The sequence below is a fragment of the Strix aluco genome, chromosome 11 (genome assembly GCF_031877795.1).
Source record: "Strix aluco isolate bStrAlu1 chromosome 11, bStrAlu1.hap1, whole genome shotgun sequence".
Lineage (NCBI taxonomy): Eukaryota > Metazoa > Chordata > Aves > Strigiformes > Strigidae > Strix > Strix aluco.
In genome coordinates, this window is record NC_133941.1 from 13,402,178 (window position 1) to 13,456,944 (window position 54,767).

General features: G+C 49.0%; 1 protein-coding gene across 5 annotated transcripts; it reads right to left on the minus strand.

Annotated features, from left to right (window-relative positions):
• Positions 1 to 2,004: 2,004 nt before the first annotated feature.
• Positions 2,005 to 37,196, minus strand: SSUH2 (ssu-2 homolog). 5 transcript variants are annotated; one of them, XR_012624709.1, is made up of 15 exons: positions 37,026 to 37,196; positions 36,778 to 36,836; positions 35,313 to 35,411; positions 35,049 to 35,109; positions 34,409 to 34,538; positions 33,807 to 33,867; positions 33,193 to 33,317; positions 32,310 to 32,372; positions 30,177 to 30,271; positions 29,475 to 29,567; positions 28,559 to 28,664; positions 27,728 to 27,829; positions 27,112 to 27,285; positions 25,986 to 26,028; positions 18,024 to 18,099 (listed from the first exon to the last, which is right to left on the minus strand). XR_012624709.1 is itself a non-coding variant. In XM_074836204.1 (14 exons), the coding sequence occupies exons 1-14, from the start codon at positions 27,186 to 27,188 to the stop codon at positions 2,322 to 2,324; spliced, it is 1,314 nt and encodes a 437-aa protein (XP_074692305.1). In that variant the 5' UTR covers positions 27,189 to 27,202; the 3' UTR covers positions 2,005 to 2,321. The 5 variants fall into 5 exon arrangements, 4 of the variants coding, with proteins under 4 accessions (XP_074692305.1, XP_074692303.1, XP_074692302.1 ...); XM_074836204.1 differs by lacking the exons at positions 27,728 to 27,829; positions 28,559 to 28,664; positions 29,475 to 29,567; ... (7 more) ...; positions 36,778 to 36,836; positions 37,026 to 37,196 and adding exons at positions 2,005 to 2,468; positions 4,458 to 4,565; positions 6,458 to 6,563; ... (6 more) ...; positions 17,330 to 17,411; positions 22,957 to 23,053 and having other exon boundaries at positions 18,004 to 18,099; positions 27,112 to 27,202; XM_074836202.1 differs by lacking the exons at positions 27,112 to 27,285; positions 27,728 to 27,829; positions 28,559 to 28,664; ... (8 more) ...; positions 36,778 to 36,836; positions 37,026 to 37,196 and adding exons at positions 2,005 to 2,468; positions 4,458 to 4,565; positions 6,458 to 6,563; ... (7 more) ...; positions 21,986 to 22,055; positions 22,957 to 23,053 and having other exon boundaries at positions 18,004 to 18,099; positions 25,986 to 26,000.
• Positions 37,197 to 54,767: the final 17,571 nt, after the last annotated feature.

The following is a 54,767-nucleotide window of genomic DNA, read 5'->3' on the forward strand; positions in this document are numbered from 1 at the left end:
CGGTACGATGAGCCACAGGATCAGCTCCTCAGGTTATTTTTCAGCCTTACGCAGGTCAGGGACTTGTTTAACCCAAGTAAGGCCAGACTAAAACTGCATTAGATGCAACTGCCTAAACCAATCTGTCACTGCCAGGCAGGCAGCCTGCTTGATTTATGTGCCACGCTGGCCTGCTCCACTATGCCTGGCTATAGAAAATGTGCATGTATCTATATGTGAGTACACACACACTTATATGATATGTGTGTATATATATATATATGGGAAGGAACATCTTTGCATGTGCGTCCTGCAGTGCTCTGTAGGGAAACCTGCTCTTACCTCCTTTTGCTCTGGAGTCTCGAAGCTCTGAAGTGAAGGGGTTTTTGCCAAAAAAAAGAAGTGACATCCTTGTGGCTTTTTAAAGTTTGAACTTTTGTCAGGAATAGTTTGGGTGGTGTTCTGGGGCACACTTACATGGGCATGCATAGGGTAAAGAGCCAGTCCAGAATTAGCCATCAAATTAGCCTTTAAATCTGTGTTTTAATAAGGCAGCTGTCAGTGCCTATGTGCCCTTTGGCTGCAGAGCACTCGATGGCAGCAGCAGGGGCCCCCCTGAGCCACCCCAACCCTGGAGCAGACTGCAGAGGTGGTACAACAGCCGCGTGTGTCTCCTGTCCAGCGAGCACAAAGGCCCCTTTGCCCGTGGTTCTCAGTACCCTGCCCCCTGTGCCTGCCTGCAAAATCCCCCAGGAACACTGGGTCGGTGACAGGATGAAACCAGCTCTGACCTGACACCCCCAACACACCCGCCCTCAGGCCCGGGGACAATGCAGAAGAGCATCACTCGGGGCTAGGACTGATGCAGAAGAGCATTGCTCAGTGCCAGAGCTGACACGGGGGAGCATCACTCAGGGCCAGGACAGCAGCTTCTGCCTGTGTCTCTCCCCTCAACCCCAGCAAAATCAGGAAAGCTTCTCACTCCCTCTCATCCTCTCTGCTTTACACATGAGCAGAAACCACATGTTTTTGTTTCATTTTAGAAACACTTCCTTTATAAAGTAATTTTCAACTCACTTGTTTAAAATTTGTCAGTTGCTAAGTGTCTTTCCCCAGTCGATTTTTCCTCACTCTCACCCCTCACAATCCCCGTTCAAGCCAACATATGGGTCTTTATCTTTTAAAACTTTCCCAGCCCCTCGAGCTGTGTTTCTCCCATGCGGACTTTGCTGTGATAACCTACTGACTCAGCTGCCACTTCAGTGCAACGAGAGTGCCAGGCTGCAGGGGAGCACATCCCATGGGATGAAGCAGTCTGCTGGGGGCTGCCAGCATCACCCATGCGAAACCCCTCCATTAGGCCCCAAACAGTGCAGGAACTATGTAAGAAATCGTGGGGGAGGAGAGGAGGATTGTTTGGTTTGTTTTTAAATAGGAGTGTTGGTGTCTTTCTGTTTGCTTGCACATTTCTGAACTTTTTAGGGTCTGTTTGCTTTATCTCCTCAAGCTCTGCGCTGCAAACACAAGTGTTTGCACTTAAATTAAATTAGCCTTAAACCCAAAGCGAGCTGAGGTTCCCCTGCAAGCTTTTCTGAGATAAATGTTGCAAGACTGCTAATAAAAAAAAGAGGAGGACGTGGCAGAACTGCCTCCTGCGGGCACTTGAGCCAATGCCCCTTGTCTGGATGAGGCCCCGGGCGCGGGTGCTGTGCCCAGGGGCAGAGCTCGTCTTCCCCAGCCCACAGGCACAGGGGTGACCCCATGTCCTGCCCCCTGCACTGTCCTGCTCTCCCCATCCCTGCAGCCACCCAGGGCAGCGCATGCAAGAGCCTTTTATTCTTTTTTTCTTAGACAACAATTTTCGTAATGGTACAACCACCCCTCAGATGGTGTTACTGGGTATTTTAAAATGAAATCCTCTGAAGTTAGATTTGCTAATTGGATAGATTTTGAAATATATCATTATAGATTATGTAGTAACTCAGGAAAACTGACAAATAAAATGGGGAAAGGCAGGCACCGGTCATAAACTGCATAGTTGTACTGAAAATGTCTCTGTCAATATGCATCACTTTAATGATACAGCACTGCAACAAGGAAGGAAAACATCCACGGCAGGAATCTTTACCCAAAGGCCAGGTCCTGTGTCCAGCAGCAGCCTGGAGCTGGGCCTGGCTCTGAGATACAAGCAGTTTGGAGGGAGGGGAGTCATGGTTTTTTTCCCCTTCTCCATTTTGTTTGCAGTCCTCTGCAAGCACAGCTGGTGTGATGGGTAAGGTCCCGGAGCATCCCCAAGTCCCCACAATTGCTGCCGCAGTTGTGCCTTTCTCCCATGCCAGCTCTCAGAGGATGGTGCAGCTGCAGCAGCACCTCTCGGGGTAGTCCAGCGCATATACCTTGTTTTCGAGCCCGTAGATGTAGTAGAGGTAAGGCTTCCCTGAATACTGGTAGTGAACTTCTGTGATGGGGATTAGCTCAATCGTTTGACGCTGGGAAATGAAAGGAAAAGCTCAAATTAAATAAGCAGTTTGGAGCAGACGCTGTATCTCGCTTTAGACCAAGAGATGTAAAGAGGAAAAGAGCCTCAACTTTTAGCCACAAACTTTGCAGGTCCAAGATTGCTGTTGCTTTATGAAGGGGAAAGGAAAACCCAATGGACACCCATTGCTACAGCCATCAGAAATTCCCCTAGTGCTGCTAGCATGGAGCTAACATGTTTTGGCCTTTGTATACTAGACCACTTTTGCTGCATTTATGGCTATTTAAGCTAGTTCCTTAAATCCTTAAAGCCTTGTTTCCAGTCCTCGGTGCGTTAGCATATGCCCCTGTCTCGTGCATGGTTGAGGTCTGTGTGTGACCGTGGTTCCCCATCCGTGCCCTGGGAACACGGGGAGCTGTGGAAGTCTGGGGGTGCACCAGGAACCACCAGTGCTGCTGGTAGATCACCACCTTTGTGGACATGTGTCACCCTTGTCCCTTGGAAGCAGGAAGAGACGCCAGTGTTGGGCCACACTGTGCTGTGTTACTGCAGCAGAAATTGCTGCAGATTTAACCCCTGCTGCGCTGCTCCCTTCCCAGTCTGAGGGGTAAGGAAGCTGCTTACATCTCTTCTTATCTGGTAATTATTATTCATGGCTGAATTACAGGAGACAGTCTGGTGTCAGTGCTGCAGTGGTACCTTATCTCCTCCTGGAGGGACCCACTTTGCTCCTTTCTTTTCTTTGCAGAAAGAGTTTAGCAATCTCCACCTTTCCCTAACACCAACCAAACCCAAGTTTTGGAGAATTTTAAGTTTATGATCAGCCAGGACCCCGGCCAGCTCGAGCCCAGCGACATGCCCAGCCCCTTAGGGCTGCTCAGTGGGGTGGGAGAGGGAGGAGAGCCGCGCGGTGCCCCGCAGATGGTCAGGTCTCCTGAGCAGCCAGTGCAGCCCCAGCGTCCACCCCGGCTCTCACATCTTGTTCTAGTCACACACAAAGTCTCTGTTTTAAATAAAGCTCTATGAGCTCAGCAAAGTCTTCCGGGCTCCAGCCCCTCTAACCCCAGTGGGTATTGACCTCCAACACACGGCCAACGTCATAAGAAACCACAATAGCGTCAGGCAAGCAAAGAAGAGACTCCCCCCACCACCACCACCAGCTTTTTCCAAAAGATGCTGAATATTAAGTGGAGGAACCTCAGCCAACAACGAGCAGAGGGGATGAAAAATTCAATGGTGGGGAAAGCACCGGCAGAAGGCAGTCCGGACTAGCATAAATACCGCGTGGTGCCGGGGATTTGGCAGGGTGGGAGGTTTTCAGCACCTGCGTTGCCATACAGCTAGCACAGCCTTTGGCTGGAGTGCAGCAATCTAGTGAACAAACTGCCTTTGATGCTGAGAAGTGGAAATTATAGGCTGGAATTAAGTTGGAAGACAAAAATTTGCCAGAGAGCTGGTTTTGACAGACCACATGGAAAATCAAACCATCTCCCTTTAAGTTTATTTTGGTCTTTCAGTTTACTTGCATTTTTAATGTGAAACCTTCTCTTTCCTGTGGGTGAAAAGACAGTATGTTCTAGCTAAACTTTTGCATTTGCAATCACATTTATAATAGCAACGACAGAGATTACAACACTCTAGCGAGAATCAGATGGAGTGGAATCCTAATGTTTATTCAAAATTAGCTTCCAAGATAAAAATAGTGGTAATAAATAATGTTTGCCAGGGCTTTGAAAAGGTAAAAGGAACAATAATAACCACAGTCTCCTCCATCTTTCAATACATGTCTGAAAAATTATTTCCCTGGTATTTCACTCGATAATTAAGATTTCTTTGATAATTAGAATTTCTTTTTCATTTGCTAAAGATCACCTCTAAATAAAAAATGAAATCGGTTACTATTCTCAACATCTTATAGTGTCTGACCAAGCTCACTAATCGGGCCTCATTAGCTGCCCACTGGGTGCAGGGGTGGCTCTGCTCTGGGCTCCCCCCTTACCTGTCGGAGGATGCGGGAGGACGTGGCCAGTGCTGCACTGTGCTCTGCGATGGCTCGCTGTGAGGCCAGGGAGATCTCAGGATCAGGAAAGTTGATGATGGGGTATACCTGCAAGAAATAAACCCAGCTGTGCAAAAGAGAGACCCTATTTGTCTGGCACAAGCATATTCATTTCACCTGTTACCAGCAAATGCAAGGAAAGACCTGGGCATAGAATGGAAACACATAAACCAAACGGTAAGCTGTCTCAAAGGCATGTCCATCCCACCCCAGCAAAATGTAGAAGTGTCCGAAGTAGGGACTGTGCCTCTCTAGGCAGAGCTTAGTGGAGCAGGACAGCATGGGGAGAGGCTGCTACTCCCAGCCTGGTTTGGTTAAAAAGTGGCACTGGGTGACTCTGACTCTGTGCCCCAACAGGATTCACTGTCACCTTCTCCAGCAGTGCAGCACTGTTAAATTTGAAAGGCTTTTTTAAGCCTTTCTGTTTTCCCCCAGCATATGGACAATTTGCAGAAGAAATACTGGGCTTGGGGGCAAAGCAGAATCAGTCAGCTGCTTCTTGCATAGCCAGGAGTGATACCTATTTATGTAAGAGGCCCACTGATTGTAATGCTCATAGGACTTCAGAGATAAAGCATTTGTTGGAGAGTGACTCAGATGCTAAAACATCATTCAAATCCCAAAGGGGTTCTGCAACACCAGATGCAAAGTCTTCGCTACAGATGCATGACACTGAATAATAGCTCTCTGGAGGAAAGCTGGTCCGTGCTTGGATGGTGCCTATCTCCCCGTCTTGGTACATGACCAAAGTTTGTACAGTTACTGAAAAACAACTAATAAATAATAAAAAGGCACAGTTAAATCCTCACTCATTTGCATTCGCATTAAAAAAAAAAAAAATCAAGCTGAGAACGGAGCAGTACAGCAATGGCATTGGCTGTAGGAGGGCACTGTGCTTCAGCCGTTTTCGGGTTGGTTTACTCCAGACTTTTGCAGGTACACGGAGGCAGATTCCCTCTGGGACCCCTGTACCACAGGAGCTGGAGGAGAAGAGATCTCCAGCACTGATGACCATCTTGTTGAAGGGCCCTGCAGCCACAGGTCTCCACGGCAGCCCAGCCAGCAGCCCCAGCCAGCAGCAGCACCTCTGTGCTGGGTCCTGGCTCCGAAGCTCCAGGATCAGTTCCTGCCTGCAGGATGAGCTCGCGGTGGCTCTGCAGGCAGGTGGGTTTGCTGGCAAATGGCAATGCCCTGCAGGCGTTCCAGCAAGGGGCAAGAGCCACCGTCCCATGGCCTCTCCCTGCCGAGCCTGCAGCCGGTGGCACTGATGCTGTGCAGGCAGCGGAAAATGTGCAAGGGACAATATAAAAAGCCCCAGAGATGGATGTGCTGCTGGATGTCTCCTGTTATTGCTGGAGAGCTGTGGAGAACAACTCTAGGGTGGATTTCTGCTAGTCTGGCAATGGCCACGGAAAGTAACCTGGGGTGGTTGAGGGCTGACTGCCGCTGCACAGGTTGGTCGCGTTTTGTCAGGCAGAAAACCCAACAACTCTTGGTTCCTCAGAGGAAGTTCAGGCTGCTCTGCACCAGGGACAATGGCCCGAAGCCCCATTGCATTGGCACTGGTGCCACTCTGTCAGACTGCACAGGTCACCTGTGGGTCCCCCAAAGCATCTCTGTCCCAGCCAAGAGCAACCTGGCCCGGTGGGGAGGGGCAAAGTCATGGCTTCCCAGGGGTTGCTGATGGAAAAAGACCCAGTTTTGATGGATTTCATAATCCCGTTACTCCCTAAATTTCTCCTGACTGTAGAAATGGGAAAAGCTGTGTCCCACAAATGGGGGACCACAGGTCTGCTGCAGGAGAGGGCACTGGTTATCACCGTGTCCAGAGCAGCCCCGGGCACTGCAGTAGAGGCGCGCAGCTGGAAGGCATTTCACATCCCCCCTCCTTTACAGTCGCTCAGGGAGGAATCCCCTCCGGCCCCCAAAGTCACACTCACCACCACATTTTCATCTTTAAATACATTCGCTCCGCTGACTTTGCTGAGCAGCTCTCCTGGGAAGTTCAGATGATGCTCAGAAACAAATTCAAATACATTGTTCTTCCTGCAAGAGAGAGGGAAAACTGAACGACCCGAGCTGAGCTAGTTCCAGGCTCTGTCTAAATGCCCGAGTAATGTTTGGGTGCTCCCTGATTTCTGAGGACAATAGTCATGCCTGCCTAACCTTTGTGCACTCCCGCATTAGTTTCTTAATAACCTTGTGTGTGCAACAACCATGGATGGCTCTTGTGTAAATAATCCTGAAACCAGACCTTCATGATGATCCCCTTGCATTACAGCTTTCAGGGCCTCGTACACCGATTAACTCCCTGCTGCAGGAGAGGACTTCTATTCCCTTTCCAAAGCCACAGTTCCTCTTACAGTGAACCATTTTTCTCTATTACCTGTAGGACAGGGGCATGGTTAGTGCCAAAGGAACTGAAGGTCTCATGTGACAGAGCTGTGCTTGTCTGGCGTAGCACAGCCCTGGGGCCCCTGCACCCCCCAGAGTCCCACCAGCATGATGGGCACGGCTGGGGCAATTTCCAGTCTCTCAGGATGGATGGAGATGGTGTTTCAAAAAATGCTGGTCTTCACACAGGGTAATTGAAGGCATTTTGTACAAAAATGGGAAAGCGCTCAGGAAGCACCCAGCAGGGCAGGTAATGGCTTTTAGCTAAACCTCACAAGCTAAGATCTTTTCCAGCCCCATCTGTTATCTCTGGTGTTACAGCTCCCAAATGGGACGTGCCAGAGCAACACCAGAGCCAGCAGCTCTGGGCCATCACTAAAGCCCCAGGAAAAGGAGCTGGGCCACTGCCCTGGGGGCTGCCAGGGGCTTTAGGTCTGGGCTGTGCCAGCTCCCTCTCTGCTCAGCTGCTTCAGCTCCATCTCTGACTTCTTGTGTGACCTTGGGCCATCCTTTAACTCTGAGAACCCACTGCAGCTCCCACCATGCCCCATGGACAAGACTGCCATCATTAAGGACTAAAGCTGCTCCTGTAAGCCCCTGTTTCTGCCTGACCAAAGGCAAGAAATACTCTCCCAGCCTCCCCTTAGTGAGACCAGCTGAGCTCCCAAGTCTTGCAGTAAAACAAGGAATAAAAGGAACAGCTCTGAACTTCTACCCGTACTACTTACCAGGTTATCACCAGCTGCTTGAAATGTTGGAGCTTTTTCTCTCCCTGACAGGTCACACAGGTCTTGCTGCCCCGGCCAGAACAGGTATTGCACCTTTGGATGCAACAAAAAGGAATTTAAACAGGATTTTTTAAACACTGCCAGCTTTCAGAGGCCTTCAGACCTGGGGGTGATTTATTTCAGACTGTCTGTGTAGCTCAGCTGGGTCAGCAGCTACAGGAGTCAACGACAGCAGATGCACCGCACATACATCTTCCCCCAGTCTGTGACTCAAGGGATATAACATATTTGCTGGGAAAAACAAATGACTAATGCCAGCCTCAAATCTATTTGTAAATGTGGAATTAGTCAAAGAATGTATTTGTACATCTAATTAAGGATAATCACAATTTCCCCACACAACGGTAGGAAGGCGAGTGTCACTTTGAAGACGCTGCTGCCTGTGCTTCTAACAGATGCAGGAGGCATATGCTTATGCATGGAGCATTTTGATTGCATCAATGCAACACAGATTAGCAGCAGTTAACAACTGATTCATTAAGGCTCTTCAAGCCATCATTAGCCCCAGTGGATTCATGCTTTAAAATGACTGCCATGATTATGCACGATACCATCTCTGTTATTTTAAACTTAATGGAGCCACATAAACAAAACAGTTTTAGAATAGTGCTTTCTTTTTTTTGTCACTTAAAGATCATTTTTAAGCCTGTTAAGTATCATGTTTGGAAAAAACAGAGTGTGGTAATAATTGTCCAGGCTGCACTCGCCGTGAAACCTGCCAAAGCCCAACCAGGCGCTGCAGGAACTGGACCAAAGAGCCACTCAGAAGTTTGTTGCTGCCATCCTGAGCAGGCTCCTTGCAGCCCATCCCACCACCCCTCCCCGGCTGAGCCACGCAGAGCCTGCCAAGACGGAGGATGGGAGCTTGAGCATCGACCTGGAGACACTTGAAGCCTCTTTCCTGCTGCAGCTCCTGAAGGTCTGAGAAACTCTGCTTTCATTGGAAAACCCAAAGCTCTCTCCAGTTTCCCAGAGAAGCTGGGAAAGGCGACTGTCTTGTAACAGAAAGGTAAAAAAGATGGAAGAAAGGCGAGCCAAAAAGATACTATTTTCCAAATGCTTAAGAACTTCTCTCATGAGTCTGGGATACCAGCCTGGTTTCTGAATGCTGAGAGTAGGCCACACAGAATGAATAACAGATGTTAAAATGAAATTTCTTTTAAAAATCAGAGGGGAAAAAGGCTATTTCTAACCATTATTCCTGGAGAATAAAGCTACTGCTGTACTGCTTTATCTGTTAGGTGTCTTTATGGTAGGAAATAACAAAAGTGCACAAGCATGTAGAGCTCTGCACTGTAACTGCTGCCAGAGGCACGCAAGTGGAGTCATTTTGGCTCAATCATACTGGACTAACGGCTTTTTTCCCCTACCAACTTCCCAGTCTTTTCCTCCTACTAATAGACCCTCAGCTGATAACCTCCACCAAGCCAGCGGGACCGGGGTGACTGGTTTCTGCTAACCATACCATTGCGTGAGCGAACACAGACTAAGGGAAGCAATTCGGCCCAAGCAGAGCCACACCAAGTGACGCGCAGAGGAGCCCATCGTACCTTTTGCGACCTGTACCTGAGCAAAGCTGGCATCTCTTCTGCTGCTTTAGCCTCCGGCGGGACCCCTTGCATGTTACACACCTCATCTGCAAATATACCGAAGAATTAAAACAGGTGGTGGCTGCTAGAATAAAAACATGTCAGGTTTATAAATCAAAAGCTTTTATGCACATTATCAAAATAATTGCTAACTCAGGCTTGCAGAGAAAGACATATGCCAGGTATGTACATTGTAAATGAAGAGTGTACAAAATAGCCCATAAATTGTGACCCTGGATTAATTAGGTGTTCCAGTCAAACTCATCAGTGATGCAAACTAGACACATGATCTAGCTTGAAATGACTTTTTTCTTACACGTGTGTTTTCCCACTGTTATTTATTCTTGTCATTAGTAGTATACTTTAAGTATTCCTATTCAATCAGATTGACTTTAATTAAGCAGCAAATTTGTGCAATGACAATACTCCTTTTGTCTGTCTGGGAATATCTATGCAGAAGAACAAATAAAGACAGGAGGGCAGATTTGTTGCTGCACTCCATCCCTGGGTTAAGCCTCCTCTCCCATTCAGAAACCCTAAATGCAGAACTGAGCATTTCTGAAAGGCAGCAAACACTTTGCTGCATTTCACACCTGAGATCTGACCTCTTCTCAACAGTGCAGAAGCAAATTCTCCTTTCCCTCTCCCCATCATAACACACAGGCTATTGACTGAGGATGCGGTAAGACATCTTTTCTACCTGGGCAGGATTTTGACAACCCCTTCCAGCATCTTTACAGGACCCAGGAAATTGGACTGAACACAAATGGGTTTGGGGGGAATAAACTAGAACTTGCCCTCAGATTTCCAACCCTCATAATAAGCACAGCAATAAGACAGCACATGTTGTAAATTTGCAAATGACCCCCAAACTCAGAGGACTAGGGAAGGCAGGCTGTCTGGTGGAAGGTTTCCCAGCTCCTTACCCGACCTGCCCCATGGCATACCCCGCACTTGGACCGGCCATGACCACGGCATCTGTGACAGTCCTGAAATCAGAAGATTATTCATGCACAGAGCTGCCCAGGGATTTCAGATATCTCATATTATGCACATCCACTCTTCCTGCATCTAAATTCAGTGATAAAATTCTGGTCCTAACGGGACAGAATCCAACACCATAAAATTGTGCTGTACAACCATTAAAGGAGTTATAAATAATAATTATTTAACAAAGGCCAATGTCTATGTAGTGCTGGCAAAAGAAAGTAATTTTTTTTCTTTATTCATCATTTCACTTAAAAAGTAAAATAAATTGACCAGCTATAGAGCTTGTCAAAAGCTAAATGGGAACTGTCATGCAAACAAATGTTCTGCTAACATTGAAAAAAAAAAAATTAACAAAAGAGGAAGGATTATCTGGTGCTGTTTCTTGAAAAGGCTGCAGCAAGATTTGTCCTCAAACATCTAGAGGGAGACAACACTGGGAAGAAGGGATCTCTGACTATTTTCCCTGGTGTTCAATGATGAAAAACCCAAGAAAATGAGAACCATAGTGAGGTACCCATCACTATCCCGGGGAGCTGGTCCTGGGGAAGGGACCCTGGAGGCTGTTCCCCCAGCCCCAAGGAGCCCATTGGCTTGGGGAAGGGACACTGGGGGCTGCTCCCAGAGCCCTGAGGAGCCCATCGGCAGGGGAAGGGGCTACCATGAGCAGCCAACAGCGAGCGGGGACTCACCCTGACCAACGCCGAGCGGGGCACCCGGCAGCGCCGCGTCTGGCCCTGGAAGAGTGGGGGGGTCCCAACCTCCACGTCCCAGGGGCCCAGGGGGGTGTCACCAGAAGGTCCAGCTGCTCTGGGCGCTGCAGGAGGGGAATGGCATCTTATTCACTTTGCTGGAGATGGTGATTGGATGATGGCTTCACACCCCATCCCCATGCAGGCATCGCACCAGGGACCAACCCTACACGGTCTGTACCATCCCGAGGTGCTGAGCATCCTCCTGCCACCACAGCACAGCCCCTGTCTCCCCCCCAGTCCTCCCAGCAGACCCGCCCAAACCAGTGAAGCCCCCTGGGATCAGCCATCACCCAAAAAACAGGGGCAGGGGTCCTGTGCACTCCTCAGCAGGTCAGTAAAAAGTGGACTCGCAGGTGCTCATCGTAAATCTTGACAAGCTTTGAATATACATCGCACTTGGTAGGAGGCAGGGAGCTAACGGCCTCTGCTCCCAGGGCATGCAACAAAACCTCCCATAACATGAGGAAAGCAAACTAAGCATGTAAAAGAAAGCATTTTGCCCCAGCTTCAAGGTCCTGCAGAGTGCAAAAGGCCACGAGGGATGAGGTAAACTTCATGCACGTTAAACCAGGTTCAAGCCATCTCCAGGAGCCCCATGAGCCCTGGACGGTGAGCACTGCCATAGACCCCAGCTTCAACGTGCGGGGCAGGTCCCACGAGAGCTATTCCATTGGGATTCAGGGCAGTCACTTACTGGTGAAGGGCTCAAACACCCACTCGCTTAACCTCGACTCACTGAACGTCTCCAGTCGATACTAGAAGAGAAAAATCACACACTCACCACAAAGACAACTTGCACAAAGCAGGTATTTAAATTTGAACTGTGACTTGCTAATAATGGGTCTTGAGGGCATTCCCAGACTCTTCTGTCTCTGAGTACAACTTGCATATGAAAAACTGGTTAGTATTTTAACAGCAATAGTGCATTTTACCATTATTTGGAGAAAGTTGAGGCTTATTTTCTAGGGAAGGCCCAGATAATGTTTGTGAGTAATCTGAATAATCTCAGAAGTGGAACAAACATTAGCAGAAAGGACTATCTGCCCCACAGTGCCTACCAAAGGGCGCTCCCAGCACCCTGCTTCTCAATGCTCCTGCATCATCCCCTCCAAGAAGCCCCAGAAAAGGAAGCAGGGGTGGGCACTGCAGCACTCCCCTGGACAGCTGCCCAGGCCAGGCCCGCACCAAAGCCTGGCCCTGAACTCACCAGTTTGGTGTGTTGGGTACTCCCCCACAGGCGATTCCCCAACCCAGGACTGACTTGAGAGCCAGCTGCTCATGGCAGCAAGCACCAAATCTGCAATAGTGATTTTCAGTTGCTGAGGAGAGGGGCTCCGAAGAGGAGGATAGCAGTGGGAGACCCTTCTGAAAGCATCAAAAAACCCACAGCAAAACTGCAAGCCGAGAAGGCAGAAGCCCAGGGAAGAGGGAGATCCTCAAGCCACCTCCCCCCTGAGCGGGAAGAGTGAGCTGGGAGCAAGGGCAGGGGGGACTCAGAGTGGGCAGAGCCTGGAGTGACGACACCCAACAGCCCTCATGTACAAGAGCAGCCCCCAGGGAGTGTGAGCGACCAGGAGTGCGACAACAGGGCGGGCAAACAGGGTGTGGTGGGTCAGAAGGACGTGGGACGGCATTTTGCGCAGCAGTTCGCGCAGGCAGGCGAGCGGCACAGTCCCTCTCCTGGGTCTAGAGCTCATCTGAACTAGTTGTCATCATCCTCCCCGAGTAGACTGAACCATGGTCTCCACTCGGGTCAAAACCACCACCAGAAAGAATGTGGCGACCCAGATGGAGCTGCCGCACAAACACGCAGCGGTCCAGGTCCCAGGCTGCAGGGAGTGCCTGAGCCTGTCAGTCCTGTCGGAGGGCAGCAGTGACAGCACCTGTGTGCGCTGCGATCAGCTGGGTGACCTGCTCAGCCTGGTGGTGAAGCTCAAAGAAGAGGTTGAAAGATTAAGAAGTATTAGGGAGTGCGAAAGGGAAATTGATTGGTGGAGTAGCGCCTTGGCACCCCTGAAGCAACAGGAGCAAAGGGAGGCTCCAAAAGAGGCAGGTGATCCCTCACCCTCTTGCGACCAGGCAGAAGGAGGGGACCTAAGGGATGGGGGAGGCTGGAAACAGGTCCCTGCTCAGGGAGGCAGGAAAATCCCCTCCCGACCTCCCTCACCTTCCGTGATGTCCCTTCACAACAGATACGGGGCCCTGGAACTTTTGAATGAAGTAGAGAAGGATGAAGAGAATGAGTCAAACAAGGAGAAAGATCAAGGTCCACCCAGGCCGGGTCGCTCTAGACCAGGTATTAAAACCAATGCTAAAAAGAACCCCAGAAGGGTCATTGTAGTGGGTGACTCCATTCTGAGGGGTGTCGAAGGCCCAATATGCAGACTGGACCCACTTCATAGGGAAGTCTGCTGCCTCCCTGGGGCCTAGGTGAAGGACCTCACCGGCTAAACTCCCTGCTCTAGTGAGACCCAAGGACTACTACCCTCTCTTGGTTTTTCAGGCAGGTAGTGATGATACTACCAGGAAAAGTCCTAAATCAATGAAGAGAGATTTGGGGGGCCCCCCCAATGAAGTGGGCCTTGGGGAAACCAGTTAAGGGGTCGGGGCCACAAATTGTGTTCTCCTCCATCCCTTCAGTTGCGGGGATGGATGAAGAAGATTACAGGAGAACCCAACAGATGAACTTGTGGCTCTGAGACTGGTGTTACCAGCACGGCTTTGGATTTTTCAATCATGGTTAGCATACAGGACAACAGAGCTTTTGGCATCAGATGGGATGTACCTGTCCCAGAGGGGGGAAAGGATCTTGGGGCAGGAGTTAGCTGGGCTCATTGAGAGAGCTTTAAACTAGATTTGAAGGGGGAAGGGCACAAAACTGGAACTCACCAGGCATAAACCCCAGGGTAGATTACCAGAGTTTGTGGGCTGTTGTGCCAGCGATGACCCTCACCCTGCTATCCCAGTGGAGGCAAGGGATGGAGACAGGCAGCACAACAAAGATGCAAGGGATATGGATGGATCAGTAACTGTGGTAGCACCTGTGAAAGGTCAGGCCAGACTTAGGACCTCTAAATGTGAAAAGGTGCTGGGGACATCAGCCCATCTGAAGTGCATGTATACCAATGCACACAGCATGGGTAACAAACAGGAGGAGCTTGAAGCCACAATGAAACAGGAAAATTATGATGTAGTGGCTATTACAGAAACATGACTGGACTGTGCCAGTTGATGGCTACAAGCTCTTTAGAAGGGTCAGACAAGGAAGGAGACGCGAGGGGGTGGAGCTGTATGTTAGGGACTGTTATGATTGCTTTGAGCACGAGTATAGTGAAGACAGGGTGGAGTATCTTTGTGTTAGAATCAGGAGGAAGGCCAATAGGGCAGATGTTGTAGTAGGAGTCTACTATAGGCCACCCAACCAGGACAGAGAGGTGGATGAAATATTTCGTAGGCACTTAGGAGAAATCTCACGATTGCTTGCCCTTGTTCTTGTGGGAGACTTTAACTTCCCAGACATAGCGCTGAGGGATATGGTATAGTTGGGAACTGTCAGTGTTAGGTTAATGATTGGATCAGATGATCTTCAAGGTCTTTCCCGACCTTGATGATTCTGTGTGATTCTGTGTGACGCTAGGGAATCAAAGCCCAGATGTTTTCTGTGAAATTAAACATTACCAGAATAGATTCACGGCTGGGGGGATGTGTGGCATTACAGGTCACTCTGTGCTTGCCTGAGCCCAAAATACCAAGCTGCAGGGCAGGTTCCTGTGGTTTAGGTAAGGAAAGGGCTCTTTTGCCAAAGCTAGGCAGTCAGAGAAGGCTTCCAGGGGCTTTGCCAAGGTGGTGCTTTACTGTAGAGGAGGATGGACCCTTCAGCTATAAAACCTGCAGTCAACTCTTAGGTAGACTCTTCCTGGAAAGCACTTGGCGCTTGAAGTAGGATGAAGGCTATTTAATTTAATGAATGGATGGCTCTTTGTGACCTGATGTCACTATGTAATTGGAAATTATCCCAGGTGCTCAGAAGAGGTGCCCAAGACACCCGATCTGGAGGTACTCACTCGGTACATGCCCAGCGGGCGCAGACACTGGATGGCCAGCTGGCCCGCGGCTCTGCTCCCGTAGCAGCATCGCGAGGCCACGAAGCGCAGGAGGGCTTGCCTGGCCGCCGCCTCTGTCATCGGAGGCACACTGGGAGGCAACGGAAACAAAACAGATTTATACTCTTAATTTGTCCTAAAGAATTAGCTAGAAACATTCAGTGTATTTAACCTAATGCAAAAAAGTGAAGTAGAGCCCATTTGGGTGCGCCCACCTTTTTACACAATCACAGCTGGCATCTTTCTTATTACAAAAGAAAAAGAGATTTTCATTCTAAAAAATATCTTCATGTAATATCAGCAAGGTCAGTATTAAAGAGTGGTCGGAAATAAATACATGTGTGTGTAAACCCTCGCCTTCAGCGAGCTGGGTAAAGTTGAGCCGGTTCAAAACATTGCTGTGTCTTTGCAAGCTGCTAATCAACAGCTTCCCTGTCAGCTTATGGGATTAGAAATGACATTCTTTATTTTTCCAGACCCAAGGAGCCCTGTTACTATGAGCTGTTTTCTATTTTCTGTTAATAGAAACAGCAGCAGAAAGACTAACTTGTGCATGAAGCACATCCCGTGCCTCCCTTGGCACCCTGCAGCAGCTCTGCCCAAGTGCAGCCAGGGCAGCAGGTCCCTGGAGTTGTCATGGGCAGTGTGGGGCACTCCTACCTCCCCTGCCAATGGGGATAGAGTAACATTATAGAAAAGAAAAAAAAAAAAAAAAAAGCCTAAAAGCTGTTTTTCAGAGGTGGTTCCTCAAAAATCCTCATCAGTTGTCTTTGTAAGAGAGAAAAACCTACAGCAGCTGCCCAAAACTGAGACAGGTCCCTCTGTCCCACTGTGACACCTGACTGTCCATTACGTGTTTTTTCATCTCTCTGATTTAACACCTGTGGAAAGCATGTTAAAACACCATGAAGTAAGCGGTAACAGAGGAGATAATGTCAGCGTTTGCTCTGGGTTAATATTCAACCATGAATCCTTTCCTCAGAACTCATCACATCTCCAGCCTCAGTGGCCAACCACACTGTTTTGTTACAACCCCAGACCATATTCATAAGAACCCTCCCTGTCAGTGGGGTGACAGCTGAGATGAAGAAACCCCCTTCAATAAGAGCAATCACCGATCTCACAGCTCCCACAGCTATTTCGGCTGGCAGGGATGGCAGCGCGGGGAGGAAGACTTTTTGGCCAGGCCCCCCCAGCACTCCCCCAGCTTCACCACCCACCCACAGCATCCCCGGCACCGGCACGGCCGGCTGGGGACTCAGCTCTTGTCCCCAAGCCCGCTGCCCTCCAAAGGAAATTTAGCACTAGTATTCTTGAACCTTCACATTCCCTTTTTCTCTTTTTTGACCCGATGTTTGCTTCTCTAACAAGTGTTCACCAGGCATTGATCAAATTCATGTTTATTTAGTTTAATTAGTCACTTTCCTGTCCTTGCAGGACTGTGTTCATGAGATGCTTAGGCAGATCACTGTCTTGCAGTCATCTTTTCCCTTCTCATTAAGGCTGAGAATCATAATGCCACAAGCTATCCAGTCTGAACCCGTGTGTAAATGAAGAAAACAAACAGGAGCAGACTCCTGCCATCCCATACTACTTTGGATCAAATGTTGCTTCTTGAGCTGTGCTTCTTTTTTCTTTTTCTCCATGTGCAAAGGAAAAAGGTGTTTGTTTTGGTTTGGGTTTCGGTTTTCTTTTTAAATTCAAGATGAAAACCAGGAGAGAAACAAAGACAATAAGCAATATATAAAAGACAGAACAACCCGATCTCTGAGAGAAGGACTAGTACAAAACCCATGTGATACTTATATTCCAAAGAAAGCCTCAGGAGTTTGGGCCCTGCCACCAAGGATCTGCTCTGGTCATGGCCAGACAGAGGATCTTTTATCTGCCCTGCGGCTGGGGATGCTGGGCTGGGGGGAAGGCAGCTCTGCTCCTGTAAATTCAGTTTTTACCCCTGTCTAAGGCTCTCCCACACGCAAGTCAGCGCTGGTGCTTCTCTGCACCGCTGGATCTGTAAAACACCTTCACCCCACCACCGATGCCTGCAGTGGAATCAGCCCTTTGGCTGCCTCTGGGGCCCTGGGACCCCAGCCAGCATGGGGGCGGCTGCTGGAGGGCTCCCCCACCCCGGGGCAGCGCTGAGCTGCTTTTCCAGGGAAAAGTGCATAAACCACTTTGCTCCCCAAAGCTGCTTACCTGTGCCACACGAAGGGGGACCTGCTCCTCTGCTCCACGGGCTCACCTGCCGGGGCCAGAGGTGGTGACAGGAGCTTTGGTCCTACGGGAAAGGGCAGCTGAGGAATTCACGCCCAATTTAAACCCAAGACAGATTTTGCTCACAACTGCAGGAAGATTCAGCTGTAGCAGCTAAAGCCACTCCTGAGTGAGCAGTTTGCTTCACACCAAACACCTCACACACCCCAAAGAGAAGTTGCTGCCAGTCCAGCTCATCCCAGTGGCATTCCAGCAAAGCACTGGGAGGGCTCCCAGGTGAGTTGGGCAGCTGTGCCCATGCCTGTGCCCCCAGGGCTGACCCCACTGCTATGCTCAGGGCAGGGCTGTGGTCCCAACTCCCCACTCAGCAGAGGTCTTGATGACTTTCTAAGTAGAGAGAAGCACAGCCAGATGTCAAAGCCAATTGCTTTCCAAAACATATCTGTCTGCAAGAGGAGCAGGCCAGGAGCAGCAGCTCAGGAGGTAAAAAGCAGCCTGCAAGCTGGCCAGGCACATGCCCATTGCAGTAGCCATAGCATACAAGGCTCACGGGACTGTCCACCTTGGCAGCTGCTGTTGTTTCCTTACGGCCAGAAGATTAAAGTTACAGGAGAGCAAACTGTCCGAAAAACAAGAGGTCGGTGCCATGCACATACCTCTGCCCTGGATGATCCACTTGTAGTCATCCAGCCGTCCCAGGGGAGCAGAAGGCATCAGGGGATGTCCCAGATTCGGGTCCAGGTCCAGGTCACCTATAGTGCATGGACATGTCAGTGAGTGAGGAAGCCTCAAGGTCGGACAGTGCATGTAGAGACCAAACAGATGTCACAGGCCAACACACTGTCCAAGTATTTGCTGTCCTTTCCCACTGTCTTGCTTTCCCGAGCTCATTCCCGTGCTGAGGTGGAACAACACTGACACCCTGTGTAGATGACAAAGCCTTGCAGATACTCAGCTCCCTCCGTGGCCCGGGAGAGTGGGGACCTGGGCATTACAAACCCTGGAGGTCAGGAGCCCAGCTAGTGGGGAAACTGGCCCATCACCCTGTGGCATCAGCACCCCTTGGCCAGGAGCCCCGGGGAGCGTGGCTGCTGGCCAGAACGGACACCCAGGCCAGGCTGGGTAAAGCACACAGACAGGAGAAAGGCCCCAGGGGCTTTCCAAAGACCCAGAAACCTTGTCTGAAGAGCTCACAACTGCACACACATTTACATCTCTGATGGGACACGAACAAAGATGTGAAGGTCAGCACCTCTCACTGCCTTTGAAACGTCAGTCCTCAGTTTGACCAGCAATGACTCTGCTCTTTAGGCAACTGCCTTTTTCTAAAAGTTTCAGATTTATTTTAATTCACCTTGTGGGACATTGGCTGGTTTTTTCCTTAGGCACCACTCTAAAAATAACCACTAGTAGCAACTGGTCCTCCCGGTGCCTAACACAGAAACAATGCTTTTTATTAAGCCTTTTATCCAGTGACCTTTCATATCGCAACAACTGATTCCGAAAATTCAGTCTGTGCAAGAAAAGAGCGTGCGGAGGAGCCAGGAAATGCCAGCTTGGCAACAACACACAGTCTGACCGGCACAGAGGGAAGCTGAGGGTGGTCATCCATCAACTTGATTTACTAGCCTTTTCTTCTGAGAGCATGCTCCTTTCTTCCAGGAAGCTAAATTAAACTCTCTGTTATTTCTTCCTATGAAAATAAGAAACTACACGCTCCGTTTGAAATGTCACATCCCTCGTGCAGGAGAAGACAAGGCTGCCCTTGAGCTGAAGGAGCACAGGTTTCCAAGTAATGGTTAGTGCTACGGAGAACTTCCTTGTGAAAAATAAATCAGTAAGACGCCTTCAATGTGATTATCTCGGTCATGTCTAGACCAAACAGAAACATCTTCCTCAAGTGGTGGGTAAAGTATCTCAAACAATTTTGGATTCACTGGCCAATTAGTTGGCAGACCATGTGAGTCTACTGGGGCTTCAGTCATGATAAAGCTCCAGCTCCCTCTTCCATGTCCCAGGGTAGGAAACCGCACCCGAGAGGTGCCTTTCCTTCCCTCTGTGTTGGTGTGGCACTGCTGTTTGGTGGGTTTGATATGTCTGTCTGCAGTTGTGTACTCATAAGGAAAAGGACACACACCTATGACTGAAAATGTTGTGAATTTCCTCATTCAGAAAATGCAGCATTTACAAACTGTTAAGGACTGCAAGGATTTTGCACACCTTCAACAAGGGCTCCCTGTCCGCAGTTCACCAAGGCCTGTGCAGCCCCAGGCGAGTGCTGTGCTCGGCACGCATCGGGGAAGAAGGGCAGAGGGAGGACGAGTGCCTTCCCTTAGTGTGCTCCAGAGAAATATTCCAGGAGCACAAACTCCTCATGTTAACTATTATACCACAAGAAATCCTTGATTTTCATTCCAAAATATAATGGATTTCTGTACACGTTACCGAGAGAACCTAACTGCCTATTCTTAATGTGTAAATGTTAAACAAAAACCCATTTAAAACAAAAGATGGAGATAAGAGTATAAGTACCAAATTCCAGTCCAGTGGAAATGGTTTAAATGACCAGGTTAAAAATATCGTGAATTGGGAGTAAATAAATCAACTGCACAGTTGTTGCTACGGTGATGTTGTTGGAAATCACAATAGTCTATAAACATGAACACATAGGCCCATTTTAAAACAACAATAAGTCTGAGATAGACTTTGACAAAGCCAGGAAATTCAGAGCTTAGGCTGTTACTCATCCCATATTTCAGGTTTTGTTCTGTATCATCGGAATCCAGCTCTAGACACACCAAAATAGCCAGCAAAACTCCGAGGCAGAGAAGCGAGCTTCAGCCTTGGGCTCGAAGCTCCGTTTGTCAGACCTGTGTGCAATCCACATCACCGCATCCCCCAAAGCCCAGTGTGCTGCAAGGTCCTGGGCACCGAGCACACCACCTGCGTGGCTCCAACTGGCATCGAAACGTGATTCCACCTTTGGCTGAAAATCAGGTTATCAGAGGTTTGGCCTTTCTGTAAGCAAATAGGGCCATGCTGGATGGTTGTTAAAATATGGCCAAACCTTTCTGGGCAATTCTGTGCACTGCCGTGTCCTGCCCTTCCTGCACAAGGACACCAACGGCTTCAAGTATCTTCCACAGAAGGACTCCCTGTCCTCTAATGACCCCAGGACATTGTCACCTCTCCCTGCTGCTCTGAGAGATCAACCACAATGAGGGTGAGAGGCCACAAGCCAAGTAAAGACCTACTTGGGTGGAAACCTCTGTTCGCTCTCCTGAGGTGCCCAAGATCCACAGGGTACATCTGCACTTAACAATTATGTTCCTCAGGTGTCTAAAGTCAGGCTTTTATGAACAGTCAGACATGACAGTCGTATGCACTCAGACCCTACATCTCAACTGGAAGAGCCCTTGTGTCTCACCCAAGGGTGCTGTCCGCTAAGCACTCACTTGCGACGTCAAGGCTCAGCATGTGGCTCATGACAGAGGGCAGCCAAAGGAGGGGATATTGGCATGAATGCACCTCTGTAAGGGAACCGGGGTGGGGTTCCTCCTGCCAGAGCAGTAACTGTATTTTATCATTTGGGGAAATCCCTCTTCAGAGAAGGACAAGTCCTGGGCAGGTGTAAACCAAGGCCAATCGCTGCTTTCCCCGCACACCCCTCCAGGCAGCCGTTGGGGACAGCAAATACTGCAGCTGGGAAGCAGCACCTGAGCACGAGCCCATGGATGTCATCAGGAAGACCCCCATTTGCACTGCATTTAGGATTGGAACCCATAGCCAAAAGTTTGGTTGAGTCTCAATCTCTGGCAAGCTCTGGCAGTTAACCTGCAGTTCTTGTCCCCATCAGTCACTTCCCTGACTGCTTCACACTCAGGCTGGTCAGGCTGGGTGTCAGCCCTCCACGCAGCACCTCCAGCACCATAAACTTCTTTTTTTTTCCCATCTGATTAAACAGAAACTTCCTGTAACATCATTATTTCTTCCTAAGCTAATCAAAGCTTTTCTCAACCATAAATTAAAGAACCTCAGAACTCAATTACTTTTCAGTAACATCAGTGACAGCAATATTTCACTGGGGGCTACATAATTAGAGTTTCTTCAGGCATCATATTAACATCTAATGAAAAAGATATAGTCAAGGGCATAAGATCAAAGCTCCATCATGACAGATATTTTGATTAAGTAGCATTTTGTTAAAAGATAACAAACCCCAGTTTAATCTCTAACCCATGTCAGGCAGTTTATAGTGTATTCCAAGAATCCCACCTTAAAGACAAAGGTAGGAAGTGTCCCAGAAGCAGAGATTCAGAGGCTAAATTCATACCTCTAAGGATTAAGTCCCTGTCCCACGGGAATCAGTGGGCGTTGCATTATGCCTAAAGGTGTAACAACTCCTTTAGGTCACAGACATGGCACAGCCAATGTGCCGACCCTTTCCTCTCCTTCCAAAACACCGACTGGACAAGTGCACATGTTTGGTGGAAGAGTTCAGTTCTGGACACAGTTATTTTTGACATATTACTTGCAAAAACAGTTTATGATTATCTAAATCAAGAAGTACAACTGCATAAAAATAGTAGAGAAACCTGTCAACATGGCATGCAATGTATTTTTTTCAGTTTTACTTACTGTCTACTTTCATTTCTTGTTCCATTTTCAAAGGCTTGGAGCAGAGATGATCCTGTCCCAGCAATCTCCTCTAGAATACATTGTTTTCTGCAAATTCTGTGCTCACAGCAATGAAACCCAGCCCCCACGAGCCACTCCCCTCTGCCAAACAATGCAGATGTTGGGAATTAATGAATTGATGTCAAAGCTGGACAAAGCAGAAGTTTGCCAGGAAGGAAAGTGCCACACAGCCCATGCACACGATGCTGGCTTCCCAAAGGGAAGCCCCACGGGAGAGGAAGATGTTCAGAAATCACAGAGACTGCACATGGGACCAAATTACAGCCAGAGAGGCATAAAGAGACTAGAAGATCTTTCAGACCCCTTCATGGTACGGTTGAAACCCAGTTGTATGAGGCACAAGATGTATTCACCAGGGGCTCAGCTCGAGGCACCCTTCCCTCTGCAGAGAGGGAGCTGCCTGGGTGCCTGCATGCAGGCAGGTGCCTCTGGGGCATCACAGGAATATTCCATGTCTTCCAAGTTTTTGGTGTTAGCTTTTTTCTAGAATCTAGTATAATTATTAAATACCTGCTAACTTCGGTGTAGATGCTAGAGAAGACATCACCAGTGCTTCATTCAGTGCCTTTTTCTTGCCAAACTGTGTGCAAGCCCTGTACGTTACCGAAGTCGAGTCCCCATGGAACACGATAGCTATGCAATGAGCTAATGACTGCACAGTCACTGAGTTATCCTCAGCTTTCCTACCTTCCTCTCGGGTATCTCATGGCTGTGTTTTCTCCACTTGCTCTCCCCAAGCCTATCATCAGCCCTTGAGAATAGGGAGGGAGCAGCATGATGCTGTTAAGCTTATAAGCCGGTGACTATGGCCTCCGAAACCAGCTAACAAGAGGCTTTGGCCAGTTAGTTAACGATCATAAATTATGAAAAGAGCCTGGTTTTAAGAGATGTCCCTACTCAACAGACCTTACCTCTCATAGTCATTCTTGTAGTTGAAAGGCTGCTATCCACTTGAATAATCAGAAGAGAAGGTTTGCACACCAATACACTGGGCTGCCACGCAAGTATCTGTGAGAACGTAGGTGATTTCCTCAGAGTTTGCTGCATTTTTTGTCAAAAGGACCAACTTCTGACCCAACATCATGGTCTGCAAAAGCCTGAGCTTTCACTCTGAGGTATTTCCGTGCATGGGCTCTAACAGCGGGAGAAGGGTTTGCTTCTCTGCAGTGATTTGTCCACCCAGATTGTTGCGTGAATAACTCAGTTAATGCTGCAGGGGAGTGACTGTGCTGGTAGCGGCACACTGGGGTCCTGTCAGCTGGAGAGGGGTGTCCTTTTAGTCCAGTATTTAGCTCCAAATGTAGATGCAGCTGTTGATCCATCACAGCAGCAGCTGGAGGAGCTGTCATCCCTTTGGGTCCTTTCAAGTTAAATTGTGCAACTATTGATAATAACATTTCTTTTTTTAATTTTCTTTAAAGCTTAAATCAATAGCTTAAGCATCCTAAATACATTCAGGGCTCCAACTACACCATGCTACTTGCAAGGTTTGAGCCTTCTTGTATCTACTGGGGCTTCAGAGCTTGCCAGGGGAGCCCACAGAGGCCATCAGCAAAGTCTTACAGTGTGCCAGCTCCAGCCCTGACAGCCCCTGAGCTGGCAGGGGCAGCAGAAGGGGCAGGGCCTGACTGTGGTTATTAACGCCAGATTATCCTTTTCCCATCCAAGTCCAAACCTGTCTCAGTAACTGCCTAATTGGATTTCATGTTAATAAAGCCCATTAGCCACATGTGTCCAGAGGGGCTCTGCTCTTTGTCACCGTGTCTGTGCGGTATGGCAGGCAGCGTTAATCACGTTAGCAGGGTGCTGCTGCAGCCCAGAGCTGGAGCCAGTTTCTTAAAAATACAAAGAAAAGTGATAAGGGGCAGGCAGGGAAGACCTGCCCTCCAGAGTAGATCTGGAGAGCCGCACAAATCCTCCTCCTCCACAGCACCAGGGCTACCAGGGGAGCTAACCACTGCAGTCTTCCGAAGGGCAGCTGGGCTGTGACATGAACCTCAAGCCCTGAGTGTTGAAGCCTTTTGTAATGACAGGCAGGTGAGATTTGCTTTTCTATTCACAGTGGCATGCTGCAAATTTGGACAGAGGAGACTGGCAGCTTCGTTTGGAGATATAATTAATGTAGCTAGGACTGTCAACACCACAAATGCAAGCTGGTTTTAATTATGTTCAGACAGTTTATGCAAGGACAGCCTCCGACACAGTTATGTTCAGCAGTGCAAATGATGCCAGAGAACAGAAATTTATCACTCAGCTTAAGAGGGCTGCGGGTAGGTGAGTCAGGATGCCAGTGTGCCAGTTCCCCAGGTCAGCACCCACCCCATTGTCCCCCAGCAGAACTTCTCCGCACAGCTCTCACAGGGGGCACAAGATGAACACCGGAACAGAAAGGAAAATTAATTCCCTTTAGCAAGGCAGCGTGCAGAGCTTCTCTGGTACAGACATTGCTGTCATCTTCCCTGAGCCATCCAGCACCACTGAGCTCCACTGTCTGCCGAGAGCTTGACATCCCAGCATGAACTTACAGCCACACAGCCCCAGCGTACACCATTGCATAGTCTGCCTGACAGCTACAGCCATATGTGATGCCAAGCTGATGTTGTCAAACACCAGGACATTTGACAAGCATCTTTACAATTCCACGCTGACTGTCTAGCTATAAAGCATTATTTAGGCCTGTGCTAGGTGCTTATTGCTGGCGTTCATGCTTTGTTGGAGAGACACTTTTGGGAAGCACTCTTCTATTTTTGATTATTGTCTCAGAGACTCTGAAATCTGTCAACAGTAGAATTATTCTGTGTAGTTTTTAAAAGAGCTCAAAACCATAACTGTTTAGGAGTGTTCACACCCTTAAATGTATGTGAATAGCATGATACAAAGGAAAACAAAGCTGTACCAAAGGGCCTGTTGGATCATGATAACATTGTTACGGAATTGTCCCTTTTCACTGGAAAAAAACCAAGCTACAAAAAAAAAAAAAAACAACCCACAAACCAGAGCAAAGGAAAATCTTGATTCTGTGGAATAGGATAATGGGTTATGCTTAACAGCATTAAACAAGGGGATGTGGGGATTATAATATGTAATTAGAAATGTGACATGGCTGTAGTTATCTATGAGCAAGCTGTCATCTTGCCCAGCACTCACAACCGAGGATCAGAGCAGAGGGTATGTGCCAGTGCCATTTCTGAAAAGTAGGCAAGCATCGCTTACAGAAGGTCACAGTAAATTTTAGATGAGTTGTTAAAGCTTGGAGAGAGTCAGTGGCCTAGGAAGCAAGCGGCAGCTCTGGACTAAGGCTACGAGCAAACCAACAGACACATGTGTTAGCACTGCTGCCAGCACGCAGGACTTTGATCAAGAAAATTCAGCAGCAGAAATAGCATCCTGCGTGGTCTTTCAGAAATCTACCCCTAACTACTAACGAAATCTCAAACCTTCCCTGAAAAAAGAGTGGAGTTGTGCTTTTGCCTAATGGAAAGCGTGAGCGACATGGGAAGAAAAGGGATGGCACCAGAGCTGGGCCAGGGATGCTGGCAATATCTTCTCCACTTGAGAAGGGGGATGCGGAGCTGTGAGCGCTGCTGTTCTGTGCTTGGGAGACCAAACGTACAGACCCTCAGTGGGGACAAGCATACAGAGCCTCCTCAGCCCCCGCGTGCCAGAAATCCTGTTTATTCAGTTTCCAAAAGGGCTGCCTTTGACCTGAGCAGCCCAGGGCTGGGCTGGGTGGACTATGGCCACCCATCACCCCTCAACACTGCAGCATGGCTTGGGTTTGTGTCTCAGAGGACAGCAGCAGAACTGATGCTTCCTGAGCCACAAACTGAATTAAGCCTATTTTAAGCAGAAAGACCAACAAAAAGCTCATGGGTGGGTAGGAAGGTGCATTCAGCCCCAAGGGAAGCCCAGAGAGGGTCTTCTCAAGCAGTTTCAGCACCTGGCAACAGCAGTAGGTCTGTCTGGCAGTTTGCACCCAGGTCCTACAAAGAGAAAAAACACACAACACTATAGTTTCAGAAATCCTTCTTTTTCATCTCAAAGCAGGAGCAGATTTGGGCATTTTACTGCATCAGCCCCAAAGGGATGAAGACCCTGCTCTTGTTGTGCAAGATGCACATCTTCTTGTGCTGTCCTCAGGATGTCCAGCTCCCCCAACCCTGCTTCATCCCCCACTTGCTTTTGGGGTGGTTTCTCACAAGATGAAGCTGGCAGGTCCCCGTAAACATCTGCAAGTGAATGCGCTTGGAAATTATAGGGCACAATCATCTGCTTCCTCATATCCCACAAAAATATAGGATGAATCCAACAGTCCCATCAGTTCAGCATATGCCCCTCTCATGGGATTTTCAGAAATACTTAGTGAACTAAATAGGATATTTCAATGCAAAACCGTAAGGGAGAAATAGAAGGTTTTACACTTTTATCCATCCTCTAGTGTCAACTCCAAGCAGCTTTTCACTAAGCCATTGCTTCCTTCTCCACAGAATTAACACAAGTAGAGAAGAAAGACCTAAAGAAATACTCCACAATTTACTGTTGCACTGATAAAAACAGAGCCTTTATGCTGTACTGGTAGGTGACAGTTACTGTATGTGCTACAAGAAAATTGGGAAAAGAATATCTGGTTAATCTAAAGGGAATGAATAATTATTGATCTGCTACACTGCTCAACAATAAAGTTGAAGGTCTGCACAGAAATTAGTTTCCTGTAATTCCTTCACTTCTATTAAATAACTAAGATAAAAAAATCAGTTTAAGTTTCTCCAGAAGCAAATTTTTCCAACCAAAAACTTGCTCATAGTCACACCCCCTCCCAATTTTGCTCAAGCTCAAGGCAAACACTGCATTTTCTAAAGAGTTTTATCCCTTCATAAAGCATTCCCCGTTCTGTTTTAAATCTAGGTGCTTTTTAATGGAAAAAAATAAGATTTAGAATGAAAAATCTGACTCCTGCTCTCATCTTGTAGTTTGAAATTGCTCTTCAGACGTGACTCAAGTTCCCTTCCTCCAGCCCTTCCTTCCCTCCCTGCTCTGGGTGTTCATCATTCAGCAGAAAGATTTACCTGGCTTTGGCTCTCGGCAGGACCAGACCACCCTCACATGATGGCACAACAACATTTTCCCGGGTAATCCTCTGCATAGACTTGCTTTTCATTACCGAAGACATAGTAGGAATATGCCTTCCCTTTCCATTCATATTCAATCTTAGTGAGGGGAATTAGCTCAATACCATGTTTCTGCAAGAAGGAAAAAAAAAAAAAAAAAAGTATTTTTTTAACTACCTCTGATTGTAATCCAAGGGACATTGGTGTATGAGATGCATTTTGAGGTCTATTTTATTTAATGGTGGTACTGGATGGATTGGGATGATCTCCCAGGGGTTGGGGAAGGATGAGAAGAGCACCTGCAACAGGGTGAGCAAAACCAAACGTCAGCTGATTTTCGAAGGCCAGAGGTTTTGGTGCAGGCTCACATCTTGAGCTGGGAGGGTTTTAACCCCAAAGCAAAGTCCTTATGGATTAGAGGATACTGACCCATGACCAATGCTCCCCTGCTGTGTTGTGTGATGGTTGGACACGTCTGTTTTACACACAGATTTGGGGAGAAGAGGCCCCCACCTGGTATTTGATCCCCTTGCAGTCCCTCCACAGGAGGCTCAGTCCCCAGATGCGTCCTTACCTGTCTCAGTATCCGTGTCTCTTCTGACACCTGCATTTGATGCAGGGCAATGCAGGACTCGGCGCCCCGTGCGATGGGCTGGGGGAAGCTCAGAGGAGTCACCTGCCAGGTGAGACAGAGGATGCACTTCAGCACCCAAGAGACGCTTTCCAAACAAATTAAGGTGAAATCCTCACAGAGATGCAACACGCATGCCTTAACTTCTGTTTATCATGAAAGACAAATATTGACCATCTATGTGCTCCTTGGCATATACTTTATGTACAAGCCTTTCCCCAGAGACAATCATTTCACTCATTTGAATTGCAGCAGCTCACCTGCAGGACTGTGCAAGCAGCATCTTGGAGCACTAGCATCCCTCGGCCCCAGGGGGCAAAGTCAGAAAGCTGCACCCAAGGAGGGTCCCAACCCTCCCCTGCTCCCACCATCACCGATGGCTCGTCAACACCATCTCCTCAGGTCCAACCTGCAGAGCCATGTCTTTCTGAATCTCTACATGTGGAGATCCATAATTCTGGTTTGCAGCTCAGGTTTGTCCCTCTTAATGACCAACCTGTGTAGGTATTTCTAACATCTAGGCAGGCTCTAAGCACCCACGAGGATCCAGTGAGATTTATGAAAGACTCCATGTTATACAGCCACTGGAAAACTGCTGTCATGTTTTCCTACTAACAAATAGTGAAACTCTCCTATATAAATTATGCCATTTATACCTACTCAATTTCTGCATCTGAAAATTACTTTACGGTTAGAAGAAAGTTCACAACTACATCAGTGTGTTCTGTAGCTTCCAGACAATTAACGGAGCTGCTGAGTTAATGGGCAGATTACCAAGTCGTGTTCCTCACTGAAGAGCTCCTTCCCTGTCACCTCCTGGAAGCGGGACAGAGGAAACCCCTGGTTCTTGTCGACAACGTATTCTGCAACACTGTTCTTCCTGGGGGAAAGAGCAGGGTGAGTTCTGAGCCGCCCTCCCCGCTCGGGGGCTGCAGCGGGGCACGCCCAGGACAGATGTCTCAGGCTCCCTCCACCCCTTTAGCCAGAATTCGGCTGCACATGGAAATTGCTCTTTGGTGTTTAAGCTCTCCCCCTCTGTGAAACCTGGTGCCAGGCACAAGGCACATCTCCCCAGGCAGAGGGGAGGTGGGAACCGCCGGCCGCTGCCCAGCCAGGTACCCCCAGCTCCCACAGGGACAGGGCAGCCCCCCCTCCCCTCGCTCATGGCCTGTGCGGGAACCCACACAGCCTGCACCCAGGAAGGAAAAGCAGTTGCAAGACTCAAGCGGTGGAGAATGACCAAGCAGTACCCCAACACCCACCAGCACATGCGGACATGCCTTCTGAGAACAGTACTGAAGTCACCTCGTTTAGCATGCTGGGTTATTTTTACTAAACACAACCACTCAGGGCCTGAGTATTAATTTTTTTTTCTGTCTAATTCTACCAGCTTTGCACCTTCCCTGTCTCTGAATGTTTTGAAGGCAGGTACAGTAAACACTGTCATTTCACATTGCATAGCTAAGCCTAGCAGAGCAGCCTGGCTTACAATGCACTTTGTTTTTCCTCTAAATTACAAAATCTTCACCTTTTCCTTGAACACCAGCACTACCAGCAGCAGCATGAGTAGCCTGTCTGGTCCCCGGAGCAGGCTGCTCTGGCTGAAGGTGTGACACCACGCCGAGGGGCTCCAGTCCCAGTATGACAGCATGACACCCACCCAGCTCGGCTTTGCTGGGCTCCCACTCACCAGGTTATGGACAGCTCGGAGTGGAAGAGCAAGAGGCCCTTTGTGTCGCACCGGGCACAAGGCACACGGCCCTCCCCATGGCAGGAGAAGCACCTGCACAAGGAAAACCACATGAATTTGGGTGGTTGGTGTGAGCACCAGCAGAGAGGAAGCGTGCCCAGCCCGCAGCTCTGCGTCCCTCTGTGCTGCACCTCGCCAGTGCCACGGGGCGACAGCGGGGAGAGAGGAGCTGAGCAAACCGAGTGTTGGCAGCTGTGCACTCGTGTATTAACTCTAAAGGGGAAAAAAAATCCCTACATCTTGCCTAGTGAATGTCTCTGCAGAGGAAAGAACAGATTTACAGATTTCTTTTGACTGGGGAAATCAGGCATTAAAATGGCGTAATTCGTTAATAAAATCTGCACAGGGTGGGTATAAAGCCAGCTCTCATGACGGATCCTGTGTGTTACCAAGCCACCACGTCCTGGGGCTTTGTCTGTGTTTGTAAAGCACATTGCAAGCTCGGCACACATGCTCTAATTTTCTGTTAGAAACAGGTTTTTTGTGCCCCCCCCCCCCCCCCCCCCCCCCGCATACACTGATGTGTCTTCTTCATTTAGCTGGGTTTGCAGATAGCATCTATTTGTTCACCTCCACTGTCAGAGAGAAAACAAGCTCCTAGTAACCAAGCTGCCACTTGGATGGTATTTGAGTTTTTCCTACCTTATCCGTCCTGAACCGTTACAATGTAGGCAATGACTAGAAATGTCATCACCATTAGTGCATCTACCACTTCCTCCACAGAAAATACAGGTACGCTACATGCAGAAAGAAAACAAATAATAAAAAATATTAATAAAAGAATAATTCTCTCATTTATAATCGCTGAGGTCAATTTTCTGAATACCACCAGTTCAGTGAGACCCAGAGAGCAGTCCCACGCGGATAAGCAGAACTGAGCAGGGGCTGTTACTCATCCCCGTGCAGGGAGCATACATACATGTATCTGTTTCAGGACTTACATTCCACGGTTCAGGAGCTTCCCCTGCCAGCCCTCTGCCCCTGCAGCAATTTCATGCCTCAATTTTGCCTTCACAATAAGTCTCCTATATCCAGCCAAGCACTTAATTGCTGAGAGCAGGGAGCAGCGTGCAGCTTGCCCTTGGCAGCACAGCTCCCTGTGCCACTGACACTGCTCTGCAGGGCATTCGTAACTCCATTAGAGGAAAGAGGCCGTTTATGACCTGGTACCCAGCTCCCCCGTGCTGGGGGCTCCCTGCCATCCCCATTTGCCCGTGCCATGGCCACTGGCACAGCTCGGCCGGTCTCTGCCTGCCCGGCTGCCTGTTCTGCTCTTAGATGCTGGGGTCAGGCAGGGATTGCAATGGGGGGCGAGAGTGCTCTGCAGGGATCCTGGCACCAAGCATCCTGCTATCCCTCAGCACCAGCAAGGGCAATTCCTCATTATAATTTGACCCAGAGAATGAGATCTCACCTGCCCATGCTGCCCAGAGGCTGTATTTGGGCAAGCTTGGGCAGCCCTCCTGGAGGAACAAGACCAAGCCCGTCCTGTCACAAGGGTGACCAATCACCCATCGCATCCCACCACCTCTTCGGGCACACTTTGTTTAAAAGCAGCTAGCCCAACGAGCATTTCAGCGTTTCTGACCCCATGGATTGATTATACAGGCAGCTCTCCCAAGAAGAGGCCTGGCAGAACCCTGCACCCTGCCAGGATGAGATGCTGTGACCACCTATATCCCTGGCCCACTTGCCCCAGGGACAAGTCATTCCTTTTGCCAGACATCCCCTCCTCGCTTGCACACACACCTACTCCTCCAAACAGCCAAAAAAACAGCTTCTCATCCAAACCCAGCACTAAAATAACCTTGGATGCATATTTACACTAAAAAACTAAAAACTGAGCTGACTACAGATGGGCAGTTAACTAAAATAATATTTACCGATATAAGAAAAGCACTTTCAGTGGGAAACTGTTTCGTATTAGTCCTTATCAACACCTCAGCACCACTCTCACATGATGGACCTTCAGGCACGTCCTGACACTCTCTACTCCAGCCATCAGCACTAAAACCTCACTATTGACATTGTTGCTTTATCTTTCCATCTCGGTGCAACCCATATGAAGGAACACTGGCATGGCAACCAGGCTCTGTCCAAAACCCCCTAGTTCCCTCATTAGGGAAAACCTAACTGCGTTTCTAACTTTACTGAGGTGCCTTTGTTTCATTTTTCCAGATGCTCTGTGTTTCCCTGGAATTCCCTGTGGAATGGTTTTAATACATGACCAGGTTTTCAGTTTAGGGTGTTAGTAGTTTTGACCCAATTCAGTATAAATTAGGTCTTGTTTTTCTCAAAGAAAATGGGGTCAGATTTAACTCCAGCTGATAAAATTTTCCAGAGATTTATAGGTTTTGAATCAGCCCCATAATCTTCAGTTCTTAAACTGCTGTACGGTGATTTATGCCTCTTCCCTCACACTTTCCTCTTTGTTCTGCAAAACCCGTCAGAGATGTACGGTAGCTTTCTCCTCTTGGAAAGCAGAGGAAACTTGTTTCATCATCCCATAAAAAACTCCTGATGTTGTATATCCCCTCCACTTGGGAGAATGATTGCAAAGGCAGCATCCAAGAGACCTGGAAGAGAGATCCTGCCTTGTCTTCACACAACAAAGTTCTGTGCTCATCCCGCAGCTCAGGAAAAGAAAGGGGATGACAAAGGAGGTTAGCTGGCAACACGCACTTTTTGACAGTATTTTTAAAATACACGTTTTGTTCTCTCTCACAGTGGAGACAATATCCAGAGCAACCCCGCGAGGATCCCAGGCCAGCGTACCGTGCCACGTCCTCCACACGTGCCGCATGGGGCCCAACCGGCTCCGGAGCAGCTGGGACAGCCCTGGAAGCCAAGGAGAGGGAGCAGGGCTGTCACCGCTGGGCGCGGGGCCTGGCCACTGCTCACTGCCAAATGCCTTTATTAAACCTGTCTCGCTATAACCTCGCTCTGCAGATCATCTTGGGTCTAGAAGAGCCGGAGATAGAGAGGGCTAAGGGCTGTGGCGTAGCCCCCATGCCCACTCAGACCCGGCACAGGTACTGGAGGGAGCAGGATTGGGCCTGGCTGGGAGTCTCTCTTCCCTACAGTCTGGACCACCTGCCAGAGGATGCTCTGGCCCCAGCACTGAATGGGAACAGGAGCTGGCCAGGTGGTCTCTCCAGACTAGCTGCACTCAGCCAAACCCCAGTTAGGATAGGTTTTTCTGCCCGATTTTGTTTGTTTTATCCCAGGAGTAAAAGTAGTTGGGCTTTGTTCTATTGGGTGGGTACAAATAATTTTTCATGGCAACTTGCCCACTCAAAATGCACACTCCAGACTATTTCAAGCAGTAAAAGCAGGGCTTTGCCAAAATCAAGTGCTAATCCTTTATCTGAAGCTATTAAAATACTATCATTAGTTCAAGCAGAAAAACAATGCTTCCTGCCAGAACCAGAGTTATCTTTTCTTATCATTAAATCATGAAGGGAAGAAGAAATAAGTAGAACGGTACACCAAAAAAATGGTTGTTCTAATGAGTAAAAATAACTCTGTCAAAATAGGTACATGTAGCAGATACTTATCCAAAAATACAGAACTGAATAGAATAGTCCAGTGGATTTAAAATGAATAAGTACCCTGTGCCATGCCAGACGCTGCAGAAGAGCAGCCTCAGGCAGCTCACCTGGACCCTGTAGGTGTGGGGCACTGGCAGATGCATCTCGCAGTCAGCAAACAGAGGAGGGGGGTCCACGGCCACATCCCAGAGCTCCGGGGGCACCGCTACCTCCGGAGAGTCCACAAACCCACCTGGGGTGGGGGAACAAGGCAAGATGGTAGGGACATGGGGAGCCTGCCTGGATGCCCCTCAGCACCCAGAGCCGCCTTACTGGCAATGGGGACAGCCACTGCCACCTCCACCACCCACAAAAGGACAGCCCAAACCATGCCAGCTCCCCAGTGCCCCCCTCGCCTCTATTTTGGTTGTAGCTCTTTCCTAAGAAGCTGAGCCCTGTCCCCCAAACACCACCAGTTGCAGAGACTGGACACATGCCAGGGACTGGACATCAGCAAATCCAGCAGAGCTGGCAGGAGGAAGCACCCATCACCCCTCACAGCCCAGGCTGGGTGCAGGGATGGGAGAGCTCATTGGGTCCTGCAATCCCTGCACACAACATCTTTGACTTTTTCTTTGGAGAAAGCCCTGCTGAGTGACCCAGAGTTGGGAGAGAGAGCAGTTTTTCCCTGTCCTGCATGGCCCCAGGACAGTCAGCTGCCCAGGGACACCGATCGGCTTACCCCTGTAGGGCTCGCTGGCTGGAAGAGTGCTCCTGCTCTCGGTGAACGTTTGCAACCAGTACTGGCAAAATCAAATGAGAATTAAGGGTGACAGGGAGCCTGCTGGAAGGGGACAGAGCTGTGGGCTGAGCCCCACTCCCCACCAACACCAGCAGGACTGGAACCAGTTCCTGTGTTGCATCCACCAATGTTCTGGCAGCTGGGAAAGAACAAAAATCAGAACTGGCTCTTGCTTTGCCGAGAGGCTGCCTCGGCGCAGGCCGGCACATGGCCGTCCCTGTCCCACAGAGGAGTGGCAACGAGCATCCCATGTCCCCAGCCCTGCTGGCTCCTGGCACATGTGTTCAGTCCCAGGACAGATGCTGGTGTGCAGTGCTGTTAACCACAGCCTGCAGTCCTCTGCGGAGTCCTCACGCTTACTGAAGAAAGCAGGGTGAAATTATTAATTTTTTTTAACTGTGGCAACATAACACAAGCTGAAAGCTCAAGAATTTTTCATTTTATGTCACACACCTCAAAAACATATCTGAAGTAATTTCTTAGTGCAGTGGGTCAAGGTATAAACCTACCACACAGCTGTGCATACAACATCACCTCCTTACTCGGTATGTGTTCATCACAGCCAGGCTCCGGACCACCATGTGTTTTGCTGGGGCAGTCCTATAGCAGCATTTGTTGGTTGCAAACTGTACGAAGGCATCTTTGGCTTCATCCTCAGATATATATAAGATGCTGGGGAAAAAAAATGAAATCAGGTAGTTTGAAAATGCATAGTTGATGTGATCTCCTGAAAGTTTTTTATTTACAAGGGAAAAAAATATTAAAAGACCAGTCAAGATTCATTAGCAATTTCCATGCTTCATTTAAAGTTGTGCACATCGAGGTGGTTTCTTTTATAGGCTAAATCATTGTGATTTTCCCTAAGAGCAGAGCCCCCAGTCTCAGCAAAGAGCTGGTTTAAAGGTCTGTCACTAAGCAACCAACATTCAGTGCGCCTGAGCCTGCGTTTGCTTGTCATCACCCCTTACAGCCCTTCGCACGAGCAGGGCTAATCTCACTGATCGGTTTTAATGAGACAGTAGGCAATGTCGGAGGAAGGTGCTCACCTCCTCCCACAGCACCCGGTGCCGGCGCTGGGACTGCCATGGCTCTATGGCCAACATCTCCCTTTCCATTGGAGGCAGAAAATGACCTGCCATATCTTTGAACATGTTTCAACAACAGATGAAAAAGGTGGTTTACCTCTCTTCTGCTTGAAACGACACAATTTTTGGAGGGGACAGCGTGGAAAAGCGTTCACTGCCTGGAAGGAAACAGGAAGGCAAGATTGCTGCTGACTTGCAACACTATTGTTTAATGTCATGAGCCAAGTTCCCTCTTGTAGAGAGGGTGATTTGCTCCTTTACTCCCACCTCACCTTCCCCCCCGCCTCGCTCTCACTCCCCATGGCCCTCAGCCCCCACAACCTCTGTGATCCCCGTGCGATGCTGCACCCAGGGCAGGTACCTGTGCCACTGCCGTTTGCACCAGAGCCTATGTCCACCAGCTCCTGGGACAGTGTGAAGGGCTCCACGCTGTGGGGGACACTGGGATCCGCCACGGTGCCTGTGTGAAAGAGGGGGTTCAGAAGCAGTGACAGCTAGAAACACCCCCAAAGCGCCATTACGAACTGCCAGTGGTTTGCAAGGAAGAGGCCCCCAGGAGCACCACGAGCAGCATGTGTGGTGTCCAGCATGACATTTAACGTTTCAGGTGATGAGATCTTTCTTTTCCAGTGGTTCTGCAGTGATGAGGGAGCCCGTCCAAGGGGATGTGCCACCAGCAGGATGCTCTGCGCTGATCAGACATGGCCTGGGATACCCCATGCTTCCCACCACACCGGGGTGCAGAGGCTCAGGAACCACCCATTTGCCCAAAATCCTTAGTCCAGCAGCAGCCTCAGCGGGCACGGCCACCCACAGCAGAGACCATGGAGGGGCTGCAGCATTTCAGGCTGGCAGGCAGGATCAAAGGAAGGGGAAGGCGGGCAGCTGGAAAGCAGCACACAGCCACAGCAGAGAATAAAGGCAAGTCCCAGGCTGCTCGCCTTCTCAGCTTTTTCATCCCATCCACTGCTTTGAAATATTGGATAGATGAGAAAAAAGAAATGGCTCTGAAAATGATCTTCCAGGGAAATTTATTCAGGCAGGTTTGTCCAGCTCAGTGCTCTTTTATCAAAATCAGTTGCCAAACTAAGTTACTTTGGTGGTGAGCAATCTCCTCACTGATTTCAAACTCACTCAGAAAACAGTCTGCTGTGAATCAGCCCTCTCCTTCTAATCATCTGGAATAAAGTCACTGTTATATCTTGTGTCCCGCTTTGCCTCCCAGCTCACTCCGTGACACAACATCCTTTGTTCCAGCGTGACGGGGCAGAGCCCAGTGCCACCAGCACATCCCTGTGCTGGCAGAAAACACCAGCTCCAAAACCTCTTGCTTTTAGAAGGAACATTTAATTTCCACAATGTCTGCAGCACCCACCCAGCAAACTCTTGGTGTTTCACTCTGCTGTGGATCACGTTGTTGGACTTGTACCAGTTCCCAGCGTTGCACCCTCTGTCCCACCCTGGCTGGACACCAGCCCAGCCCTCAGCCTCCCTGCGCCGTGCCAAGCCACTGCAGCCCCATGCCAGGTCCCCCCTTCCTGGCAAGCCCCAATACCCAGCACTGGGGCAACCCCACCACAGAAGAAAGGATACTCTGACATCCGCTCCTGTTGCCAAATCAGAGTTTCACAACATCACCTTCCAGTACACCGTGGCAGGCAGCAGCACCGGCAGCCAACTGGCAACCTATAGCCCTTACCAGAGCACCCTATAGCCCATCCACAGCTCGAGCTGATGACAGGCACAGCAGGGCTGACTGGGGCGGCCACTCCGAAGAGCTTAAGCAGCAGTCCAGTCCTCTGGATTGCTGCCAGTTCTGCCCATACCTGGCTTGTGGGGTGGAGGAGAAGGGTCCGGGCTCCCACAGCTCACCGGATCCTCGTTCCTGCTCAGAAAACAGCATACATACACATCACAAACCAAATCCCTTTGGGAGGCAGGCAGGCTGGGCAGGGAAGCTACAGATTAGTCTGTCCTCTCCTTCAGGCAGCAGCACCAGCAAGGGGTTCTCTCCCTGGTATTTTCAGCTGCGCACTTTTCTCAGAAGATAAATTCTTACGTCTTAGAATCTTACCTGTTCAACTCGTCTTTCTCCATCGCTCTCCAAGGACACAGCTAACTTTTGCTTGAGAAATGAACATCTCAGGTTGGTGCGTGGGGCTGGAAACACCACACCAGCTGAGGAAGTTGCGTTAGCAGGGGCCTCCGGGCTCCCATGGGGCCCTGCTGTGGTTTTGGGTCCAGAAAACACAGTTACTTACACCCAGCTTGTGGAGGACAAGGGAACAAAAATGCACGTTTGCAAACAGGACATCTCCAGGATATTAGGGCCTCTGAAAGGACCATCCTCAAAGTCAGATGTAAACTCTCCTTGGCTCCAACAGAGCAGCTCAGACTCTCACCCTCATGCCCACTGTGCCAGCATGTAAACAAACCTGCAGAAGGTATTGTTTAAAGACTGAAATTATTGCAGTTCAGAGAATCGCTTGCTTCCCTTTTACTGCTTGCACACCTACACATCCAGTCCTATTTCTTAAGGGACAAAGGCATGCACAGCACATTCCCCCGGCACCGCTGTTGGCTTTTTTTCCTCTCTCCATCCCCTTCTAGTGAGCCCAAAGCATTTGGCCAGCTGCTCCACACTGCCCAGGCAGGCAGAAGCCAGGATGCTCCACCGCCTGCTCTCAGGAGAGCCTGTCCATGCCAGGCCAGGGGAAACCCCCCCAAAATTCAGCTGTTTCCTTTAAGAGGCAAATCAGCAGAGCCAACTTTCCCTAAGGAAAACTGGAGCCAGGGCCAGGCAGAGGATGTTCTTGGGTTGGGCACAGGACGATGCCCTCAGGGTGGGCACAGGACCAGGCTCCCTGGCAGCTCCTCACTAGATGGAGCTCTCTGTTCAGAAACGGCCCCACACACTCGCTGCTAGAAGACAGGATCACCCTCGGTTTCTTTCACCGATGTGTTTATGATAAACTAAATATAATCCTTTTTTTTTTTCCACTTGTAGCTCTGCGGAGTAATCTCTTCCCCCACGGTGTAATCGCGATGTCATTAAATTATCACGGAAAAAGTAACAAAGAGCACAAATCTGCCCCGTGCTTCCAAGATGATATTGAAACGCTCCTTGTTTTAAGTTTTGCAGTGCACACCCCGAAATGCATCCATTCTGTCTTCCCTGGAGCCCCCCTCTGCAGAGGGCTGGGTAACACGCACGGCCTCGTTCAGGGATGCGGGGATAGCGGCGTGACAAGCAGACACAGGATGCGAAGCCTCCTGACCTCTGGAGTTAATCAGGACCTTGAGTCCTCATGTCTGTTTTGAAAAAATGTGATGAAAGATTTAAAAGTTTGGTTTCTCCCTGAACCAAAACAAGCCCTCTAGATTCCAGAAAAATAAGGTCAGTCAAATATTTAGGCTTTTCACTATGTGTTATTTGTTATGTAAAGTACAAAATACTCTACTCTGAGGTGGAAAATCATTTCCAAATCAATGTTTGAAGTATTTTGATAGCATTAAAATCCCCCATTTCCAGCTCCTATGGTCTCCCATACTATATTGATCCAAAGTAAAATTCTAGTTAAATAATTCCAGTTTGATAAAATATTTAAGGCTGGCATATCTATTACCAACCTCTATCTTTTATTCAAAGCTCATAGGAGCACATCTATTCTTCAGTCACCTTTATGAAATATTCCTTTCACCTACTTTAAAGAGTCTATACAAAAGCTTTTTAAAAATAAAGGCTATTTAATAAGAGTTCTACACAGGAGAAAGTTTTAACTCTCAGTCCTTACTCTGCACACACTCAAAAGAGATTTTTCTAGAGCTCCTGCACCAACCACCATCGCATTTAAACTGTTCAAAACAAACTCAGGAGTGCTTATAACTTGGTTTTTTTCCCCACTGTTTTCTATTTTCTAAACCAAGTAGAAAATGCCCAGTCATTAGTTTTAGGAGAGATAACACTGCCATCAGCATCAGTTCATTTGTAACGCGTCATAATTCATTAATGACATTTTAAAGAAAGAAGAGCTGTAGCTGTGTCCGTGTGAAAGGAAGGTAAAGTATGCTCCAAAACTGGGGACCAACAGTGCTGAGTATGCCCAAGGTCTTCCCTGGAAGGTGGTGGTGTTGCAGCCCAGCTCTGAAAGGTGCATACCATCACCTCTTCTCCCACCTCTGGTCAAGATTTGGTGGCTCAGCAGCAATGGAAACCTTGCCAACAATGTAGATTGACAAAAAAAAGCAGCATTTGGCCCTGAGTCCCTCCAATATTTGTTTTTACTATAAAAGGAGAATTGGACTGTAGATGACACATGGGTTAGCTGATTTAGTTACACAAGTAACTGGGAAAGCAGAGTGTTATGTTTTCAAATGCCCTTTTCTGCTTTTGACAGTTCAAATTCTTTTTAAACTTCACCTCAGGCTACATGAGCTGTTCTGTCTCCAGACCTGTAGCTATGCTATTTTAAGTGCTAACACACACAGTCTCACTACCAGACACTGCTCATCTCAGCATCTCCTTCCAACCACCACCTTGAAGAGCTTGTCAGTAAACCCAGCTCTTTGGTCTTCTGCATATTCAAAAATATTGTTCTTCCTAAAGGAACAAAGCCATACTTGCAGCCACCTAGGTCTGGAAAGGAAACCCAGTGGGGTCTGACTGAGGATTTCCTTTATCATTCTCATGCTGCGAGCACACCACTAACCCCAGAGGGCCAGGTTAGCGCTTTTCCCCTCCTCCTTCCTGGATTTCCCAGGGTAACCACTTTGCCATCATGAAATTTCTGCTTCCTAATGACAACCTGAAGCAGGCAGTGCTAGAGAACAAACCAAGACCTAGTGCAGCACATTCCAGCGCTGCTTCCCACAGGGGTTAAGCTCAAAGCCTCAGAGGGTTGTTATTAATTTCATTTTACAACCATTTTACAAAGACTACTGAACAATAAAAAAGTAGAGCCTCAAAAGCAATAACACTGAAAGAAGAATGGACAAGAGTTTAATCCAAAACAGCATAGAGATGGAGATGAACTGGAGATTGGAGTCAAACTGCAAAATACATAATGTGGATTCCCAAACCAGAAATCTGAAGCTGCCCAGAGCTGCAGAGGTTGTTTGAGACCATCTCCAATCACAGGGTGAGAAACAAATATCCTTGTTATAATAAAAGAAATGGGAGGGCCGGGTGGAAGCATGTGGTGTGAAAACTGGGGGAGTGAAGGCGATTCACCCTCCGCAGCCACACAGCCCTGACCCCAGAACTCTCCTTGAGCTACAGCAAACCTTGGAAATGTGACCTTGCCCTTGCACATCTGATCAGCCCAGCTCTGCTGTGACTGCACTTTTAAAAGCCTCACCCAGTTCCTTAAGGGACACCAACATCTCCTGCTCCTCCTCTGCATGCCACCATGTTTACCACAAAAAGGAAGGAATTTCTTCTCATGTAAGATCCACCTGAGATTTAACATTTGTTTTTAGCCTTGCCTTTGTACTTGTGGGTCAATGTAGCTCAACAGCAGCCCTCATCCTTTGCAGGTGGAACGGACATTGTTCCCTTGTCCAAAATAGGAGCTGTGTCTGTTGTCAAAGAAAAATAACTTCAGTGTACAGTAAGAAAGCCTCAGAAGTGCCATTTCAGGCACATGCTTTGTGTGCCTGCCTGTGACCTCACGTGGCATCGTGAGAGGCTCCAATGCAGCTGTACAAGTGTGCCGTGCACTTCCATCCCCATTCAGCCACACGAGCTAAACCTGTAACAGGGAGGACTGTCACCACCCTCCATCCTCACCTCTGGACACACTCCTCCTAACACCCAACCCTTCTCTAGCACATTTAACCCTGTTATGTTCTGCCCTGTTCATAACAAACATGCAAAGTGACCCTTTTCTCCATGCATCAGTGCCCAAAGCATCTGCCCAATATCGTTGGAAAGGATTGAGCTGAAAATGTCAAAATGGGATTTTTTGATTGCTCTGCTTAGGTGGGGGAAGGGCATTTGTAACCAAGAACATGGCAAAACAGACATGAGCACACAAAATATTCACATGTGTATTTATATTTGTCTGGGAAAAAACTGTTGGAAAATGTTGCCCTTCTGCTTATAACCACTGTGTCCTGAGGATGAATAACTCTGGCTTTTTCCAAGAAAGGGCTCCAAATCAACAATAACAGCAGGGCTTCAGGCTACTTCTTATCACCAAGGGACGGAGTTGGTTGATCTTGCCATTCACTCCTGCTGACACTTCTTCAAGAAGGGCAGGTCAACCATGGATGTGACTCTGCACACCCCTGGACTTCTCATCTCTCCCCCTCCACTGCCAAGTTGAATCACTGAATCCCAACTCACCAAGTTGGCCTTTACCAGAACAGGGCCCACCTGCCCCCCTCCAAAGGAGATGTCACATCACCTCCCCACAGCACAGGGGTTCGAGCTGTCTTTGCAGGCTCTCCACCAGCTGCAGGGCAGCACTTGGAGGCTCCAACTTGCTCCACTTATTTCATTTAAGGATGTTCAACACTCCCCTTTCCCCTCTCCATATCTAAGTAGTAGGGCTTAAACAATGGAAGATGTCAGTCTTTAAAGTGATAAAGCTTTCTTTTTCTTATTATAAAAACAAGGGTAAGAATAACATTTATTCAATCACATGGCTATTAGACTATCTATTTTTCTGGACTCTGGAACCACTTTCCCTAAAGACTGAGCATTTTCTTCATGAAATACCAGCGAGTCTTGGGCACGACTTTAGAGAGCACCAGAAATAGTGTGTAGAAGGAGAAAAGCAGTATTGCTTTCTTCCACATATGGATATCAGTTCCAATGAGGGATTTACACACACACACAAATATAATCCCTTCTGATTCTGACGTAGCTGGGATGTTGTTAGACCCTCTTTGCTTTTTCCTTCCATCTATCATATCATTGTCAATTCATTGTCTTTGACTCTATCTTTGGCCACCTTTTGCCTCAACTTCAGTGTGGCTCAGTCACAGCTTCTCCTTCAGCCCTTACAAGCACCCTGTCTCTCCTTCCTCGACCAGTGCAGACAGAGCCATCAGGATGCTGCCTCCTCCCTGGATCTGCAGCCCAAGAACAACATGGACACATCTCCACAAGCAAGCCACATCTAGCTGTCACAGCTCCTCTTGGACATCCCCATGAAGCAGTGGCTCTTCTGCCTTGGCCTTGAACCTGCCAGATTCACCCTCCTGTCCTACTTACACCCACCTTAAGCACTGCAGTAAAGGCAATCGTACTGTCCTTTGCTTTCACTGCTGCCAGCCTTCTCCATGAATCCTTTGTCACCTCTGAGATGGTCAGCCCTGTCGTAGCTCAGGCATGGTCTCAGTGGCAATTTTTACCCACCCTGTTGTGCTCCACAGGGCCATGCCACCATGGTGGGCTGCCTGCAGTGCCAGTGTACATTTGTACAGGGCGAGGAATGGATGAGAGCAGCCCTGTGGAGAAGGACTTGGGGGTGTTAGTGGATGGAAAACTGACTGTGAGCCACCAACATTCACTCGCAGCCCACAAAGCCAACTGCGTCCTGGGCTGCATCAAGAGAAGCGTAACCAGCCGGTTGAGGGAAGGGACTCTCCCCCTCTACTCTGCTCTCATGAGACCCCCCCCTGCAGTGCTGTGTCCAGCTCTGGGGGCACCAACATCAGGAGGACACGGACCTGCTCAAGAGGGTCCAGAGGAGGCCACAAAGATGATGAGGGGGGCTGGAGCACCTCCCCTGTGAGGACAGGCTGAGAGAGTTGGGGGTGTTCAGCCTGGAGAAGAGAAGGCTCCGGGGAGACCTTAGAGCAGCCTCCCAGTACTTAAAGGGGCTACAGGAAAGGGGGGAGGGACTCTTTATCAGGGGTGTTGGGATAGGACGAGGGGTAACAGTTTTAAACTGACAGAGAGTAGAGTTAGATTAGATATAAGGAAGAAATTCTTCCCTGTGAGGGTGGTGAGACACTGGCACAGGTTGCCCAGAGAAGCTGTGGCTGCCCCCTCCCTGGAAGGGTTCAAGGCCAGGTTGGACGGGGCTTTGGGCAACCTGGGCTAGTGGAAGGTGTCCCTGCCCATGTCAGGGGGGTGGGACTGGATGGGCTTTAAGGTCCCTTCCAACCCAAACTATTCTGTGATTCTATGAAGAGAGCCCAGCTTGCTGTATAGAGCAGCTACCCATCTCTGACACCTAGGAAAGTATCCCAGGCTCTGAAGCAAAACTAAAACTTAGACACAAAAGTCATAGAAGAAGCAACTGTATCAGGCCTGGGTACACTAAACGCTCTGTGCCCTGATCCCACCGAGACAGGAGGCTGCACCCAGGAGAGTCGTGCCCAGCCAAGCATCTTAGATAAAACCAGTGGGACAAGGGGGAAGTACCCTGATCTGCACTGCTGGCATGCTGGGAGGGACGAGGCTCCAGCTGCAGCCCCCCTCCAACTTTGACACACACTTCTCTGCAGGCTTTGTTCTACGGATGTGGACAGTCCAAGTTGAAATCCCAAAAAGTTGTCTGTAAGATAAAGGCAATGGAACAAAATAAAGAGTATTTCTTCTATTCCTCCCTTTTATCTGGAGCATAGCAATCAATAATTTTTATGCACTAAAGAAATGTTTATTTTAAATGGAATTTTCCTTCTCCATTTAAAGATCTCCAATATACACCTTCCACTTTTCAGTTGCTCTTAGACAGTAGTGAAATCACCTGGTTCTTATCACATGTTACAAATGGCCTTGGGTGCCCTGTTTACATTAAAACAACACAAATTAGGTACTAGGTGCTGGCTATGGTCCAGTGGACATGAGAGCATCCGCATTCCTTCAGAGTTACAGTGCTTCCTCCGAAGAATGGATTTATATCCACATCCAAGCTAAATAAATCATGTACCACAGTCCCTAAAACAGCTCACTTATCACACTTAGCGTGAATAATGAAATGTCATAATATTTGTCCAAGACACGTGGTTTATTTTGCTTTCAATAAATAAGGTCTAGCAGGAAAAATAAAAAATAAAAATGGAGGTAATGTTTCCTCTCAGTGTTATTCGGTATCTGCTAGTGGAAACAGACTTTGTATTGACAGGGGCTGTAGAGAAGGAAGGTGCCCGGGACCCCCCTGGGGCAGGATCCAGCTTGGCCCTGTAAGGCACCATCTTCTGCTCAGCAGACCTGGGCTCAGTGCAGCTCTCCAGGTGATGCTGCAAAATTAAAGCCAAGCAAAGCCCCAGAATGGGCAGCCCAGGAGCAGCACCCTGCACTCAGACCAGCCGAGAAGTCCACAGCTCGCAGCAGCCAGAACCGGTGCTCACGCTTCCACCCGCACAGCAAACCCACAGAAAACATCGCAGCCTCTGGATGCACTCCCATGGGAATACTGGCAAGGGTTAATTCCCCCATTATCATTATTTTTGGCACAAAAGCCTCTCAGAGAACCTGCCCAACATACCTCCCATGCTAGACCATTGCCAAGGCACAGGGAATAGCCATCGGCACCACCAAGGGCAGCTGCAAACACGGACCTTCAGCTCCCATGGTGAGAGCCGGAGGCCCCAACACACCCAGAGCAGCAACTGCTGCTGCCAAAACCACCTCTGGCCCCCTGCTGCCATGGGACCTGCCTCCCAAAACTTGCCTCTGCTCTGCTCAGCTGCACCGGTCATCCTCAGCGTAGGGAGGGTTCGGGGCAAATCAGTTGTCATTGTTTCAATTGCAAGACCGTGGGCAGACTGCAAGGACGTACACCACATTGAGACTGATGGATGAAATGACAAATTCAGAAGAAAATACCTGTAATGCTGTCATTTATCAAGGGAGAACAAAAGTGACATGGAGTTCTAACAATAACCACCAAGTTTTCATTTCTGCTCAGAAACCCATCTTCCCAAGCTGTAAATCAGACTGAAAATCATGAACTATACTAAAGCTCTGAAAACTCTGTCTCGTGGCAGGATAAGGTCTGTCCTGGGTCTCTTGCCACTGAGTCCTCACCTTCACAGCGCAGCAGGAGATGCTCAGGTTTAAAATGTGAGTGACAACAGCAACTTAAACCAGATGGAAACGACTCTGCTAGCTCTGGGCCTGGAGTCTGCAGCAGTCAGTAATGGGTGAGACAGGCTCGGTGCCAGTCAAGCCACCGACTGCTTTCCGTAGCAAAATTTGGGCCAGTGGCTGCAGTCTGTGACCAGGGCCCCCGGAGACCAGTGCACCGGCTCGATGCAGCCATGTGAGGTATCTATACTGAAGAAACCCAACATATGTATTACTCTGCTCAAGCCCAGAAGGGAACAGCAAAGTGACTCAGACCAGACCACGATCAAACAGCAATCTGTTCCTAACAGTCTGATCTTTCATGGAATAGGAAGTCTTTATCATGTTAAAGACTTTAAGGGTTGAGAGATCATTCTGGCTTTACAGAACTGGGCCACAGTTTATATATATATATATATTTTTTAATTGAGCAGACAGTATTTTTCCAGTTGCACATTGCCACGTGCAATGCTATAGACGGAACATTCACCTGGAGGAGAGGGAGATGGGAAACTCTCTTTTCATGTTACTATATTTGCCAGTCTCTTTAACACTGGTTTTTAGCAGCTGTCCACATACTAAGCTGGGATATTAGGTGCTCACAAGCTTGTCATCTTTTCTCCTGGCTTAAAGTAACCCCACTGCCACTTTAGGGCTCATGCTTCCTATGGGGACCACCCCGCCTCCCCTCCCCGAGCCCTGCCAGCCAGCTCACCAGTGTCACAGCAACACCACTTGGCTGTCGGCCTCAGTTTTAAAATTGCTGTTTTGGAGGGAAAATGGTCAGCAGTTACTTTGGAGCCTGAGTCCACCCTAGTATTTAGCTTTCAGCCAGCCACTGCCAGACAGAGGAGCACCACAATAGGTCAGAACAAGAACAGGACAGGGAAGAGCAGCTGAAACCTTTCATGTGCAAAGCTCCCAGTGCTAGAAATAGGCATCTATATTCTGCACTGGGTTAAGAGACTAACCCCCATTCCAGGGCTTGAAAGTATTTTATTTGCAGGCATTAGGAGCCTCCTGGACATGCCACAGCCAAGCAATATCGATCAACGCTGCAAAAAATCCCTCTGCACATCTTTGCCATGACATCATTCAACGAGCAGCATCTTTTCTTATTTATGAGCAGTAACAGGCATCGCTTTCTACACTTCAGCCTTGGCTGCCTCATACAAACACTTCATGTAGTGTTTTATTCAAAGCCCCACTTAGCCTAGTTCCTTTCAAAGAAGGACTGGGCTTCTGAGCCCCAGTCTTTGAACCATGTTACCTCTCTGCTGCACTGGAGTATGTAACGAGAGAGCACTGTAAAACCTCCCAGGAGGAAAAGGAGAAAAAATATCAACCGTTCCTTGTGAGGAAGCAAAGAGCTTTCCAGATGCTAAAGCAACCTTCCTAGATGGCCAGGTCAGACATCTAGCAATCCCAAACCACACGCCCTGCTCATGTCATTGCACCAGGGTGAATTTTCCCCTGATCTCCCTTGGACCTCACAGAGTAAAACGTTTGCTCTCCTTCCTCTCAAATCTATCCTATGTTGCCAAAAACTGTCAGTCTGGAGGATGAAAGCAGAGTCCTGAAACCGTCAGTAAGACCTTCCTTTTAACAGCAACATGTTTGCTGCACCCAGGGGCAGGCTACGAGGACACATGCTCCAGTTCTGTTCTCCCAGCCTAGTCCATCAATCCCAGGACAGTCAGCGTGGTCCTGCTGCTGCTGCATGGAGCAGAACCAAAAGTGCATTTATGGTCTGTCCTTACAGCACAACAGGGGCTCCTCTGCACTGCAGCAGAATGAGAACAGACCCCAGGGCCACCCAGGCCAGGAGCCAGCCACTGCAACCAGCCTCCACTGGCACATCAAGGTTGACAAGCTGAGCAATACCAACTCCAACTGTTCTACATACACACCAGCTGAACGCTCTTCCCACTTCAACTGGTGGAAACCTGCATTTGACTTGGCCTTGCCGTCCCTGAGTGCCCCTTTATGCCAGCCGTCAGCCAGCTCCTGCCAAAACGGCTGCCCCAGGCTGTCACGGAAGGATTTGTTTATTTTTACAACTGCAGCTCTGGTTGGGCTCTGCATAATTTTGGCAATAGGTGCTGTGCAACAAAGCTAAACAATACAGGGAATCCAGACAGCAAAATTTGCCATTTCTAAAAATACAGTGATAAAATAGCAGGGCTTCACATGCCATCATCTGCTCCCAGCATCACCTCTGTGACCGCGGCCACCTGGGAGCAGCAGCGGCCGCATCCCACTGACCTGGCTCCCCGTGGGCTTACTGGGCAGCAGAGAGGTGCCGATGGAGAGGGGTGATGGGCCCTGCCCCCCAGGACAGGCAGAGGTCAGGAGAGCAGAACAACGTAATTGGTGTAAAACCCGCCTGGCCGCCCCTGTGCCTCCCAGGGCTCGCTGTGCTCCTGCTCCGTCCTTGCTCCCACAGAGAGCACAGCTGGCTCCTGAACCCACCCGCGTCCCAGCAGATTTGCAAATCCCCATGCTGGGCATCGCTGCAGGGAGGTTTGTTCCTGAGAAAGGGGCTTTGGAGCTTGGGCTGAGCCCACCTGAGCTCTGAGCCCAGGCTGGGATAGCAGCTAGCTCTAACTCATAGTGTGCTAGCCAAGGGGCCCTCCCCAGAGCCTGAGCCTGGGACCACGCACTGGAGCATCATTAAACCAGCTCAAAGTGAGTGGGGGCCCAAGGGGCAGCCCAGCAGCACCTGGGGGTCTGCCCCCACCCACCCATAGGCATGCCTCACCTCTCTTGGGCATACACAAACACAATCACTTTCTTCTTACCTTAAACCTGTGTTGCAAAGTCCCTGTTTGTGGTCATTTTCTTGCCAACAAGACAGTTTTAACAGGTTTCCCATTGCATTCACTGTAGCTTGATGCAAACTACTCCTGAGTCACGACTGCAATCTTCTGTACGCCAGCACTGCCTCCCCTCATTACCTGGTTCCTGAGCTTGCAGCTTGGAGCACTGTTTCTCTTTGCTGAAGGGGAAATCATTATTCTACTGCTTCATGGGTTTTGGTTAAAGAAAAAAATAATAACGCCACGATAAATAATAGCCAAAGACAAGTTTAGACCCTAGTTCTAATCAGCAGCACACCAACTAGTTAAATCGGATTATCAGACTACCCAACTGGTTATGTCACAAGTGATAAATCAAGAAAAGGCTCTCGCTTGATAAAGAAAAGTCAAGCGAGGCTATTTTAAAATGAAAATCCAAAGGAATTTAGAGTGCTGGTGCGAGAGAAGAGAGCTGAGATTAAGAGGAGATATAAACACAAGCTGAAAGGGGGCCACTCCAAAACTGTCCTCCTGTGCCTTCAGCAGAGGAGGAACAACATCCCACGAGTTACCCAAAGTCAGTTTTTCTCATAGCAGGCTTGGCACTGTCCAGTGGCAACCCTGCAAAGAGCTCGGCTTAGCAGGGGCTGGTGAGATACCCCTCAGCTTGCCTGGCCTGTCAGCTGGGGCTCACAGCGCTGGGTCAGGGCACTGGGTCCCCGAGATGGGCTGGGTGCAGGGGGGCTCTGGGTGTTCCCCACCACAGCATCCACAGACCCTGGGCTGTGGCTGCAGAAGGGCAACTGCTCCACTGAAACACCCCAGCTGCTCCAGCACCTAATGCAATTTTTTTTCCCTCTAATCTGATACAGGACACAGTCATTTTTCAACATCTTAAAGGTAGCTTTGCCCACAGCCATAAGGATGTGATTAAGAGGGAATTAGGAAATAGCTAGCAGTTACTTACAGGCTCAATTAGCGCCTGACGAGCTGCATAACAAGAAATGCAGCCGTAGATGTTCTGGGTGATCCACAGCGCACTGGTATCCTTAAAGACAGCATTAAAAAGCAGAAATTCTTGAGTACCTGGGGTGCCTTAACATGACACCATCTCCTCGGGTCTCCCACGGAGCTGCTACCTCCACTCTGGAGGGCAGTCCCATCTCCCTTGGCCGTGGGGGAGATCGTGCTGCCAACAGCCCAGACCCAACAGCTCTGACCGCAGCTGGAGCACCCTCAGCCCTGGGGCATCCCAGAGACTCAGCACAAGGACCCCCAAAACAAAGAGCAGCTCATAATTCAAATTAAAGACAAAAGAACTCTTGATTGTGGACTGTAGGATGAAATGCAGTTTTACACATGCTGTGTCACAGCTGAGCTCTCTCTCCCTACTCTACATTGAGGGGCTCCACCAGGACAGTCCAGCTTCTGCTCTGTTTGACCCTAAACTTGTCCCCTCCTGCTCACACCTGCAGAAGCAACGGCACCAGCCTGTCCTGAGCACTCACTCTCTGGCCCAGCAGAGCATCCACAGCCCACTGCATCCCGCCAGGAAGAAGGTTTCAAGCTCCTACGGAGACAAGAATGCAAAAAGATTAGGTGGTTGTGTGTCCACAGGGGCATAAATTTGATATTCATAGACTTTCTCTCTCTTTTAAAGGGCAAAACACTTTGAATCAAAACAAACTAAGAAGAAGTCTTGAATGATAAATGAATGTTTTTCTGTACTTCCTCAGTGAAATTTAATTTTAATTGATATTAAATATGACAGAGCTTCTACTGAAACTTTTATTTGCCAGCCACCTATTTTAGCTGCCTCTGAAATGGTAATGCTATTAAATCCCTACCCTCTGTATCTTCTGTACTTCAGGACTGAAGAGTGAGGACTAGCCTAAACACAGGAGACCCTGGGCCACTTGCAGGGAGGCAGGGCACTGGTCTCCAGACCAGTCGTATGGGGACCAGACTTTTCACCCAAGGACTCCAACACAAACAGCTCCAGCAAGACCAGATTCCTCTTTCACACTAACAGAGAAGAGATCTGAGCAGGAAAAGGGCAAGGTACTGTTTGTGATCAAGGAGAGACCTGGTTTGCAGTCCCTGTGAGAGAAGGGAGAGACCAGGAACAGAGGGAGGGAATTGAAGGCAGACAGAGAACACCCATCCCATTCACTTGGAATTGCACATAATTCCCTCAGCTGTTCATGATTTGACAAGGAAAAGTGTGCATTTAACAGTTTTCTTACCTGGGCCTTTTGCTTCTCCTGTGTATTTCAATCCAACTTGTTTACTTTAATAATAAATGATTTCTGTACATGAAACTCAAGATGCTGTAAAGTGCAAACCTCACATGGCAGAGTCATTGCCCACGGTTCATCCTGGTGCTCCCTCAAGCCAGCAAAGGAAGACGAGGAGAGGATCTGTCTACAGATCCACTGGCCAGGTTTGCAGATTTGTACCCAAAATAAGAGAAACTCATCCCAGCGCTACCAAGCCTGCACACGCGTTCTCCTGCCACCAGAGGAGACCCAGCCTCCAGCTTCTGACTTGCAGCATCACTTCGCCAGATGCAAGAGAAACCAAAGGGCGGAGGGGGGGCGGGGGGGTGTCACACAACACTGTCACTTGCAGGCTCCCATTCTCAGGGAGAAGTTACACTAGGGAATGGATCATTAAAACTGAGCTTTAACCTGCAACAGATAATCCGAAGAGATAAAAAGTGCTTGTGGGAAGGAGACATGAAAGTAGTTTTGCTTTGCTTTTTAAAAAAAGATGAAAGGAGAGCTCTTCTGCAAGCACTGAAGTCAGAGCTGATCCTTTACCCTCACTCATCTGGAAGCGCCTTCCACTCACACAAAATACTCATTCATTTCCTTGCCTTGCTACACATGCTAAACTGAGCTGAAGGATTAAAAGTCCCCGAGGTCAGGATTTACGCACCGAGTTATTCCTCCTGCTTTATCCTAAGACTTAATTTGCCAACATCACTTTGTACCTGGCTCTCCTCTCTCCCACAGCATACTGCATACTATCGGAGCACTCGACAGCAAAATCTCCCTATTGCTTCTCCTTCTTTACTATTCCTTCACCGCAATTCTGGTCTATTTTCATAGGAGTTTTGATTTCTGCAAGATTTATTTCTGCTTTATTTTTCTCTGCTCAAGAGAAATATATTTTACTTGCTGGGACCAAGCAGCAGGTTATTTATCTGACCTCTAGAAGGCTTCTCAGTTCATAGCACCAGTCCTTCTAGCCCATAGCCAGCCCAGGTTTTGATAACCCATTTACTAAAAGTAATACTCCCCTTGCGATCATGTAAAAGGCTGCTCAGGGGGTCAATGGTAACTATTTGTTTCTGCAGAGGGAAACTTGTGACAAATGTTCTCAAAGCAAAATATTTGAATTTCAGTGCAGCTGGGCTTCGACTCCCGCAGGTGCCCCCAGACACCCAGGATATGCAGAGAAGCAGCAAGGGGGGCAGTACCCGCCCCAGGCATCGGGGCAAAGCAAGCCTCAGTGGCACCCGTTTTGGAGAAGGTCTGTCCATCAGAGAACAAGAAGTGACCTGAGTAGCAGCGAGCAGGCACGTCCTGCACTGCCGAGCCCCACTCCTCCTGGATTGCCTCTCCTGCCTCCGCTGTGTATGGAACTCTTTCCATTTTCCTGGGAGAAAAAAAACCTTCAAAGACTTGATGTACAGGAAGTATAGGAAAAACACTCCAAGCTAAACAGAAGCAGTGGAGTCTCCTTCATATCCTAAAGGATGCCTGATGGTTTGGAAAGGTTTCAGGATGAGGAGGACCAAGCCACACACCCAAGCCCTGCTTCTCTGGAAAGCTCTAGCCTGAAATGGTGACCCCAGCAGCAGACAAGTTGCACCTCCTCCTCCATCCGTGCTGCAGCACAAAGCTTCAAGAGGAGCTGCTCATAAGATGGGAAGAAAGCATGGCAGCAGCAAAGAGCTGAATAAAAGAGGCTTCTCAGTGCAGTGGCCACCAGCAATATCATATTTATAGGGTAGGAGCCATCCTCTGGTAATGGGCACCCCAGATTCCTGCACTGGGGTGTGGAGCTGGGTTTTAAAACACCCAAGTGTGCTCCATGCAGGCAAGGAACACGCCATCTGCCCCATTCTTTGCATGAGCTCTAATCCCCTTCATCCACACTCAGACCTGGACAGATGTATGGACAAGGGCTGGCTGAGGGCAGCTGCTCTCAGGGGACAAGAGGACCAGCTGAAGCTTAGGGCTTGCCCAGCGCCTGGGCAGGCTGGTGCAAGAAAACCTCTGCAAGGAGAAGCCCCTGGTTTGGAAGGAGGAATGCACTTGCTATATGAAAGCTGAACTTTGTGTTGAAAGGCACAATGACTTTATTGCTGCACAGCTGAAGTGTGAGGTGGTACTAGTGAAGGGCACTGCCAAGAGATTAAAGGCCGAGTCTCTTGTATGGCCAGGTTGGGAGAGGGTCTCCACAAGACATGCCACAGCCAGCAAATTCTTTCAGTGTATCTCATCTATATCCAGCCCCAGTGGAGCATTAATATTTGCCAAAACTTTTATTGTTTCATCATCTATACTTGGCAATTAAACTTCTGGTTGTCATTAGTTACTAACAAACTAATATTACTGTTAGTCCACTGTAGCATCTGCACACCAGAAGCTTTTACATGGTGTCCCATTCACAGTCTTAAAGTACTCGGAAATAGATTTATTTATAGCATCTACGGTGCAACAGAATATTTCTCCTCTCTCATTGCTACTTGAGACCCTTACTATCTGCACATTAACTACTATGCGGGTTCACATTTTCCTACTCCCACTCCTGGGACACCAAAGCCGCGTGCCTGAGTGCAGACAGCATGGACCAGCCCAGCCCAAGCCTAAAGACAGAAAGTGACTCACGCTGTTAGAAATCCCCTACGAGAGGTGGGGCAGGGCCCAGCGAAGCAGGGACAAGCACATGCTGCACCCCACGACCGCTTTGCCATCCCTCCGCACAGCCCTGGGACTCAGGGCAGCTGGCCGAGCTCCCCAGACCATCAAACCCCCCCTTCCCAGTGTAAAGCCTTCCACACAGGATGGGTCAAGGAAAATGCAGCAGAGCAAATACCTCGTGTCGCACTCCTCCGTCTGTCGGAGGACAGCACTGCCAGGAGCAGCTGTGCCTCCTAAATTCGGTGCTGGTTCCCAGCCAAGCGAGCATTGCTCTTACTCACGCATGCCGCCTCCGCTCACAGTCCCACTCACACCAGCAACGTGTTCCTTCGGCTCAGAGTAAGGGGAAAACAGCTTATTTTGCAAAAACATCCTTCACAATCTGCTCAGCCATCACAGCAGTGGTGCTGCAAAACTCTGATAGAGAGGAATTCAGCCATGACAGACCCACTCTGGCCTTAAAGCCAGTGCCCAAAGCTTTGGGGCATAGAGAATTTTTTACTTTCAATGCCAGCCTGTGCTGGGTTTGGGCTCTTCCAGCTGCTGCTGCTGAGGAGCCAGTGCTGACACCACAGACAGGGGGCCAGGTCTCTGACCAAGGGTCCGAGAGCCCCTCTGAAGGTCAAGGACAAGCAGGCAGCTTGTCTCAAGCCAGGCTTGGGGTATTCCCACAGTCAACCAGCTCCAGGCATGTTTTACCACAGGCAGCCAATGCTGTGGGAAGACCAAGGAGTGGGGCCAGCCCAAGCCACCCCACTGGCGAGAGACCCAGAGACATGGAACCAGTGTTGCTGAAGGGTTTTCCAGCATCCCTTCACCCTGAGGAATGCAGCCAGGACAGGGTTGCTGGTGGGCACTCCTCTCCAGAAGCAACCTGCCCAGATCTAAACCCACAACCTTACACTCATAAACCTTCACAGAGTTTTCCCCACTCCACAGGTTTTTTTTGCTCTAGCAATACCCTGTGGGTTTGCATGGCTACTTTCCCACCCCCAGCTCTGCCCTCTCCCTCCCTACAGGATGATCAGGGGGTCCCTGACAAGCCACAGTCATCAAAGTTTTAGCCACGGATATGTCAAAACCCAGGGCATCACCACATCTGCTTTCACTAGAGCAGAAATCCCAAGAAAAACAGTTTTCAGACTGAGGAACCAAAAAAATACTGAAAAAAACCCTCACTCCAGAAAAAAAATACTGAAAAACCCCACAGGCAGCAGCAGGAGTTAGAGGAGCCTGGCAGTCTTTGATCTGCAGGAAGGCACAGCCAAGCCCTCGCCATCACAAGTTCTCAGGGAAAATGAATACACCTGAGAGACCTGCGACACCTCAGCTAAATGAAGGAACACAATCCCATTTTTGCACTGTATTATATCAACTCAAAGGGCTGGAACAAAACTATTGCAGCACTGAAAGTTCCAGGCAGCAAGCCACGTGGTTTGATAAAGACAGCACTGCACAGGCACTGATGGCTTTGGAAGGCAGCAGCCTTTTGCAGTTAAAATACTTCCCCCCGCCAAGCCAGCCAGGCACACGAGCTCTGCAGTGGCAAAGCGATGCGGCTGTCCCTGCCAGGCTTTGCCAGAGGCAACGTTTCACCTCAGCAAGGAAACCCAAAGCACTTCCCAGCCAGCAGTACCCCACGTCTGTGCCAGTTCACACCTGAAATGGCTCAAGAACAACTCAGACACACACACCTCATGAACACTTAACATTAACAGGGTTAATACACCGTTGCCCCCTTGAGAGGTTTTGCCCCCGAACGCTGCAGCGTGCGGTACTGACACGTGGGGCTCGCTGGTGGTAAGTCACAACCACTGGCTGTGTCACCCTGACAGCACAGTCGTCACCAAGGGCATCCCCAGCACTGCACAGAGAGGCTTCAGAGCACCCCCAGGGCAGCCTTTACCAAAGGGACACACGGTGGGAGAACAGAGCTCTTATCCCAATGCTACTTCAAATGAACATGTCTATAAACACGTGATTGGGCAGAAGATTTGGGTGGTTGGTTTGTCTGGTTGTTGGTTTGTTGGGGATTTTTTTTCCACAAAACCATTAATTTC

Coding starts and splice junctions, on each gene's coding strand:
- SSUH2 (XM_074836204.1), bottom strand. CDS start 27,188: ATGCAGAGGATTACCCGGGAAAATGTTGTTGTGCCATCATGTGAGGGT. Junction 17,412..18,003: donor GTGGATCATCCAGGGCAGAG/GTATGTGCATGG, acceptor CCTTTCCCGTAG/GACCAAAGCTCCTGTCACCA. Junction 7,733..9,249: donor TCAGGTACAGGTCGCAAAAG/GTACGATGGGCT, acceptor TTGCATCCAAAG/GTGCAATACCTGTTCTGGCC.